Source organism: Salvelinus namaycush, chromosome 1 (assembly GCF_016432855.1).
Source record: "Salvelinus namaycush isolate Seneca chromosome 1, SaNama_1.0, whole genome shotgun sequence".
NCBI classification, from domain to species: Eukaryota; Metazoa; Chordata; class Actinopteri; order Salmoniformes; family Salmonidae; genus Salvelinus; species Salvelinus namaycush.
The window spans coordinates 12,383,555-12,455,643 of record NC_052307.1 but is presented as its reverse complement, the minus strand read 5'-3'; the positions used below and the strand labels follow the sequence as shown (position 1 = coordinate 12,455,643).

Below are 72,089 nucleotides of genomic sequence, written 5' to 3'. Positions count from 1 at the left end.
CATTTCAATACTCAACCAGCTACTGTACAAGAAAAATGGATGTATGTGTATGGGGAGGAAGGAGGGTTACCTCTGCAGACTGCAGCAACGCATTAGCCTTGGCCCTGGCTCTGAGTATCCTTTTTTAATCTCTCCATTTCTTCCTTTCTGCATGCTGCACTCTGTCACAGAGTTCAGCTATTGACTTCTTCTTCCCTGCCTCTTTATCTTTCCTCCATTTCTCCCTCTCTTTCTCTAGATACTCTCCTTCTTTCTGGGTCAGCATTATGTCGTTCTCTGTATTACCGCTGTCTTTCAGCTGCACTAAGATGAGGTGCCATTCATTCAGAAAGACCTGATTCAATTGATATTTATTTATTCTTAAAATACTATACATGCTATATATACTGTAATTATGTAATACAATTTATGAACAAAAACATATTTTGCAACACATAACTGCAAGATATCCATTTGTCCACCCTGTTGAGTGCATGTCCACCCTGTTACGTGTACATGGAAAACAGGGTGGACAATAACAGGGTGGACATTTTGAGCAAAAATGTGCAACTATGCTCCAAGTGATTGTGATGAAGCTAGGATAATGGCTGCCACTTGAAAAGGAATTTGCATTGTTTGACAAATATATTTAGAAATTATGAAATTTGATTAACGTCTTTTGTAATTTTGCTTAACAGGGTGGACATGTTATGCTTTCCCACATCACAACACCAACATATAATGAAAATGAAATAGTATGAAATCTAGATACTCACCAGGTTCACCACAGTTGTTTTCCCGCCAAGGAAGTTACATAATTTCCTGTTTGTGATCTCATTGTAGAAAATATATATTGTATTTTGATGTCAAAATATATATAAGTGCCAGTAACCACAATGTAACAGGGTGGACAACGACTGAGGATGTACAGAAAATAGTCAATATTCTTATAAAAAGTGCAGCATTTAACACAAAAGTCTATACATAGGATAACATTTAATGAAGAAAATTAGGAAATGTTTTTTAAATGTATAATTTTTTCTCCAAATTATTCTCTTTGAAGTTGATTGAGCAGCACTTGGGACATTGCTTCCTTCCACTGAAATAAAATAACCTAAAATGTATACAATTTAGTTTGAAGTCTATGTCATTATGCTTCGATTGTCATGAACGCATACACACATAAGGATCCTTTTGAAATCTGATCAAGTGTATATTTTTTATATACAATTTTGAATTACTTATCTTGAGGACAAAAAATAACACTTTTAGTGATATTTACCCACAAGCAAGAATATTACCCCTGCTGTCGAAGACATCAAGAATAAAGTCAATATTCCTCTCATGCCAGCTAGGGTAGAACAATTACTTATGTCTGAATTATTCCACAAAAAAATAGCTTTATGTGGGGAAAAATTGTGCAGGAAACATATTTTCCAGAACATTAAAGCTTGTTGGTGAAACCTAGCCAATTTAGCGGGTAATCTTTCAGGAATATAATTACATTTCAGTAAAAATTGAAGACCTCCAACTTATTAAACACATTGTTTGGAATGACATACCAAATTGATTATGTATTGAACAAACATCTTTTCAACCAATTGGTCTTGAAAGTGTTACTTACGTCAACAAAATCCAACACTTCCAGATGAAGTCAAGAAAGGTCTTGTTGATGTCTTTACAGGTAGAGGGATTTACAAATAAAAATAATGAGGGGTACAAAAAGCGAGACAGTCCCCCTGCCTTGGACAGAAGCACAGAAAGGAAGGACAGAAAGATCCCTTTGTAGCCAATTATTACATATTTTCTTGGTTTTCTTAATTTTAGGAGAGAAATGCATATGTTGTCTCACGCACGAATATATTTTTGCGCACTTTACCATATATTACGGTCTAACTACGTCATCATTAATAGACATGTTGACAATGTGTGAGAAAGCTATTTGCTATGATAGATATAGATACTTAAGGAAGACATCCTGCAAATATGTGTAGTTTAGTTATTGAGCTAGCAAGTTAGTTCTATCATAACGTTTATACGGATCATCTGGAGTTTGATTAAATAGCTAGCAGGAGCTTTGTTAGCAAGTCGACCAGCTAACGACTAGCTAGCTCGTACTAGCCTGTTGCCTTTGCTAGCTAGTTAGCTACCATCTAACGTTACTAGCTAGCCACACTTAGCAAGTTAAAATGTATTAAGGTTGGAGCATCTTTCTTCAATGTACAATGTCACCAACCAGGTCTGGCTTCCACAAAAGCATCGTAGCACTAAGATCATGTTTTGTCCATTTAGTTTCAATGGAATTAAGAACCGAGGTAAAGACAGTTTCAGGTTGGATATTCGCCTGTAGTTTTCCTTACGTCCACCAACAGCAGTTAGGGACGTCAACATAGTGACAAATCTAATTTTTCAAATGTCAATAGCTCTTTAACCAATACTCCTAAAACTTTAAAAACTGGTTGTAGCTAACCCGATGGCATAGACACACATTGCACACACTTTTTTTTTTATCGATTTACATCTTGCACTATTTTAAATTATTTGTTTACATTTTTTAATTTCAATAGCTCATTGGTCATATGACCTAGTGACTTCAATCAAGGTTCAGAATGTCCAATGACTACCCTTCTATATTGCACACCCTTTAGTTTGTCCATTTTCATCTCACACGTTTTTACATGAATTTTTCTATATTGAAATGTTCAATAGCTCCTTGGTCATGTGGCCTACTAACTTAAAACAAGGTTCATAATGTCCACTCAGTGGGCCTACACATTGCACACACTTTAGTTTGTACATTTTTATCTCACATGGTTTTACATGAAATTTTCCAAATTAAAAATTTCAATAGCTCCTTGGTCATGTGACCTAATAACTTCAAACAAGGTTCTGAATGTCCACTGACTACCCTTCTATATTGCACACCATTTAGCTTGTCCATTTTCATCTCAAACGGTTTTACATGAATTTTTATACATTTAAAATGTCAATAGCTCCTTGGTCATTTAAAAAAAAATATATATATTTTACTAGGCAAGTCAGTTAAGAACAAATTGTTATTTACAATGACAGCCTAGGAACAGTGGGTTAACTGCCTGTTCAGGGGCAGAACGACAGATTTGTACCTTGTCAGCTCGGGGATTCGAACTTGCAACCTTTCAGTTACTAGTCCAACGCTCTAACCACTAGGCTACCCTAGTAGCCCTTAGGAGGTGCTTAAAGGAAGGCACACAGGTAGGCCTCATGAAAAACAGTGTTTCATATGCTCTTTTTAATCACAGTAATAGGCAGTGATTTGTCAGTCAGTGAGCTTGATAACGTGAAAGAATCCTTTTCATAGCATCACCTTCATATACTGTACATTAACTTTTTATGGCTGCAGGGGCAGTATTGAGTAGCTCTGTTTAAGGTGCCCATTTCAAACGGCCTCGTACTCAATTCTTGCTCGTACAATATGCATATTATTGTTATTATTGGATAGAAAACACTCTCTAGTTTCTATAGCCGTTTGAATTATGTCTCTGAGTGGAACAGAACTCATTCTACAGCACTTTTCCTGATATGGAGTGAGATTTCAGAAATGTTGGCCTCTGGTCCCAGGTCAGTTTTAAAGTCCCTGTAAATCCTATGAGGATACAAACACTGCCCACGCCTTCCTCTAGATGTCAGTAAGAGGTGACAATTTGAATGGAGTCGATTGCGCAATCAGGGCCTGTATAAAAAGCCAAAGACCGGATGTACCGTTCTTTTCCTGCTGCGCCTGACGCACGATGGACGTTGGACCTGCTCTCTTTCCAAGCTTGGGTTTAGCCAGTAATATTTCGCCGGTCATGTTTTTACTCGTTATAGGTGTTAAAGACATCATAAGGTAGTTAATTTAAACCGTTTTATAGCAATTTATATCCGTTTAGTGCGATTTTGAGGCAATTCTTAGTGATGCACTTTGAAGCTTTGGGCACGTTTCCAGTACCGGTCGAACGTTAGTGGGCATTTCGACGGACAAGAGGACATCTTTCGACCAAAAGAAGATTAGACCCAAGAAAGGATACATTGCCCAAGATTCTGATGGAAGATCACCTCATAGTAAGAAATATTTAAGATGATAAATCGTTGTTCTGTCGAAAAATTTTAAACGCATATTCCGCCATTTTCTTTGGTATAGCTTCGCTTGGCGAACCCTGTATTGCACAGTAAGGATAATTTTAGAAATGTAATTCAGCGATTGCATTAAGAACTAATTTGTCTTTCGATAGCTGTCCAACTTATATTTTTTAGTCAAGTTTATGAATAGTTAATCATGAGACAAGATCACTGTCAAATATGGCGCCCGACATTTTCAGGCTAGTTTTGCTAGTTTTGTCATTGTATAACCACGTTTTTTTGTGGCTAAATATGCACATTTTCGAACAAACTCTATATGTATGTTGTAATATGATGTTACAGGAGTGTCATCGGAAGAATTCTGAGAAGGTTAGTGAAAAAATTAATATATTTTGGCGATGATTACGTTATCGCTCTCTTTGGCTAGAATCAATGCTCTGGTAACGTTTGCACATGTGGTATGCTAATATAACGATTTATTGTGTTTTCGCTGTAAAACACTTAGAACATCTGAAATATTGTCTGAATTCACAAGATCTGTGTCTTTCCATTGCTGTGAGCTGTGTATTTTTAAGAAATGTTTTATGATTAGTAATTAGGTAATACACGTTGCTCAGTGTATTTATTCTAGTCGAGTTGTGATGGTGGGTGCAATTGTAAACTATGATTTATACCTGAAATATGCACATTTTTCTAACAAAACCTATCCTATACAATAAATATGTTATCAGACTGTCATCTGATGAGGTTTTTTCTTGGTTAGTGGCTATCAATATCTTTATTTGGCCGAATTGGTGATAGCTACTGGTGGAGAGAAAAAATGGTGGACAAAGAAAAATGGTGTCTTTTGCTAACGTGGTTAGCTAATAGATTTACATATTTTGTCTTCCCTGTAAAACATTTTAAAAATCTGAAATGGTGGCTTTATTCACAAGATCTGTATCTTTCATTTGGTGTCTTGGACTTGTGATTTAATGATATTTAGATGCTACTATTTAATTGTGACGCTATGCTAGCGATGCTAATCAGTGTGGGGGGGGTGGGGGATGTTGTCATAGGTGTACCGACCTCGGGCTTGCAGCCATAAGAGGTTGTTTAAGACAAATCCTTCTACGTTGAGTATTAGAACGCAGCTTACATAACCTGATAATGACTTGATATTTAGAATCCTTTTCATAGCATCACCTTCATATACTGTACATTAAGACAAATCCTTCTACTTTGAGTATTAGAACGCAGCTTACATAACCTGATAATGACTTGATATTTGAGTGCATTCACAACAAGCCACCTGCAGACAACTTACAAAATGCAATAGTGCATTTGAGGGTTCGTTTTTCTGATGAAAATAGTTATTTGATGCATGGCCTACTATTTCTAACTGGAAAAATACATTCCTTTGTCTTTTGTGAGTAAAATCCTTTTCCCAAAATTGATTTAGGTACATTTTTGTGAAGAGGTATGAGGGTTGTGATAGTTTAATAGTAAAATCATTTAAGGGATCAATACATTTCTATATTGCTTCCCCAGTATCTGCATGAACCATTAGGCCAAGTGTTTTTGGTTGACCCTGCTGGACAAAAAGAGAAGGAGGAATCGGAACACGCTGCATTCAAATTCAGGTCTTAGTTATTCCATCGTACTGGATCTAATACATATTAGCATTTTACATACATTCATAGGTGTAATATTTTTTTTTGACATACTGTGAAAAAGTTGGCTGCTGGCTCTGTCACTAGGGTAGCTATTGAATTGAACCACAGGGGTTCTCTGTAAAGAGAGAGTAATCCAAAAGGCACAGACACACCCCTTGACTTTCAATTGGCACCCTTGACCTGTATGTATTCTCTCCTGATTGGCTCTGTGGTGCACAGTTTGGCAGTCTGACTAAAGTGCCAGAGGTATGATGAGAGAATATCCTCCTTTGTATTTATGGGAACAAATATTTCCTAACACTTTGGATCCTATTCTTGGACAGTTAGAAGACACAATGCATCAATGCAAAAAAATGTTTTACTAATAACTGTCCATGAGTAACCTCAACCTTGTGGGTCTGTGGGTGTTTGGGCCAATAAAGTGCCAACTCAATTCTACCACTGACTAGTCTCTCATGCCCCTATGAACGGTGACACAGGGCAATAGTTTTTAATCTAAACCAGCCTTTTTTACTGGAGTACACTGACACCTAATTGGGGCTATTTTCTTGACACATAGTAGCAGTTTACCAGATAAGAAGTCAAGAAGATCAAAAAGTAGATTGTTGTAAGGGTGTATTACTTCCTGTGCTGGCCACATTGTGATATCCATTCTGGATTCTGACTGGTAAAATCATAGCTGAAAAATGCCTCTATGTATGTGTATACATTTTCCGCCAAGACAGAACTGCCAAAAACGGGGTGAAGTTGCAATCTACTGCAGAGACAGCCTGCAGAGTTCTGTCATGCTATCCAGGTCTTTGCCCAAACAGTTCGAGCTTCTACTTTTAAAAATCCACCTTTTCAGAAATAAGTCCCTCACTGTTGCCGCTTGTTACAGACCCCCCTCAGCCCCCAGCTGCACCCTGGACACCATATGTGAATTAATATCCGCCCATTTATCTTCAGAGTTTGTACTGTTAGGTGACCTAAACTGGGATATGCTTAACACCCCGGCCGTCCTACAATCTAAGCTAGATGCCCTCAATCTCACCCAAATTATCATGGAACCTACCAGGTACAACCCCAAATCCGTAAACTCGGGCACCCTCATAGATATCATCCTGACCAACCTGTCCTCTAAATACACCTCTGCTGTCTTCAACCAGGATCTCAGCAATGACTGCCTCATTGCCTGCGTCCGTAATGGGTCCGCGGTCAAACGACCACCCCTCATCACAGTCAAACGCTCCCTAAAACACTTCAGCGAGCAGGCCTTTCTAATCCACCTGGTCCGGGTATCCTGGAAAGATATTGATCTCATTCCGTCAGTAGAGGATGCCTGGTTATTCTTTAAAAGTGCTTTCCTCACCATCTTAAATAAGCATGCCCCATTCAAGAAATGTAGAACCAGGAACAGATATAGCCCTTGGTTCACTCCAGACCTGACTGCCTTTGAGCAGCACAAAAAACATCCTGTGGCGTACTGCATTAGCACCGAATAGCCCCCGCGATATGCAACTTTTCAGGGAAGTTAGGAACCAATATACACAGGTAGTTAGGAAAGCAAAGGCTAGCTTTTTCAAATGGAAATATGCATCCTGTAGCACAAACTCCAAAAGGTTCTGGGGCACTGTAAAGTCCATGGAGAATAAGAGCACCTCCTCCCAGCTGCCCACTGCACTGAGGCTAGGAAACACTGTCGCCACTGATAAATCTACGATAACCGAGAATTTCAATAAGCATTTTTCTATGGCTGGCCTTGCTTTCCACCTGGCTACCCCTACCTGGGTCAACAGCTCTGCACCCCCCCACAGCAACTTGCCCAAGCCCCCCCCATTTCTCCTTCATCCAAATCCAGATAGCTGATGTTCTGAAAGAGCTGCAAAATCTGGACCCCTACAAATCAGCTGGGCTAGACAATCTGGACCCTCTCTTTCTAAAATGATCCACCGCAATTGTTGCAACCCCTATTACTAGCCTGTTCAACCTCTCTTTCGTATCGTCTGAGATCCCCAAAGATTGGAAAGCTGCCGTGGTCATCCCCCTGTTCAAAGTGGGAGACACTCTAGACCCAAACTGTTACAGACCTATATCTATCCTACTCTGCCTTTCTAAGGTCTTCCAAAGTCAAGTTAACAAACAGATCACCGACCATTTCGAATCCCTCCGTACCTTCTCCGCTATGCAATCTGGTTTCCGAGCTGGTCCTGGGTGTACCTCAGCCACGCTCAAGGTCCTAAACAATATCATAATCGCCATCGACAAAAGACAATACTGTGCAGCCGTATTCATCGACCTGGCCAAGGCTTTCGACTCTGTCAATCACCGCATTCTTATCGGCAGACTCAACAGCCTTGGTTTCTCAAATGACTGCCTCGCCTGGCTCAACAGCTACTTCTCAGATATAGTTCAGTGTGTCAAATCGGAGGGCCTGTTGTCCGGAGCTCTGGCAGTCTCTATGGGGGTGCCACAGGGTTCAATTCTCAGCACGACTCTTTTCTCTGTATACATCAATGATGTCGCTCTTGCGGCTGGTGATTCTCTGATCCACCTCCACGCAGACGACACCATTCTGTATACATCTGGCCCTTCTTTTGACACTGTGTTAACTAACCTCCAGACGAGCTTCAATTCCATACAACTGTCCTTCCGTGGCCTCCAACTGCTCTTAAATGCAAGTAAAACTAAATACATGCTCTTCAACCGATTGCTGCCCGCGCCCGCCCGCCCACCTAGCATTACTACTCTGGACGGTTCTGACATAGAATATGTGGACAACTACACATACCTAGGTGTCTGGTTAGACTGTAAACTCTCCTTCCAGACTCATATTAAGCATCTCCAATCCAAAATTAAATCTACAATCGGCTTCCTATTTCGCAACAAAGCATCCTTCACTCATGCTGCCAAACATACCCTCGTAAAACTGACTATCCTACTGATCCTTGACTTCGGCGATGTCATTTACAAAATAGCCTCCAACACTCTACTCAGCAAATTGGATGCAGTCTATCACAGTGCCATCAGTTTTGTCACCAAAGCCCCATATACTACCCACCACTGCGACCTGTATTCTCTCGTTGGCTGGCCCTCGCTTCATATTCGTCGCCAAACCCACTGGCTCCAGGTCATCTATAAGTCCTTGCTAGGTAAAGCCCCGCCTTATCTAAGCTCACTGGTCACCATAGCAGCACCCACCCGTAGTACGCGCTCCAGCAGGTATATTTCACTGGTCAACCCCAAAGCCAATTCCTCCTTTCGCCGCCTCTCCTTACAGTTCTCTGCTGCCAATGACTGGAACGAATTGCAAAAATCACTGAAGCTGGAGACTCATATCTTCCTCACTATCATTAAGCATCAGCTATCAGAGCAGCCTACAGATCATTGCACCGTTACATAGCGCATCTGTAAATAGCCCATCCAACTGCCTCATCCCCATATTGTTATTTTATTTATTTACAGTGGGGCAAAAAAGTATTTAGTCAGCCACCAATTGTGCAAGTTCTCCCACTTAAAAAGATGAGAGAGGCCTGTAATTTCATCATAGGTACACTTCAACTATGACAGACAAAATGAGAAAAAAAAATCCAGAAAATCACATTGTAGGATTTTTAATGAATTTATTTGCAAATTATGGTGGAAAATAAGTATTTGGTCAATAACAAAAGTTTATCTCAATACTTTGTTATATACCCTTTGTTGGCAATGACAGAGGTCAAACGTTTTTTGTAAGTCTTCACAAGGTTTTCACACACTGTTGCTGGTATTTTGGCCCATTCCTCCATGCAGATCTCCTCTAGAGCAGTGATGTTTTGGGGCTGTTGCTGGGCAACACAGACTTTCAACTCCCTCCAAAGATAGGAGGAGGTAGGTCCCCCCGTGTGGTTCTGGGATTTTTGCTCACCGTTCTTGTGATCATTTTGACCCCACGGGGTGAGATCTTGCGTGGAGCCCCAGATCGAGGGAGATTATCAGTGGTCTTGTATGTCTTCCATTTCCTAATAATTGCTCCCACAGTTGATTTCTTCAAACCAAGCTGCTTACCTATTGCAGATTCAGTCTTTCCCAGCCTGGTGCAGGTCTACAATTTTGTTTCTGGTGTCCTTTGACAGCTCTTTGGTCTTGGCCATAGTGGAGTTTGGAGTGTGACTGTTTGAGGTTGTGGACAGGTGTCTTTTATACTGATAACAAGTTCAAACAGGTGCCATTAATACAGGTAACGAGTGGAGGACAGAGGAGCCTCTTAAAGAAGAAGTTACAGGTCTGTGAGAGCCAGAAATCTTGCTTGTTTGTAGGTGACCAAATACTTATTTTCCACCATAATTTGCAAATAAATTCATTAAAAATCCTACAATGTGATTTTCTGGATTTTTTTTCTCATTTTGTCTGTCATAGTTGAAATGTACCTATGATGAAAATTACAGGCCTCTCTCATCTTTTTAAGTGGGAGAACTTGCACAATTGGTGGCTGACTAAATACTTTTTTGCCCCACTGTATATATATATTCTTTTTCTCCCTTGCACCCCAGTATCTCTACTCGTGTCGGATTTTTAACACTTTGTTTCTATTGAACATGCCATACTAATAAAGGCCTTTTAATTAATTATATGAAGAATGCCTTGGTCCTCCTTTCTTTTTGATGACCAATTTACCCATTTTACCAAAGAGCACCTTCTGTCTACCATAATTTACTTTTGTGTATCTTAGTAGCGCTTCCCTTCCTCCTCTTTCTACTAGTTAAGCATAGCACTTGGGTGGTGCTTAGAGGAAGCAGCTCCACAGTAATTTTTTTCTGTGTTTTTGAGGACATTTTACAACTCAAACTATGGATTTTACCCAAGAGGCTACAAGATGTTCCTATTCTCATGAGGAGGGCCAAAGGATTATTACCACTACCTCATTGCTAGATGAGATGACAGCCACAGAGAATACAGGAATGGACTTAAACAAGGCTTACAGAGACTTGCAACACCTTATGGAGAAAGATACCAAACTTGACCTCAATTCTATCACCTTGTCTGACTATTGGAGGAAAGGCCTAATCCCCAGAGGACTCCGTATTATGAAGTTTCCAGCTAATGGAGCACAAGGTAAAACTGAATTTAGAGATAAATGGGAGGCTATTCTCAACAAGTGTTCTTTTGACCTAATGCTACTTCTAATAGAAGAATCTAAAAAGGACAGACAAGTAGTCCAAACAGAAATTGAAGAAGTAAAAAGGAAAATCACAGAACACAGTGACAATTCTAACAAAGCACAATGTGATGAGATCTTGAAAGAGAAAGTAGACACATTCACTCTGACATTGAAACAAGACAAGCTAAGAAAATTTAGAAGAGATGAAGTAGACTATAGAGATGGCAAGGTCTTTGCCTGGAGAAAACCAACACGCAAGAATTCAGTATCACATCCGCAGAGAAGGAAGCCTAGATCTGTTTCTTTGAACTTTTCAAGCAGTGACGATGAGGATCACCCCAGACACTCAGAGGCCAGCTCCTCCCAAGATTTTTTAGATCAGGAAGAGAGTCACGCAGGTTCCTCAACAAGAGAGGAAGAGGACGCGGAAGAGGCCAACACGGAGGGGGAGGAAGAAATCAAGACTATCCAACCACACGGAGCAGGACCAGAACAAGGCTGTGATCAACATTTCTGGAGAACCCCTTTCTGATGATTGCATAAGGGTATTGTCTAAAGGACTGTCCTTTGCCCCCACATATTCAACTAATGAATTTAATACAAAGATTGACCTATTTCGTTTCTACAGGAATCTACATCTGAAGGCCTGGTACAAGCAAAACATCTCTCCAACTACAGACACCAGTGTCTCAGGTCAAGCAGTTTCTGTTCCCTCAAAAACACCTTTTAAGCCCAAGTCCACTTTTTGTCCCATCGTCCAGAATGCCACACTAAATACATTTGCCAAGAAAGTGAAATTTGATGTGGAGAATCTGTTTAAGGGTAAAATTGACTCCAACCAAACACGACGTAATCTTTCTAAGACAGAGAGGGATGCAGTTGAATCATTGTCCAAAAATGAACGGATTGTGGTTAAAAAAGCAGACAAAGGTGGTGCTACAGTAGTGTGGAGTAAAGACAAATATGTGACAGAAGCCTACCGTCAATTAGACAATGATAAATTCTACCAATCTCTTACCTTCAACCATACAGAGGACCTAAAAACTGAATTGAAAGGGATCCTCACAGGAGCTAAGGAGAATGGCTACATTTCAGACAATGAGTTCAAATTTATTTTCAATGGCAGTCCGCGTATGGCTTCTTTTTACCTTCTTCCAAAAGTCCACAAAAATCTTGTAAATCCCCCAGGCAGACCAGTCATTAGTGGTAATGAAAGTCTGACAGAGCCCATCTCTAAGTACATTGATTACTTTATTAAGCCTTTTCTGACGTCACTTCCAGCCTATCTTCAAGATACCACAGATGTGTTGAACAAAATTAAGGAATTTAGCAATATACTGTAGGTACAGCTTCCTTTTTAGTCACCATGGATGTGGAGTCTCTATACACCGCCATTGAGCATGAACAAGGTTTGGCAGCTATACACCATTTCTTGAATACCCGACCTGAAACTGAGATGCCTCCTACAGAATTAATTGTCTCACTGACTGAATGGACTCTTAATCATAACATCTTTATCTTTCAGGACCGTATTTTTAAACAGGTCAAAGGATGTGCCATGGGAGCTTGCTACAGCCCTTCCTACGCTGGTTTGTACTTGGGTAAATGGGAAAATGACTTCATTTTGGATCCTTCTAATAACCATTTCTTTGACCGGATTATATGGTGGGGACACTATATTGATGATGTTTGCCTGTTTTGGTCCGGCTCAGATGAACTTATTTCCTTCCACCAATACCTTAACAGCATTAACCCTAACATCAAACTAACTATGGAGTACAGCAAGGATAACATACATTTTTTGGACCTCGACATTAGTAAAAATGACAAAGGTTGTTTGCACACATCAATCTTTAGGAAGCCTACAGATGGGAATACCATTCTGAGGGCAGACAGCTTTCACCCCAAAAGGCTAAAAGAGAATATTCCATATGGCCAATTCCAAAGAGTCCGCAGAATTTGTGATCAGGAAACAGACTACAGTGTCAAATCTGCTGAATTGAAGAATCGCTTCTTGAATCAGGGCTACAGCGTTCAGGTCCTGAAAGATGCAGGTATAAGGGCTGGATTACTTGACAGAGAGAACTTGTTGCGAAGGGGAGTGCCTCGTGATACATCAGAGAGAGTGTATTTTCTTACAAAATACAGCACTGAAGCAGAGAACATTAAAATAATCATTAAAATTAATTGGGGAATCATCCAAAGTGATACGCTACTACGCCAAGTCTTTCCTGAGCCACCAGTCATAAGCTTTAAGAGATGTCCTACCCTAAATGACAAATTAGTCCACAGTTATCTTCTGGGTGACTCTCAAAAAACTTGGCTTGACCACAAACCCAAGGGCTCTTTTAAATGTAACCATTGCAACCATTGCAGAAATATTGCACAGAAGGAGTATTTTGTTGACACAGCTTCCAAAATGGAGTATTACGTCAAGCATTTCATTAACTGCAAAACCACTCATGTGATGACATATAGATTGGAATGTCCACAGTGCAAGGTGTTCTACATTGGACGGACAAAGAGACGCCTTCAAGACCGCTTAGCGGAACACAAGTACGCCATACGGGTAGGCAATGAAGACTACCCCATGGCAAGGCACTACAAGTCTTACACCATGGCAACCCTGCCTCCCTACAAGCTATGGGTATTGATCATGTTCCGGCCTCTATTAGAAAAGGGGACCGTCTTAAACAGTTAAACCAAAGGGAACGTTTTGGGATTTACAAACTACAGGCCACTAAATACCCTGGTTTAAATGAAGATATGGATTTCTCACCCTTCCTGTAGGGTTGTGATAGGTCCATTTGCTGTCATCCAGTGGACATTTTGCTCAATTGCCCTCAGCTATGTTTAGACTGTTGTTGTTCATGTTTTGCTGTGTTCTAGTGTACTATGGAATATATTGCTTTCTTGTTCATGACACTTCTCCCAGTCATATTTAAGGTTAGAACTACCTTTCTAAGTGTCCTGATACTTCTAGCTTGGAGTTGTATTTTTATGATAACAAAGCTACAGTATTTCACTTTTTAATGTGTATAGTATTGCTTACTAGGTGTGTCCAATCAATTTTGTAACCACTCCCTCTTCTAATTAGGGCTAATTGGAAAAGCTGTTCAAAAGAGGACATTGTATTATTTTTTTGTACTTCCTGACGAAGGCCATGCAGCCGAAATGCGTCGGATTTTTAAAACTTTGTTTCTATTGAACATGCCATACTAATAAAGGCATTTTAATTAATAATATGACGAGTGCCTTGGTCCGCCTTGGTCCTCCTTTCACATTCATCTTCTGCACATCTATCACTCCAGGGTTTATTTGCGAAATTGTAATTATTTCACCACTACGGCCTATTTATTGCCTTACCTCCCCAATCTTACTTCATTTGCACACACTGTATATAGACTTTTCTATTGTGTTATTGACTGTATGTTTCTTTATTCCATGTGTAACTCTATGTTGTTGTTTGTGTCACACTGCTTTGCTTTATCTTGGCCAGGTCGCAGTTGTAAATGAGAGCTTGTACTAGCCTACCTGATTAAAGAAAGGTGAAATATATATATATATATATTTTTTTTTTAAATACTGTATGTGGGAATGTCTTATTTTCATCCTACATGTAGTGTTGGTACATGGAATATTCCTCAACTGCATATATCATAAATTGCTATTGCAAATAGAAGTATTATGTTCAACAACTGATATTTTCAGATATTATTTTGACAAACACACTTTGGTGCTTACAATTCATTCTCTATTGTCATAGATTTGGTGGGCACTGTCATCTGTGATCTTTGTGATATGACTTTCTTTAAGCACATAATGATGAAAGTGTGACTTAATACTTTTTTCTTAAAGTCTACAACACTACATTTTTTCACTCTGTGATAGGGTTGGATCCTTTATGCTACTTTTATTATTTCCTGTAAATGGTTCAGTGCCTATAATTTAGGCTGTTTGTAGAATGGGGCATAAAGGAAATTACCTCTACTACTAAATTACTACTAGATTATAGTGATAAGGAAAACAGCATACAAATTTGGCCTGTGTATTAATTTGCCTATAACTAATCAGAATTCCATTATGTTTACATAAAAAACAGAATACTTCAAAATGAGAAGATCCTGCCATGGAAGAGACGACTGGGTGGACATAAAGTGGAAAGGAGGGGAAATAACTCACACCATGCAGCAGGACACCTTTAGCTGTGGGGTCTTTGTAATGCAGGTTTGATAGTTATATTTTCAATAATGAATGTTTAGCTGTTATGTGACAATTAGGTCAAAAACTCTATTTTATTCTTTGGTGTAGATGGCCAAGGAAGTTGCACAGAACTTCCCCAACATCCCCTACCATGGAGCAACTGCGAAAAGAAATGGCTGAGGGTATACTAAAAATGTCTGGTATGTAATGACATTTAATTCAAAGTAAATGTAAATTCTTTATTTTTATGTAGTTGTGTGGGACAGCCACATATTCAGTTCATGCCTATGATTTCAGAGTTCAACAAAGCCAACAACTGCTTCATGTGTGCCACTGATAAAGAACCTGGATGTGGCCCAAAGACTGACTGGGTTAGTAAGTTTATTTAACATGTTTATAATCTTTTTACAACAATTCATGATGTAACACAATGGATGGCTAATTCGTCATTCGTCAAACTGCATTGATATTTGATATTATTTATAACGTGTTACGCTTTGTTTTGTTTTAGATGTTGTAATGTTTTGCATGCCAACGGTGGTTCCATGTGCTGTGCCTAGGAATGAAGACAAAAGAGTTCAACAGAGTAAAGAACACAAACTGGAAGTGCTGTCTTTGTTGTTGAAATGTATGCTATACCCCATCCACACTGAAGAGGCTTTGAAATGTACATCAAACAGGGATAAAGAGAAAGTTAACACTGCGAAATGTTTCATACTTATTTGAAGTCTGTTGACATGTTGGAAAAGATTAAAGGTCTACCATTTCTGTTTAATTTGTCAATATAACATTTTTATTCATTGATTTACTGGCCACCATTACTGTGGTTACATGTTCAGTATATGTATTGACCAGCAAACCCACTGCAGCCTACCTCACCAGCTCACTCTCCATCCCTGCTTTGGACAATTAATAGCATGACTTTCGTACTTTGCCCTTTTCCTTTATGGTTGATATTAACGACGAAAGGAGATATTATCTGTCTCTCTCCTATTGTGTACCGCTGTTAAATACTGTGGGGCAAAAAACTGGGAAAATAAGTACTTAGAACTACCAATTATTATAGATAAATATTAAAGAAAAGGGTAAACACAACACTGGACTGAACCCCCTAATTGTCAAACTAATATTAATGTACAACAATATAGAATATACATGACGAGAGGTTATATCCACTGCACGCTTTTTAGGTGTGTAATTGACATGATCAAGGAGCTATTGATATTTAAAATGATGAAAAATGTATGTTACACCGCGTGATTTTACAGTACACAAAAAAGAGTGTGCAATATAGAAGGGTAGTCAGTGGACATTCTGAACCTTGATTGAATTCATTGGGTCACATGACCAAGGAGCTATTGACATTTTAAAACTTGAACAATTAATGTAAAAACGTGTGAGATGAAAATGGACAAACTAAATGGTGTGCAATGTTTAGGCCCACTCAGTGGACATTCGGAACCTTGTTTGAAGTCAGTAGGTCACATGATGAAGGAGCTATTGAAATATTACATTTGGAAAAATTCATGTAAAATCTTGTGAGATGAAAATGGACAAACTAAATGGTGTGCAATGTTTAGGCCCACTCAGTGGACATGCTGAACCTTGTTTGAAGTCAGTAGGTCACATGACCAAAGAGCTATTGAAATTTGAATGTAAAAAAAGTTTGTACTTGTTTATGCTCCCTAACTAATTCAACGAGGAATACAAAATGCTGCTCACATTTCCACATGTTTATTAGCTTTGGAAAGCGAATTAATGTCCAAATCGCGAAAATAAGACCTATGCAATGTTGTGCGCTATTTTTCCAACATCATGACACTTATTTGGAGTCTGTGGCTCAAGTGGTTTGAAAGCGCGAATATCCAATTTGAAAACTGTTTTTACCTCGGTGAATTAAGATTATTTTAGTGCTACGATGCTTTTGGGAGACCCAGCCCAGTTTGCTTCTTTGAACGATCTAATAACGTTTTCAATTTAACAGGCAACGTACTGTCCCATGCTATTGTAGGTGGCTAAAGAATTTGCTAGCTTGCTAGGTAACTTACCTTGAACATGTCATGTTTGGTGTCAGTATCTGCGATTCAATGACATCCTGACAACCTACATGTTCTGTTATGTGCAGAGCTTTACCACGTTTCACAATAGCTCACAGAGAAAGTTCTGGACATTCGACAAAGAAGAAAGTATGAAACTGAGATATGAACCCAACCGGGAAATATTGCAACAAAATGCTCACCAGTGGGAAGGTAAAATTATTTGTAGCATATTACATTACATGTGATAATGAGTCACAGTGTTTCGTTTTTTTTGCACTACAACTTTATGATTATATTTGCCACCTCCCAACGTTGTCGTCTCTCATCCTTTCCTTTATCCCTTCCTTAAAAAAGCATGGGGTTAGTGACTCCTTGTTCCTGGAGGCTCATGAGGAGGACGTCCTCTTCAGGCACTATGAGAAGAGACTGCTTGACTTCTGTAATGCTTTCAAGCCTGTGATGCCCAAGTCTGTTGTATGTATTTTGTAAAGGTACACCTAATCACTCATGGAAATATACTGCATGTGAACCGAGAGAATCTGTAGGGACTGAATGGGATTCATAGGATAAGGCAGCAGTAGTTCCGGTGTTTGTGTTTTTCGTCACTGGTTATTTGGACAAATCAAGATTTCGCAGTTGTTGGCATCTTTTGAATTTTTAAAAATGTATGGACCCAGAACTTATTTGAGCAGCTGACCAATTATGTGAGACTTTAGTTCTCAGTTAATCGACATTAGGGTACACCGTAAATCCGACCTAACCGGTTTTATGTAAGAGATTAACATTGCAATCATCAACAGGGTACAGCCATCATGTATTTCTGGAGATTTTACCTGAACAACTCACTAATGGAATACCACCCCAGAACAATCATGTGAGTAGTCAAGGGCTTGATTTTGACTAGTACTCCTATATTCTTATATTAAGAAATACAGTATATAGGCTCCTCTGATTACTCCTATTCAGGTAAATACAGATACACTTGATTTCTGAACTAACAGTACATACCCTCAATGTCTCTCTCCTCATGCTCTCTTCACAACTTTTCCTTCCTCTGCTCTATTGTTTTGCTAACTTCCCACTCTTTTCATCCCACCTCTTCCCTGGCTTACCTCTTTCTTTTCTCTCTTTCAGGCTGACCTGTGCCTACCTGTCCTGTAAGGTGGATGACTTTAACGTGTCCAGCACCCAGTTTGTGGGGGATCTTGTGCAAGAGTGCGGCCGGACAGGAGAGGGCTCTGGAGCAGATCTTGGAGTATGTGCTCCTTCTCATTCAGCAGCTCAACTTCCACCTGGTGGAACACACCCTTTACAGACTGATGGAGTGCCTGCTCATAGACCTCAAGGTGGATGGATGGAAATGGAGATACTTGCCAGGTCATTGAAGCTCAGTAGAGATACAGCAGATGAAGATAACCTAATGAAGTGTGCAGCTGAGATTTAAAGACCGATTTTGCAGACTTGTAGGTGTGTTATGAATAGAAAACCAAGCGGGTTAGGCTTCAGATAACAGCACTGTATTGGTGACCTTTACCTTAGACAAGATACCCTCTTCTGGAGAACCCAGAGTCTCTGAGGAAGAGTGCTGATGACTTCCTGACTCGTGCCACCCTGATGGACACTGGCCTGCTGTTTCCCCCGTCTGAGATCGCCACGACGGCCATCCTGAACAGTGCGTCGCAGGCCGGCCTCAGCATGGAGAGGTAGGCCAGCACCAGGGCTCTGTTCTAGACAAGAGCATGGCCCCGTTTCAGGGGATAAGGGCTGAAATGGAATGAGGCCCTAACCAACATGGCCTTCGAGAACTGCAAGTGGCAACTAACATACTTTCATAGTGTATTGTAAAGCAGGGTAGTATTCTCTCACGTTTTCATTCAATGCAGTAATCTATTAAGTTTCAAACTAGTTTTGTTTTCCATTTTGTTATAGCTATCTGACAGAATGTATGGGACTGAAGGAGGACAAAGAAACTCTTATTAAAGATGTGCGACGCGATGATTCCAAATCCAACCACAAGGTGGAAAGCTTGATCAAAGTTGTGACTGCAAATCCAAATTATACAAATGCTATTCATGGTGTTGTTTTACGGACAATCATTTTATTTTTACACAGGGATAAAAACTCATGAAAAAGCATGAATTTCTGAAACGAGGTGAACGCTCACAAAATGAACCTTTATTATTTTAATTGTTTCTTTTTACCTTAGTTTGGTAAATATTTTCTTAACTCTTCTTGAACTGCACTGTTGGTTAAGGGCTTGTAAGTAAGCATTTCATGGTAAGGTCTACACTTGTATTCGGCGCATGTGACAAATAACGTTTGATTTGATTTGGAGAGGGCCCATGCTGACTTTGGCACAAACTCCAACATGTATGTTCGTAAACACTGAGTATACAAAACATGCGCTTTCCATGACAGACTGACCAGGTGAATCCAGGTGAAAGCTAGGATCTCTTATTGATGTCACCTGTTAAATCCACTTCAGTCAGTGTCGATAAAGTGGAGGAGACAGGTTAAATAAAGATGTTAAAGACTTGAGACATGGATTGTGTGTGTGTCATTCAGAGGGTGAATTGGCAAGACAAAAGATTTAAGTGCCTTTGAACGGAGGTATAGTAGTAGGTGCCAGTCATACCGGTTTACACACTCAACAGTTTCTTGTGTGTATCAAGAATGGTCCACCAACCAACCAAAGGACATCCAGCCAACTGTGGGAAGCATTGTAGCCAACATGGGCCAGCATCCCTGTGGAACGCTTTCGACACCTTGTAGAGTCCATGACCTGACGATTGAGGCTGTTCTGAGGGCAAAAGGGGGTGCAACTCATTATTAGGAAGGTGTTCCTCATGTTTGGTATACTCAGTGTATTGAATTAATGAATTAATCTGTCGGTTACAAACACATGCAATTGTTGCATTGCGCAAAAAGAGTGTATACTTACATGGCTGCACTACCACACAACTGGGGAGGTAGAAATGATCAGCTGACTTGAGTAACATGTTCATTTTGTGTGATAGGAATGGCTGTCAGGTAAGGAGAAGATATTCTGTTAAAGACCACTTCAGAATAAATAGTCTTGCACAAATGAAGCAATACCTTTTGCCAAACATACTAACAGTTTTATTTAGCCAGGTCAAACAAGTGTATCTAAGATGCAAAAGATTCACAGTTCTGTCTATCAGGTAGAAAAATCTAAAATGAACACATCCGCTATATGAAATGAAGAGGAAGCAGAACAGTTACATTTGTACATTTTGAAGAGAGAGGAGTTGTCACCCATATCGATAGTCTAGTCTATGAACACTTGGGTCAGGTCTGTGTAATCTTCAGTGCATCTAAACTGAGAAACTACAGATTATCGGCTCCAAGTCTCTGACTTTGAGCTGTTCGGAAAAGCAGACGATGGTTGTACAAAATCAACCAGTTCTCATCCAAATGACAGGGTGGTGAATCTGGGCTTGGCCTGCACAGAAGTTCTCTGTATGATCTTGGTTAGTGTATCGCCAAGGAAGGTGGGTTAGTGAGGGTTACATTGAAGTTGCAATTATATGAAAGCTTCTGTTGATGAGCTCAGGCTTAAAAGGGAAGATTTGCCAGTTCCTTTAGTTTCTCAGGCCCAGACATCAGGTTAGTTTCCATAGGGTTACATATTCACAGGTTACAAATAGGTCCTACAAACTGTTAAGCTATGATACAAATATGAACCTATAGTACATCTCCATTTAGCAGTCATACACAAACACTGGTTTTGTCACATAAGCCTACGTGTATCCTATCAACAGGTAAAGCAGCTCATAAAATATATAGCTAGTAGCTTCAGTGATGTGTATTTGTACATATATATATATATATATACACACACACACACATACAGTACCAGTCAAAAGTTTGGACACACCTACTCATTCCAGGATTTTTCTTTATTTTTTACTGTTTTCTACAATGTAGAATAATAGTGAAGACATTAAAACTATGAAATAACACAATTGGAATCATGTAAGCAAAAAAGTGTTCAACAAATCAAAATATATTTGTTATTCTTCCAAGTAGCCACCCTTTGCCTTGATGATAGCTTTGCACACTCTTGGCATTCTCTCAACCAGCTTCATGAGTTAGTCACCTGGCATGCATTTCAATTAACAGTTGTGCCTTGTAAAAAGTTAATTTAAGGAATTTCTTTCCTTCTTAATGCGTTTGAGCCAATCAGTTGTGTTGTGACAAGGTAGAGGTGGTATACAGAAGATGGTCTTTTACCAAATAGGGCTAAATCCAAATTATGGCAAGAACATCTCAAATAAGCAAAGAGAAACGACAGTCCTTCATTTCTTTAACACATGAAGGTCAGTCAATCCGGAAAATGTCAAGAACTTTGAAAGTTTCATCAACTGCAGTCGCAAAAACCATCAAGCGCTATAATGAAATTGGCCGCCACAGGAAAGGAAGACCCAGAGTTACCTCTGCTACAGAGGATAAGTTCATTAGAGTTAACTGCACCTCAGATTGCAGCCCAAATAAATGCTTCACAGAGTTCAAGTAACAGAAACACATCTCAACATGAACTGTGCAGGAGAGACTGCGTGAATCAGGCCTTCATGGTCAAATTGCTGAATAGAAACCACTACTAAAGGACACCAATAAGAAGAGACTTGCTTGGGCCAAGAAACATGAGCAATGGACATTAGATGGGGGAAATCTGTCCTTTGGTCGGATGAGTCCAAATTTGAGATTTTTGGTTCCAACCGCCGTGTCTTTGTGAGACGCAGAGTAGGTGAACGGATGATCTCCGCATGTGTGGTTCCCACCGTGAAGCATCGAGGAAGTGGTGTGGGGGTGCTTTGCTGGTGACGCTGTCAGTGATTTATTTAGAATTCAAGGCACAATTAACCAGCATGGCTACCACAGCATTCTGCAGCGATACGCCATCCCATCTGGTTTGCACTTAGTGGGACTATAATTTGTTTTTCAACAGAACAATGACCCAACACACCTCCAGGCTGTGTAAGGGCTATTTGACCAAGGAGTGATGGAGTGCTGCATCTGATGACCTTGCCTCCAATTGAGATGGTTTGGGATGAGTTGGACCGCAGAGTGAAGGAAAAGGAGCCAACAAGTGCTCAGCATATGTGGGAACTCCTTCAAGATTGTTGGAAAAGCATTCCAGTTGTAGTTGGTTGAGAGAATGCCAAAGGTGTGCAAAGCAGTCAAGGCAAAGGGTGGCTACTTTGAAAATATTTGTTTAACACTTTTTTGGTTACTACACAATTCCATTTGTTAGTTCATAGTTTAGATGTCTTCACTATTCTACAATGTAGAAAATAGTAAAAACAAAGAAAACCCTTGAATGAGTAGGTGTCCAAACTTTTGACTGGTACTGTGTGCGTGCGCGCGCATATGCGGCCATTGTGGAGATAGGAAGAGGTTGGGTTGTAAAATCAAGTGAAGTAGTGGTGTGTAGAAAGGGAGTTAAGGCTTTCTTGGATCGGTGCTACATTAGATTTCCCTGAAGGTCGTTGTTATCGCTACGGTGCTTTGGCTAGCCTCTGACCCAAGGTCCTCCGGGAAGGTTCCACTGTTGACAAGGAGGCTAAATGTGTAGGGACCTCAAGGGTTCAAGTCAGCCCAAATTCAGGACAAAGGCCAAGCCAGTCAACATACAGGAGATGGTCCAGTTTATAGTTCTCTGTAAGCTATATAACTCTGCCATGTAGGCAAACAGTCTTCAAAGTGTCCTCTTGTCTGATTTGGCCCTCAAGCTTGAATATAGTTCAGGTTAGCATTAAGTAAGGAGTTACTCATTATTTCACCAGTGTCTGTTCAAGGGCTTTGGGACTGGCAAGAGATTCCCAGATCCAGTCAGTCACTTTCCCATTGCAGGACTCAGTCGGCCATAATGGATCATAATGTCCAGAAAGCTACATGCTCAATACAAAACCACCTAGCTTTTCGGTCCAGCGCTCCATGCCAGTACATGGTTGACTGACTGACCTCGTCCCATTGGTAAAAATCACATTACCTGGATGGTGGCAGCCAATGCCATGATGGTGCACTCAGTCCTGCAAGACAAAGTGCACACTGTTGAGGACTGTACATCAGTTACATCTTAATGCCATTTATTGACCATGCCACCATAACCCCTTCCACATCCATCCTGCTATGAACTCTGGACAGTCACTTCTCACACAGTGTTTACCATGGAGCTGTCATGACACAGATGTACACTAGACAACAGGGGGGGGGGGGGGGTGTGCATGACTTGAAGGGATGATCATGAGGTGCAAACAAGGAAAACAGAGGTTCTTAAAAACAAATGTGGTGTACTAAAACATCTTCCAGCAGACCGATCTCCATGATTTACCTTGCTGCAGTCCAGTCAGTTAAAGCCTACACAGGTCAACAATACTACATATACCACCCGATTGTGCACTATGAGAAAAAGTACAAATATATATATTTTCAATCTCTTTTACAGGAAAAGAAAGAGGATACGAGGATGATCATGTAGTGAAAGAGCCCCAGATGACAGAAGAGGTGAGTCAAAACCACATCCAACACATTTTTGCTACCAGTGCCTCATGATTTTCAGGTCATTAAATAGCTCTGTCTGTTTTATAGGAGTGGACTGATCAAAATCTGGATGACCGATGACAAACATTGTATTATTATTTTTTTCAAGTTGGGTGTCAACTTTGAAATGCAAATTAGTTTTTAAATTGCTCTTATGTAGTAAAAATGTGTATATTCCATGGGCATAACATCACTAGGCTCTGAGCACAGTGAACTTGCCAACATTCATTTGCCATACTTCAATACACATTTTTGAAAAGTTATGATACAAGGCTGCTCTTAAATCTCAAACCTGGGTTTCTAGGCCATAACAATCACTAATTACCTGGGGAAGAATGACTCCATTATCTACTTTACAAAACAACTTTAATAAGTGCATGCATGTCTGATACAATCGGTACTATTCAAAGATTTACTGCTGTAAACATTTAACTTTATTTTTTATTTATTCTGCATCTGTCTGGCATTGAGAAGTTAAGGAAGAGTGAACCAAACAATCAAAATGTGATACAATTGGAAGGAGAAAAAAAAACAAGTTTCTCAACTATATATACTCATGATTCCAGCAAGATTTTTTTTTTTTAATAGATAAAATAAACATACTTTCTGCAAGAATCTCCAGACAAAAATACAGAGAAAGGACCCCAAAATACTGGAGACAAATAGAAACGCTACTTTCAGCACTTTGGACATTGTCACAACCATAACAGTAAAAAGCATTACAGGGTTGACTGTAGCTTCTTCATGTCATTTGACTTTCCTCATATTGAGCAGGGAGATAGATATACTTTGGCAACCTGTGCTGTGTGGAAAAACATGTCTTGGGCATGCGAAGCTTTACTTTGAAATCAAATCTTTGACCCTCTTGATGAAGGGGAATGATACGCATACATGTACCCAAGTCACAGAATCATGAACACTGTTTTCAGAAGAAGAAAAAAAACATTTCCTGCGCATACAGCAGTCTGGTGCAAGTTTAGTTTTTTTGTTTAGGTACTGCGTTGGTTCAGTTTTCTGCTGCTTTCATTGCATAGCTCTCCTGGCATGGGCAATGTGGTGGGTGGGACTGTCGGAGGAGATGGGAGATGGAGGGGTGCCATGGTAATGATTGGAGCATGCTGAGTCAGGTCCCCTGTGCGTCTCTGTGCAGGGAGACAAAGGGAGAGAGCAAGAGAGAGAGGAGTGCTGTACTACCTGTTGCTGTTGGACATGGCATAGTGATCTTGTTTCTGCTGAAGGAGCTCAGTGATGGCCAGCAGCTTTTTCAGCACGTGCTACAAAGAGAGAAAACAAGCGAGACAGAGCCATGGTTTACAATCATGACGACATGGCATGTTTCTGGTACTGATTGTCATATTAAAAGGGGAAATCAGCATTTGTAACAATAAAGTGTATACCCTGCCCCTGTTTTGCTAAAAAGCAGAGGGATAGAGTGGAGAAATGTAACCACTAAAATTCATAGACATAGCTACGGATGCAAGGACTGACCATCCATGATAACATGGTTAAAACTATAATGTTGAGTTGAGGCTATATAGTGTTTGTTTACACACATTGGAGTGAAACAAGCTTAAATGTTTTGGGTTCTGATGGGGTATGACAGTTGAACTAAGCTCATGAGGAATGTGTAAGTTACAACGATGTCGCTCTTGCCGAGGGTGATCCACCTCTACGCAGACGACACCATTCTGTATACATCTGGCCCTTCTTTGGACACTTAACAAATCTCCAAACGAGCTTCAATGGCCTCCAACTGCTCTTAAATGCAAGTAAAACTAAATGCATGCTCTTCAACCGATCGCTGCCTGCACCCGCCCGCACGACTAGCATCACTACTCTGGACTAGAGGTCGACCGATTAATCGGAATGGGCGATTAAAATCGGGGCCGATTTCAAGTTTTCATAACAATCGGAAATCGGTATTTTTGGGCGCCGATTTGCCGATGTATATATATATATATTTTTTTACACCTTTATTTAATCTTTATTTAACTAGGCAAGTCAGTTAAGAACACATTCTTATTTTCAATGACGGCCTAGGAACGTTCTGCCTCCTTTAGGGGCAGAACGACAGATTTTTAACCTTGTCAGCTCAGGGGATCCAATCTTGCATTGATTACAATGCACTCCACGAGGAGCCTGCCTGTTAGCGAATGCAGTAAGCTAAGGTAAGTTGCTAGCTAGCATTAAACTTATCTTATAAAAAACAATCAATCAATGACTGTCATTGCTCCAATGTGTACTTAACCATAAACATCAATGCCTTTCTTAAAATCAATACACAAGTATATATTTTTAAACCTGCATATTTAGCTAAAAGAAATCCAGGTTAGCAGGCAATATTAACCAGGTGAAATTGTGTCATTTCTCTTGCGTTCATTGCACGCAGAGTCAGGGTATATGCAACAGTTTGGGCCGCCTGGCTCTTTGCAAACTAATTTGCCAGAACTTTACGTAATTATGACAACATTGAAGGTTGTGCAATGTAACAGGAATATTTAGACTCATGGATGCCACCCGTTAGATAAAATACGGAACGGAATAAACGTTTTGTTTTCGAGGTGATAGTTTCCGGATTAGTCAAAGGTATATGGTTTAGAGAGAAATAGTCGACGCGTTATAATTCCTGTAATAACTTGCGTCTTCCATAGAGAATGTCTTGATCTACTTCAAATAAGGTCTGTGTTTCGTGCAGGCTTAAACCGCCTCGACGTTTTGATACCCGTGTAAATCTCACTAGGATAAGGTAACGTTTGTCAACATATTTTCATTAATCCACTCTATATATTTTTTAATCTTCGCTTATATTTAGCCAATATTGATCAGAGTTACCTTGTCCTATGGATATCTACACGGTGATGTAAGCCTACACGAAACACAGACCTTATTTTAAGTGAATTTAAAAATATCCTATGGAATAAATGAAGGAACCGCTTTTCAGATTTTGCTAGGTGTCATGGGAATTATGACTCGCACTTTGGTTGTCAATTCTTACCATGCCCATTATTAAAATAGGATTTCCTGCATATAGAAATTAAAGTTTTTGTTTTCAACATTCATCACAGGTAACTTAAACTCTATTTTTATTCAAACAGTTGCAAGTATTTGTCTCCTAAGCAGACTCTTCAGTATCATTGTCACTTCAGAGCTGTGTGTGTATTTATGTATTATATTAAGTTAAAATAAAAGTGTTCATTGTTCATTCAGTATTGTTGCAATTGTCATTATTACAAAAATGTGTGTGTGTATGATATATATATTTAAAAAAAAATTTTTTTTTTTTTTAATAAATCGGCCGATTAATCGGTATCGGCTTTTTTTGTCCTCCAATAATCGGTATCGAAAAATCATAGTCGGTCGACCTCTACTCTGGACGGTTCTGACTTAGAATATGTGGACAACTACAAATACCTAGGTGTCTGGCTAGACTGTAAACTCTCCTTCCAGACGCATATTAAGCATCTCCAGGTTGCAGTTGTAAATGAGAACTTGTTCTCAACTGGCCTACCTGGTTAAATAAAGGTGAGAATTTTTTTTAAAGAATCTATTTAATTCAGAAATCCCAAAATGGGTGAAACAGATTGTCCCTTTAACATAGTCAAAAAGCTGGTTAAATGCACTATATGATCAAAAGTATGTGGACACCTGTCGAACATCTCATTCCAAAATCATGGGCATTAATATGGAGTTGGCCCCCACTTTGCTGCTATTACAGCCTGTACTCTTCAGGGAAGGCTTTCCACTAGATGTTGTGACTTGATTCCATTCAGCCACAAGAGCATTAGTGAGGTTGGGTAGTGATGTTGGGCGATTAGGCCCGTCTCAGTTGGCATTACAATTCATCCCAAAGGTGTTCGATGGGATTGAGGTCAGGGCTCTGTGCAGGCGAGTCTAGTTCTTCCACACCCTTCTCAACAAACCATCGTGGTTTGTTGAGATGGGTCTGTTAGATGCATAGAATAGTCTAGAATGTCATTGTATGCTGTTGTGTTAAGATTTCCCTTCACTGGAACTAAGGGGCCTAGCCCGAACCATGAAAAACAGCCCCAGACCACCTCCACCAAATTTTACAGTTGGCACTACGCATACCGGGCAGGTAGAGTGCTCCTGGCATTTGCCAAATCCAGATTAGTCCGTTGGACTGCCAGATGGTTAAGTGTGATTCATCATGCCAGAGAACACATTTCCACTGCTCCAGAGTCCAATGGCAGCAAACTTTACCCCACTCCAGCTTGGCATTGCGCATGGTGATCTTAGGCTTGTGTGCAGCTGCTTGGCCATGGAAACCCATTTCACGAAGCTCCCGACGAACAGTTCTTGTGCTGACGTTGCTTCCAAAGGCAGTTTGGAACTCGGTAGTGAGTGTTGCAACCGAGAACAGACAATTCTTATGCGCTACACACTTCAGCACTCTGCAGTCCAGTTCTGTGGGCATGTGTGGCCTACCACTTCGCAGCTGAAAAGTTGTTGCTCCTAAACGTCTCCACTTGACAACAGCAGCACTTACACTTGTTGGAAAGGCGGCATTCTATGGCGGTGCCACGTTGAAAGTCACTGAGCTTGTAAGTAAGGCCATTCTACCGCCAATGTCTATGGAGATTGCAAGGCTGTGTGCTATACACCTGTCAGCAACGGGTGTGGTTGAAATAGCCAAATCCACCCATTTCAAGGGGTGTCCACATACTTTTGTATATATAGTGTACATATATAGTGTACATATCTACCTCTATCACTCCAATATCCCTGCACATTGTAAATATGGTATTGGAACGGACCCTGTATATAGCTTCTTCCTTTCTCGTGTTCTTATTTCGATTTCTCGTGTTTTTATTCTACCCTGCTATTTTTAGTGCTACATTGATAATGATTACTGCATTGTTGGGTTTTCAGCTTGCAAGAAAGGCATTTCACTGTACTAGTGCATGTGACATTAAAACTTAACACACACCTGCTGTGCTCCCCTCTCGTTGCTCAGGGTGCGGAGGTCGTCTGAGTGTGAGACACAGATCTCATGCAGGGCAGCAAGGTCACGGGACAGGTCTGTCCTAAAGTGCTCTGTAGCTTCAGGGAGGTCAGGGACATTCTAGAAAGGACACAAATGCACACACATTAATGTCGTCCCTAGACATTGGGAGAGAATTGCTATGACGTCTACAAGTACCTAAGAGTTCCAATGATGTCTAAAGGAAATGAAAACAGGTAACCTACACCCAACTCATCCAGAAACATGATCATCCTATGTTTGTTGTTTTTGATGAAGGGGTTCACTCCCTCCATGTAGGGCTCCTGGATTGAAAAGAGGAACACTCCATTACTTTCTGACATACAGATGGTAGAGTTATGAATGGGCGAGTCTGTTTTGCATGGCCCCATGTCCTGGGTAGGTGGAGATTTCACTTGAGCCCAATGGAATGGTCTGAAATATACAAACTCCAGCCCCCACGCCATGCAAAATAAACTCTCCCAATATAATAACTACTGTTCCCTGAACCAGGTACAACACAAAGCTGTGAAGGATTACACTTTGGTTTGCCTGTGCTTAGATGACACAGGGATAGAAGCGTAGGAGCTTTGAGGTCTTACCTTAGCACCAAACTCCACCAGGTTAGCCAGGTTCTGGACAGACTTGGCAACCAGAGTGAGGGTACGTCCCGCTGTTGCAGAGGGAGGGTCTACACAAAAAAAACAATTGAACACACACAGATATTAAGTAATGTATGGACATCATACTGTTCATTCCAAGCTAAGCAATAATCAATTTCTGAAATACATCGAAGCTCACCAGTGATGATGTTGAACATTCTTGGGTTGAGGATAGCAGGACAGATCAGTCTCAGGAACACAAAGCCACTGGAATAGCCAAACAAGAAATCAGTACTTCAAATCAAAATTGTATTCATCACATGTAGAACTTACAGTTAAATGTTCCCAATAGAGCTCCCCCTTGACCAAGGGCTTCACCATTCCAATTGTATGCAATGCCTATACATGAGGCTTGCAGATAGCAAAGTAGATTTATGGTGTCTATAGTTAGTTACCTGACCACCCGGGTTCTCATAGTGGTGTTGGGCCATTTCTGCTGCACTGACTTCTGTAGACACCCATAGATATATCGTAGAGTTCTGGAAGGGTCAATGAGAGAGAAAGTGTGAGTACTGGAATATGACTTAAATATACACGTCAAACTACCCTATGGATCTACTTTCATGTGTTCAGTTAATTTGTTGGTTTGCCCGATGACATAATAAATTGATTGTACAACAGAAGAACGTCATGATATAAGGTTCAAACTATGGAAATGGTTTCTTACTGGCAGTGTATATTTTACTGGCAGAAAATTAATGGCGGTGGGTGGTAGTACTCTAACCCAATGTTACTTTTCCCTAACCTCAAACTATACCCAACCTTATTCTGACCCTCATTCCAAAACCTAACATAAGTGATTTCGACCCCTATGCCTAAACTTAAGTTTGTGTTCTGCTGGTCGAATATACACTTCCTTACTTATTAGGGTTGGGCCGATGAACGATGTCATCGGGTGTCGACAATGATTGACAGCCATCGTCGATGGGGACGTCATCGTCGATGACAGACGAAAGCCTATTTACACTTGACAAAGCAGAACAGTACAGACAGTGAAATGTTTTAATTATAGTCAAATGATCAACTGGGATTGATTCGTCTTTTTGTTAGTCCAAATAAACGAGTCACAATCGACGATATGACTAAAGTTCGTATATCACCCAACCCTAATATCACATGTGGATGGTTCCCGTGTTAGTATATGCACTGTGGAGTGGTGTGTGTGGACGTGGTGTGTGTGCTTACGGGGGCAGGATCTCAGCAGCCATGAAGATCTTCTCCACCAGTTCAGACAGGATGAGGAGGAGGTGGGCCAGGTTCAGATGCACATCCTCGTTCTTCTCCAGTTTGGAGGGGTTCAGCTGGAGGGAGGGAAAAAGATGTTTCATCATAGAAACATTATGAACACCTGCTCTTTCTATGACAGACTGACCAGGTGAAAGATATGATCCCTTACTGACGTCACTTGTTAAATCCACTTCAAAATCAGTGTAGATGAAGGGGAGGAGACCGGTTAAAAAATGATTTTCAAGCCTTGAGACATGGATTGTGTATGTGTGCCATTCAAAGGGTTTGAGACTGTTCTGAAGCAAAAGGGGGTGCAACTCAATATTAGGAAAGTGTTACATGAGACCTCTTCTTTCACTAGAGTAGGATTTGATGTTGAAAGCAACTGTACAAGAACAATGTTCAATGTCACAGTGTGTGTAATGCCCTCTGTCTCAGAAGAAGAGAGATTCAGAGTTCTGCGGGATCACAACAGAGACTGGGGAATAACAAGCAGGAACCAAAGTTGAATCTGTGTCATGAGTTACTGTTTTGTCTTCTGCGTAGCCAAATTACTAATATGATGTTACAAATACCAAGTGCTCCATTCCACTCAGGAGATAACATGAATAAATAAATGGGTTGGAGCCCACACACACTTCTCAGCTGGAAGAGTTGTGACTAACGTAACTTCACAGATGTTGCCAAAACTATTTTACAAGCCAAAACAGATACAGTAGGTAGAGCTTGGGCTAAAAGAAAACAAGGCTACCTCTAAGTATGAAAAGCCTTTCTGCATAAATAGAAAGTGTGCGTTTACCTCGCAGGACTGCTTGCTCTCCATGATTTTGAGGATTGTATCTTTGAGGGCGTGGTGGACGAAGGGTGTGGCCGTGGCCTTCATGTACTGCTCCATCAGCGTGCTGGCCAGAGTGGTCGCTCGGAACAGGGTTGTCGCCTCGTCTGGGAAACGTCAGAGAGAGGGGACTCCGTCAGCCAACGGTGTGTGTGTGTGTCTCTCTCAGTGTGATTTCAACATGAAAGCTAACACAATCTGCCTCCAAGCATCTACAAATAGAGATACTTCAGGATGATAAAGACCCAGCCAAAGCAAAATGCTATGTCACTAAAATAGCATGATGTCGCTAGAACAATAGAATATCTGTAAATATTCATCTCAATACCCTCCATGTTGATCTCTCGGTCGTTGAGTGTCCTGAGTAAGGGGGCCTCTGTCTTCTCGTGTCTGAAGATGCGCAGCAGAATGCTGGCCAGCAGGGTGCGGTCTTGCCCACACACATGGGCCAGAGCATAGATCACATGGAACTCCTTCAGCAGGATCAGCTGAGGGACACGGACAGACGGACCGAAGGACAGACTGGGGTCAGCGACGCAATGTAAAAACAAGTGGGCGATCATTTTCCACTTATCTTTTTCCAGTACACGTACTCTGCACATCACAATACACTATGTAACCAACTGCTGATCCTTGTTTTGGATGTCTCACTGAGTATGTGTATTAAATCAAATTTTAGTGTTCACATACACATATTTAGCAGATGTTATTTCAGGTGTAGTGAAATGCTGGTGTTTCTAGCTCCAACAGTGCAGTAGTATCTAAGAATTCACAACAATACACACAAATCTATGAGTAAAAGAATGGAATTAAGAAATATATAAATATTAGCTCGAGCAATATTGGAGTGGCATTGACTAAAATAAAGTAGAATAGAATACAGTACATATGAGATGAGTAAAGCAGTATGTAAACATTATTATAGGGACTAGTGTTCCGTTGTTAAAGTGGCCAGTGATTCCAAGTCTATGTAGATAAGGCAGCAGCCTCTAAGGTGCAGGGTTGTGTAACCAGGTAACTGCTAATCCTTGTTTTGGATGTTCACCGAGTGTGTGCTGGTCATTATACCTTTGTTGGAGCTGGAAACAAGCCTTTTGCTAAACTTTGATTTGACTGTTAATCCTACATTGATGAAATCATTCATTATCTTCATTAGTAGGGTATGTCTGACCTCTTTGAAATCACTGTACTCCTCCTCAGGCATGATCTTCTCCATGGAGTAGCGGGCTCGGACCCTCAGAGAGCCCGGCTCGATGCCCTTCAGAGGCACGTGGGAGCTCAGAGGGAACCACTCGTCTATCATCTGGCCCTTCTGTAGGCGGCTCAGCTGGCAACGCATGAACACTGAGGCAGAGGGAGAGAGAGATGGAGATTGAGTGGAACACAGGGTCACTAACACACTGCCGCAAGTCATTTCTCATATCTATATGGAATGGGATTATAAAAAGGAGAGGGTTTGAGATGGCTAGTCCAAGTAGAACGGCGACTCACAGATGTCACTTTCTTTGCTCTTCTTTGTCTTGTTGCTCAGGCTGATTTCAAACCTGTTGATTTCACTCGACAAGTCACTGAGGGGAATACAAAAAATGTCTGTCAATGTAAGGAACCCAAACATGACAGCTAACCATTGTATCAATGCAATATTATGGACATATTACTAAGTGCAGTGAGGAGTGATGGTATAAGTTATAGTATATGGAAGCCAAATACAAAATGTCCATTTCATACTAAATTGCCATTGAATGGAGTTGTAATTGGGACTGACTCAAAGATGAACTCCTCTGTGAAGACGGGGTTCTGGCCCTCTCGGGGGTGGGTCTTGGCCACCTGCACATTGTTCAGGTAGATGTTGCAGTAGGGGTTGGTGAAGTGCTTCACAGGCAGCTTGTGGGCCTCCTCCACATACAGGACTAGGCTGCTCACCTGATGGGACACACACACACCAGGACGACAGGAGTAAGGTGCATGGAACACCACAGTAGTGGGTTTGAATCTCGCATTAGGTCACATACAAGCCACTTTGGATAATGGCATAATATCAAATGAACATATTGGTAAACAATCTTTCTTTTAAACGAGATGAGTGATGCATAGGGTTTGTTCTTTGGGAAGTTGAGGCCCAACTTGCATTTCAAGATTCAATACTGTATTGCCATATCAAACAAATTTGTTATGAATTTGATTTACCATGCATACATGTGGCAAATGCATTTTCTGAAATGCACAATGCAAACAGCATTTGACTGGAATTGCCAGTGTTTGTACCTGTCGGAGCCTCTTGTTGGGAGTGGGCTGGGTGGGTTTCCTAAGGTTACTGCAGAACGTGTGCAGACATTTCATCCAGTCCTACAGAGAGGAAAGAACACTGTTAGACTAAAGAAAAGGTGTGATTGGGACAGAACATCCAGACAGACATACAAACAAAGAGGGATCGGTACAAACCTGTGCCTGTTCAGGAGTCTCGCCAGCAAAGTAGAATATGTACTGTTCCTCGCTAAAGTGCTGGACCACAACTTGGAAACAGTTTGGTCTGCAAACAGGAACAGCCAGGTATTACTGAACACGTACGTGCCCAATCGAATGTATCCAATTGATCAAACTCAGAATTTATCAAATTCAGACTGCGGAGAACTAAGTACAAAACTCAGCACAACAACAAAAATAAAAAATAAATGACATTTTGCTCTTATCCAGAGTGAATTACAATTAATGCAGTCATCTTAAGATCACTAGCTGAGACAACCACATAATATCAGTTGTAGTAAGTACATTTTCTCTCCATAAAGTAGCTATTATGTTATTTTGCAATGATTAATTCTTGTCGATGTCCACTCAGATCAACGTGGAGTGTCTCACCTGCCAAACAGACTGTCGTGCACACCGTACACGGAGCACACACTCAGGTCAATCAGACCTTTGGGTTTGGTGGCTCTCTTCTCACTCTCAAAGTAGATGAGCTGGGCGTCGTTCCCCTCCAGGATGAAGTAGAGGTTCTTCCACCGCTTACCTTTGCCTGGAGATGGTGAGAGGGTTAGGGAGGATAGGAGAAGACGTCAGGTCAATTTCCAAATTCTCTCATCTGCCTGCACTTCTTCACTCCCTCAAGTTTATGGGGGAGTTTACACCATATTTAACACACTAGTCCTTCACGGTTGGGATGGTGTTCTTTGGCTTGCAAGCCTCCCCCTTTTTCCTCCAAACATAACAATTGTCATTATGGCCAAACAGTTCTATTTTTGTTTCATCAGACCAGAGGATATTTCTCCAAAAAGTACGATCTTTGTCCCCATGTGCAGTTGCAAACCGTAGTCTGGCTTTTTATGGCGATTTTGGAGCAGTGGCTTCTTCCTTGCTGAGCGGCCTTTCAGGTTATGTCGATACAGGACTCGTTTTACTGTGGATATAGATACATTTGTACCCGTTTCCTCCAGCATCTTCACAAGGTCCTTTGCTGTTGTTCTGGGATTGATTTGCACTTTTCGCACCAAAGTACGTTCATCTCTAGGAGACAGAAGGCGTCTCCTTCTTGAGCGGTATGACGGCTGCGGTCCCATGGTGTTTATACTTACAAATAATAGTACGCACAGATGAACGTGGTCATCTTCAGGCGTTTGGAAATTGCCCCCAAGGATGAACCAGACTTGGAGGTCTTGGCTGATTTCTTTAAATTTTCCCATGATGTCAAGCAAAGAGGCACTGAGTTTGAAGGTAGGCCTTGAAATACATCCACAGGTACACCTCCAATTGACTCAAATGATGTCAATTAGCCTATCAGAAGCTTCTAAAGCCATGACATCATTTTCTGGAATTTTCCAAGCTGTTTAAAGGCACAGCATCCTGACTGGTTGCATCACTGCCTGGTACGGCAATTGCTCGGCCTCCATCCGCAAGGCACTACAGAGGGTAGTGCGTACGGCCCAGTACATCACTGGGGCTAAGCTGCCTGTCACCCAGGACCTCTACACCTCTCTACTAAAATAATCTGTCTGTAAACAATTGTTGGAAAAATTACTTGTGTGTCATGCACAAAGTAGATGTCCTAACCGACTTGCCAAAACTATAGTTAGTTAATAAGAAATTTGTGGAGTGGTTGAAAACTTAGTTTTAATGACTGCAACCTAAGTGTATGTAAACTTCAGACTTCAACTGTACCTTTGTTGAATAGGAGGTAGCCTTTCTTGACAATGTTTTTGTAGAATGCATCTTTCGTTTTCCGTCTGATAGTGTTATAGATCTCCTTGCCATCCACCAAGTCTGAGAGCACTTGTTCCTGGTGCTGAAATACAAACATGTATGTCAATAAAACACCACAATTAAATGAAATACATGTAAATCTATAGCCTTCTCAAAGTGATATGACAGGGGTCGCACAACTATGGAGGTGTCTGAACTCCGGCTTACCTGCACCGAAACAGCATCTTTCAGGTTGTAGCCCTCCACGATCTGCTCCTTCTTATAATGGTCCATAATGTCATCAACACTGTCAGAGAGCGCGAGAGAGAGGGCGAGAGTGAGAGAGAGCGAGAGAGAGCGAGAGAAGAGACTGAGCACAGCAGTTATTTCTACTGACCAGCAGTGACCATCATAACGCTTCAGACTTAATAGTATTTAGTACTTTCTGTATAAGCTATATTTCTATGTGGGACTGTAAACCTGGATATCACAACATCTTTATACGTAAGGCCACAGGGTTTTCCTAACCAGTTATTTTCTGATTCTATTGAATGCCTGCCTCATAGTTACTGCACTGGAAGACAGTATGAGCCCCCATCACACATACCTGTTGTAGTACCTCCCCCCCATCATGTACTGATTGTTGGGGGTGGGGCATATCTTAAACCTTTGGATGTTTTCATTAGTGCGAAAAAACAGTGAGTAATCCCCGGGTGTGTTGTCTGACGGCCGGACCAGGAAGCTGCACACTTGACCAACTAAATGAGAGAGAGATAGAAATTCACTGATATTGTTGGCATTAACATGTTTAGTATTGATGTTTTACTACCAATACATTATTGGAACATATATTTCGGCAACAGAACATTTTGTTGATAAGAAGACCACATAGAAATGGGAACGTAACCCCCACTGTGCAGAGAGAGTATACCCGTGGTACCCGTCATCAGAAGGTTATAGTGAGGATCATGTAATATGTGAAGTATAGTGGTACCTGTCATCAGAAGGTTATAGGCCTCCTGTTTGCTGATCTTGCCGTGATACCAGCTAAAGACAGGATGGACCATTGGAGAGAGTAGAGGGAAAGAAAACCGACAGATCAATATGTCCTGGGTTAAAAAGGGGCAGTGAGGGGTTTAGAAGGGTCAGGTCAGTCTGGGATGATGAATCACAACTTGATAGATCCTGTTGGACTTGGTCAATTGTGACATCACGTCTTTGGGAGGCTGGCAAACAAAATAAACACACCTAGATATACAGCCATATTGTGTTTGTATCAGAGTCACTAACTACGTCAGAGACTCGCTGAGCCGCATGGATGCAAACATCGACTATGTCAACGTCACTAACGACGTATGCTGTATACACCACACTCCCCTTCCCTGCACAACAGGAAGACATATGTTGGATAGAAGATATTGTAACCATGGTTTGCGTGCACAGAGGCAGCCAGAAGGTAGGGACATAATGAACTTCAAATAATAGCCATTTTAACAAGTGAAGCTCTCCTATTAAGTTGATGTTCTGTGTGTGTGTGTGGGGGGGGGGGGGGGGGGGGGGGTTGGATAGTATGGCCACCTAGGAGAATAAAAATAAATCCAAACTTACACTTTGCCCTCATGTGGGTCCTCCTCCCGTCCCTGAAAACAAGAACAATGTCAGTTCAACCAAATCAGTGGAGCAGTAATGACAAATTTAAAAGACAGAAAATACTTATAAAATGGCTACCATTTTTTTCTACCAAATGGCTGGGTTAAAAAAAAGAAAAGTTTTAAAAAAGTTGAGAAGGTGTTTTCAACTGGCAAACCACAACAGTTTCCCATTTACTTTAGTAGTGCACAACATGGTGCACCGTTTGGGGCACAATGAATGGTGTCTGGTTAGGGCTGATCTTAAGCCTGTGCAGAGCACTGATCTTTAACTCACCACCTCCTCCACTAGGTCCTCTACGATGAGGCCCTGCTCCTTCGTCCTCACGTTGGTCACCCACATCCAGCCGTCATCCAGTTCATTGTGAACGATAAACATGTCCCCTTTCAGGAAGCTGACGGACAGGAGGAACAGGTCAATGTTTTGCTACAGATGTACTTATACTTGCGTCTCCTTTTACACAAAAAATAACACTGTTCTCCACAATAATGATTGTCTATTTAGTTAAGAGATCTAAAGGCCGTGGGGGTTCCTTGAGGCTTTACAGCTAATCGCCGACTGAACTAGTATGTGGACACCCCTTCAAATTAGTGTATTCGGCTATTTCAGCCACACCTGTCAGGTGTATAAAAATCGAGCACACAGCCATGCAATCTCCATAGACAAACATTGGCTGTAGAACGACTGAAGAACTCAGTGACTTTCAACGTGGCACTGTCATTAGATCCCACCTTTCCAACAAGTCAGTTGTCAAATTTCTGCCCTGCTAGAGCTTCCCCGGTCAACTGTAGGTGCTGTTATTGTGAAATGGAAACATCTAGGCGCAACAACGGCTTAGCCGTGAAGTGGTAGGCCACAAAAGCTCACAGAGCGAGTGCTGAAGCCTCTGCAAGCAACGTTAGCACAAGAACTGTTCGTTGGGAGCTTCATGAAATGGGTTCCCATGGCCGAGCAGCTGAACACAAGCCTAATATCACCATGCGCAATGCCAGTGCACACACCCTGTCGGCTGGAGTGGTGTAAAGCTTGCCGCCATTGGAGCAGTGGAAACACGTTCTCTGGAGTGATGAATCACGCTCCACCATCTGGTAGACAGACAAATCTGGGTTTGGCGCATGCCAGGAGAACTACCTGCCCAAATGCATAGTGCCAACTATAAAGTTTGGTAGAGGAGAGATAATGGTCTGGGGCTATTTTTCATGGGTCAGGCTAGGTCTCTTTGTTCCAGTGAAGGGAAATCTTAAAGCAACAGCATACAATGACATTCTAGACGTTTCTGTGCTTCCAACTTTGTGGCAACAGTTTAGGGAAGGCTCTTTCCTGTTTTAGCATGACAATGCACAAAGTAAGGTCCACACAGAAGTGGTTTGTCAAGATTGGTGGAAAAACTTGACTGGCCTGCACAGAGCCCTGACCTCAACCCCATCAAACACCTTAGGGATGAATTGGAATGCTGACTGCGAGCCAGGCTTAATCGCCCAATATCAGTGCTGAATGGAAGCAAGTACCTGCAGCAATGTTTGGGTGTAGTAGCACCGATTCACCACAAGGTGTCTCCTGTAAGCTACACACCATTGTAAAGAAAAATTGCATGGTTCTATCCAGTCAGCTAAGACTGAGCTAGCAGTGTCTCTGTGTTAAGGCTTGGATTCAGAAAGACGTTTCTCAGATCTGACAAAGAATAGACAGATTCACCTGTTAATGTGCTGGGTCTTGCTAAATGACAGGGAAAGGTCTGTTTTTATATTATTCGGATTATGTGCTTGTCAGTCCTCTCCTTCAACAAGGCAAACATGCACTCACATTCCATAAAATGTGTCTTTGTAGGTTTTACCTGATCTCATCGGTCTCTGGCACTTTGGTGTATGGAAGAATGGCTCTCACTCTCCTCCTGTCCTCTACAGGCTACACACATAGGCAGACAGACAGAAGCACACTATTAAAAAACAACTGCACTATTAACCAATGCTTCCACTAAAATCTTCAAACCCTCCCCTCAGCAATCCAAATGAAAGTATTTGACTAGACACCCTCCAGGACACCTCTCATTAGTATTTTCCTGGCTTCTCTCTTGAGAGTAGTTATGAAATATGGCCTGGGGTGTAGGGGAAGTTGGGACAAATCCCAGATACAGTGTCTTCAGAAAGTATTCATACCACTTGCCTTGTTCCACATTTTGTTGTGTTACAGCCTGAATACATTTTTTATTAAAATATATTTTTTTCTCTCTCACTATGACTATGTGGATTTCTGCCCACTTGTCACGAACATGCACACTGTCTAATCTGGCCATATTTTAAAATGTTGTATTTTCCTTCTGCATTTAGCCATTTCTTTCTAGAAGCATTATACTGAACTACTATATTATTCTATAGCTCCTTTGTTAGCAGTAAGCTACTGTTTATATTTCATGCCCAGTTTGGTAGGAAAATGTTTGTATGGAAAGATTTGTATAAATTGATTCCACACATAAATGTGGTTATTTTCCTGTCTCTAGCCTACCAGAGTAAAATGTTATTTGCATTTATTTTTTTAGTATTAGTTCAGTGCTTTGTTGCAAACAGGATGAATATTTTGGAATACTTTTTATTCTGTACAGGCTTCCTTCTTTCACTGTCAATTAGGTTAGTATTGACAGTGGAGTAACTACAATATTGTTGATCCATCCTCAGTTCTCCTATCACCATTGGCCTCATGGTGAAATCCCTGAGCGGTTTCATAACTCTCCGGCAACTGAGTTAGGAAGGACGCTTGTATCTTTGTAGTGACTGGGTGTATTGATAGCTCATCCGAAGTGTAATTAATAACTTCACCATGCTCAAAGGGATATTCAATGTCTGCTTTTTAAATGTTTACCAAATCTTTACCTTTATTTAACTAGGCTAGTGAGTTAAGAACAAATTCTTATTTACAATGACGGCCTACCAAAAGGCCTCCTGCGGGGACAGGGGCTGGGATTTTAAAAAAATAAGACAAAAACACATCACGACGAGAGACAACACTACATAAAGAGAGACCTAAGACAACAACATAGCATGGAAGCAACACATGACAACCCAGCATGGTAGCAACACAACATGGTAGCAACACAAAACATGGTACAAACATAATTGGTTACAGACAACAGCACAAAGGGCAAGAAGTTAGAGAAAACAATACACCACGTGAAGTAGCCACAACTGTTCGGTTAACAATAGGCCCTTTTTTGCGAGGCATTGGAAAACCTCCCTGGTCTTTGGGGTTGAATCTGTGTTTGAAATTCCTTGCTCGACCTTACAGATAATTGCATGTGTGGGGTAGAGAGATGAGGTAGTCAAAAATAAAATGTTAAACACTATTGCACACAGAACGAGTCAACTTATTTAAGTTATGCACATTTTTACTCCTGAACTTATTTAGGCTTGCCATAACAAAGAGGTTGAAAACTGATTGACCCAAGACACTTACGTAAATATTTCTAAAAACATAATTCTACTTTGACATTATTGGGTGTTGTGTAGGCCAGTGACCAAAAGAAACTACATTTAATACATTTTAAATCCGGCCTATAACAACTAAATGTTAAGTCACGGGGTGTGAACACTTTGAAGGCACTGTAATTGAGTATGTAGGGGGGGAAAAAAGTCTAACCTCCGTTTCTACTCTTGAGCGTAATGGAATCTTACCTCTGGGGGAGCCACGGGTGATAGCAGCTTTTCACCTTTCAGCAGGCAAGACACATAGCTGTAATAACCAATCAGGTCCGACAGGGACGAGAACCGGCGCCCGCCAATGTAATAGTCTCCACACATGGCGATTATCCTGTAAACATGCACAGATACAGAGCACAATATCAAATTGATTCGCTAAGCAAAATGTGCAGAAAAAATTAAGTATGAAAACAAAGGCCTAAATTAAATTGACAGTTTGAACAATTCAAATGAGCAGAAATAACTAGGCTACACTTTCCACAAATTATACTCAAACCATCAAAAAGTACAAGAGCAGAACAGCACAGTGCTAAAATTAGGCCCAGTTGCCCTGGGATCTATGAAACAAAAAGGAGAACAGATGCATTAAACTATCATGACTCAACTGATTATAGTCTGGTGTGAAATTACTCCAGTAATGATGACAATGGCATGATTAAAGTCTTGGCGAGCCAGCTAACAGTGGGGAGCCCAGAATAATCCTTCAGTCGCAGCCCATCTGTTGAGCAAATCTCTGTCTGACTAATGTACAGTAGATTAGACACCATTCAAGGACATCTTCACAAGGTTAGGCTATTGTTTAACGTTGCCTTCCTAATACCATTCCACAAGGGTTTCCAGCATCAATGCTATCATGTCTCTAAAGAAATGATGTGAATGAGATGTCATCATTTCCCCATACGTTAATCAATCGTCTATTGAAATGCTTGGTGTTGATCTGATCCAGGCGGGGTTGATGTCATGAATGCAGGCCGGGCCTTATCGACAGATATATCGAACTCACTGGAATGAATACAGTTGAATGTACAGTGCACACACCCTGAAGGTATTAATAAATAATATGCCATTTAGCAAACGCTTTTATCAAAAGCGACTTGCATACATTTTACGTATGAGTCGTCCCGGGAATTTAACCCACTACCCTGGCGTTACAAGTGCTATGCTCTACCAACTGAGCTACAAAAGGACCCTACAGTATTGTGGACACAGAGCCTAGATAGGGCAGACATAACTGCCATTTGTGGATGGCTGCATGCATGTTCTGACTAACATCTACTCACAGCCTCAGAAAGCCATCCAAAGCACTGGAGAAACCCAGAAAACTTCACACACCAGGAGTGCTGTGAAAAGGTCATTACTTCTCCACATTTCAGTAGATGCGAGTGGGTAGTGTCGTCAGGGGCTAATGTCTGATGGAGACCCAATACCAAGATGAGGGGATGGATATTTATTTTATTTTTTGTACAGTTTTATTTAACTAGGCAAGTCTGTTAAGAACAAATTCTTATTTACAATGATAGCCTACCGGGGAACAGCGGGTTAACTACCTTGTTCAGGGGCAGAACAGATTTTTACCTTGTCAGCTCGAGAACTCAATCCAGCATCCTTTCGGTTACAGGACCAACGCTCTAACCACTAGGCTACCTGAGCCCCAAAAGGTAAATGGGGGGGGTGGAGGTAATGTCCTGCCTGCTGGTAATCGGAAACATGGTTGCCGGGCCATCCACCCACGCACCCCTCTGTCAAAGACAAGTCTCACCTTCACCCACGCACTTGCCCCAAAGGAGCCAGCGATGGGATCCTGAATGTTATGTCTAACATCTGCATTGGCTCACTTTCTGTTCTGCTCTGTGATGCAGGCTGTTAGAGACATGGTGGCTAAGGCTATAAACTTAGACTCGGTGGTCTGTGCAGTATTCATAGCGTCTATCTGTAACCCACAGAGATAGGTCACAGGATAGCGGTTCATTTCTTGTTTGGGTCTCGAGCTGAAAAAGTTTAAGAACCATGGGACTACAAAAAAAGGTTTGTAGCCCACGATATGCAGGTCATGGAGACATACTTCTGCGTCTGTGCGATTGACCTGCGTCATGACTTATACATTGTGAAGTAATAAACTCCGTGTGTGCACGCGCATGCTTTGACTGACCTGAAGTGGTTGACCACGCTGGTCAAGCTGAGGAAGGACAGGACAAAGGAGCCGGGCCGGCGGTCACTCTCCCTGATGAGGTAGCTGCCAGGGGTCTTGGCCTGCCGCAACCGCTCCTCAGCAATGGTCCGGTCCAGCTTCCCATGGTACCACCTAAAACAAAGGGAGGGAGGGACGGACATCGACAACCTTGGATACCTAGGCCTACATGTACACCATTTTGTCCTCTGTATTCAGCTCTCAATATTACACTTTTTTTCTCTCTCTGGGAGACATTGTCAACACTAAGGCTGTGTTCTATGAAGCATACCACCTGAGAGAACTCGAGGGGGGAGGGACATACACACAGTAACACAGTCTTTATGTAGGCTTGTTGCACAGCGTGACATTAGCCAGAATGTGATTCAAATACACTTTTTTTAAATCAAAAACAAAAATGTAACACTTTTGTGATGCAAAAATAAAATCAGCCTAATAGCTGTGCAAGTTCAAATTGGGTTCACTTTGTAAAACAATATGAATAATAAATAAAATCACTGAATTTATGATTAACTGTGCTGCAGTGTCATTCATAAATTGACTTACCACATTCATCCAAACACCCACTCCATTGTTCACCCCATCTATCATTATCTTAGGCTATTCCATTCAGTCACATGAACTCTTTCAGTTCCCAACATCTCAAACCATTCTCAGTTTGTTAGTCATTCGCTCCCACACACAGACTCAGAGTCACATATTCAATTAACCTTTTACTCGTTGGTCCATCATTAGTAATCATTCAGTGGTTAACACTCATTCATCCATGTCTCCTAAAAAAACGTCTGAATCAAAGAGTTTAATAAATTAGACCATTTCTTCTTTACTAACCCTCATTCATAAAACCCTAACAACCACACAGGGATTATTTGTGACTGATTCAAGGCAAACAAATAGGCCTAGCCTGCTGCTCAAAATAACCCTGTACTAGACTGGGTCTGTTATGTTATAGTCTTGACTTGGGACTAGGCTTTGTTTTGGGGTTCTTGGTCTCGCAGAGATCGTAGTATACGGCCTTGCCCTTGGACTTGATAGAATGCTCTTGTCTAGTCTACATAAAACTAGATAAGACTAAAATGCCAGCAAACTATGCTAGCCAAAACAAGGAGGGATCACCACTATTCATGTTATTCGTTTAAAAAGACACCACTGAGTTTGAGAAAGTGTCTAGGACTCTAGGGTCAATTCTCAAGTCAACAGCGAGTTTGAGCATAACATTACATTGACATCTTCTGAAATATTAAGCTAGTAAGAAACTGCACCAAGATTTCACCCTCTAGTCTACCTATATAGAGCAGCCACTAAAACAGGCGAGAGGAGTGGAACGGAGCGTAAACGACAAAAGCTTTTTAAGCTTCAGCCGCACCATTAAAAGCAGGCTGCTTTTTTAGTCAAACAGAAGCTTTTCTACCACTGGTTAAAGTTTCAGCAGGTCACCGATTTAACGTTCCCGCCAGATGGGTGAAACATTTACACGTTGGCCCAGATTTTGGGCTAACGCCTCAGAACGGGGGGGGGGGGTGAGATGAATGAGTTGTCACAGTTATTTTCAAAAACAAGACTTTAAGGGCTCCCATCTGGTTTAGAGGAGCAGGGGTATGCTATTGTAAAAAAAAAAGAATGAGAGCGATGAAGTCTGGTGTGGGGGTATGTGTGCTGTGGACGGGGAAAGGGCCAGTGGAGCTCCTGGGAGGGGGTTAAGAGACTGGCAGGCTGAAGGTTTTGTTTGATGGAGAGATTGAGGTAGACAGATGTGAGAAGTGAGCGTATGATTGACTGCTAAATAGTTAATATCTGTATTGACCCTTTTTGCACTAACTCCTTTGACTCATCACATAGTCTGCTGCTACTGTTTATTATCTATCCTGTTGCCTAGTCACTTTACCTCTACCTATATGTACATATCTACCTCAACTCGTACTGGTACCCCGTCATGTATATAGGGGCATGGAGACATCTGTCAGCATGGAGACTGACTATAGTACAATGCCTACAAATGGTGGGGTGGAAGATAAATGTTGGCCTGAACCAACAGTATTGCTGTTGAATTGGACGTTCAGGTCTTCATTAATGAGATGGTCCAAACAGCCGAGGGAACGAGGCAGGTGTCGGAGGGAGGGAGAGCGAGAGAACTCACTCTACTGTCAGGTTTGCCGACTTAGTTTAGGCAGATGTTGGAAAGATGCTAAAAGGTGTATATATTGAAAAGATGGGGTTTATTAAGTGTCTAAGCAGGCCTAAGCCTACTGTAATTTCAAACTCTGAAACAGCTGAAATTGATTCATGATCATTCTCATTTCAAATGCATCTTTCCTAGTGTATAGAGAGCCATATTATTCAAACATTTGCATAGAGCAAATATCCTGCCTGTCTCAATCTGAAACAACGACAACACAATAACAGCAGCGGAAAGAGTCTGATCCAGGGGTGAGTCATTTGGTGTTTGCCTACACACACAGTCTGCTTTGTAGCTCAGAGTCAAATAATATCAGCACAACCGGGGTTGTGATTCCACTAAAGATGTAACAGCTCCAGGCTTTTTTCCTCTCCATCTCTACTGTTGGTCACGGTTGTTTATTTATTTATTTATCCAGCAACTATTAACCACTCAGCCTGAAAAGGGAACACCACACGGCTTGCCAACACACGCATTACCTGCACCATGAGATATGTGCACAGAGCATCCTCTCATCATCATACTTTACAGGCCAGAAGACAGTGGGGGTTCCATCCGCAGGAAGCAGAGCGAGAGCTGTGCATGGACTGACCTCCTTATTAAACCTTCCAGTGAGGATAGGGTCAAAGGACTGCTCTATAAAAAGGTCCACAGTAAACTCAGTGCTGCTGTGCAGATTCACAGGGAGTGGAGTGTTAATGCTAAGGCAGGTGGGTTCCTACAGTGAAACTCCCCCAGGCTGTGTGTCTTTCTTCCTGAGCGGAGCTGTACTGGCCAGCTGTGGCTTGGACAGACGTCCAGGTTTGCTAAACTACTCTGTAGCTGCACTGGAGAGAATTTAATTGCCTTAGATCAGAACTGTCTGTATAGCTGTTATAGTCACGATGGTGTCTGATGGTGGATGTGTGAGTAGAAAGAGATGGCTGATTAGCCTAGGGGCCACGGTGTGAATGTTTTTTGGGCAAATTTTCTTGCATACATTCTAAAAGTGCAACTCTTGCAAATATTAGATTATCATTGAATAATTTCAGTGTTCCTTTTTATAGTGTTAGACCGATGCTTGTCATATTTTTCATTGCAACACCCGTCATAAGTGTTCCACTCCCACCACGTCTGAAAACGCTTGTGTGCGTAAGTTTATTCAGTGAGAGATGAGTTCGTAGAAACACTTTCCATTTCCCATCCTTAAAATTAAAAACGTCTATAAATATTCCACCGACCTATGTGCAGTAACCAGCTAAAAGTTACTTAAGCTACTGCATACAGTTACTTTCAAAGCAACAAAAGCATGGAAACTAAGCAATGTTTTATCAAAATTAAGAAATTGTTACACCCTATGACAACGCAGTCCTCACTAATGTACAAGATTTTTTTTTTTATATATAGGTGTACTTTAGCACGTTTTGGGGGAGGCCGGGGTTAGCCAGGGTGTTGTGATGAATGGGGTATGAACATCAACCACAAGAGCAGCGATAGGACACGCTGGTTTTATCAGCCTGAGGAATGCCTCGTTGTGTCAGTGCATGAATCAAGAGCAGCACAGTGAAGCTCTGCACTGGCTGTTCCTACTGGCAGCTACTAGTTTAACCCTTAAGCACTACTCTTAAAAAAAAAAAGCCTAAAATAAGGCTGCTCTGTATCCTGCATACTGTGCACTAAAAGAACAAACTAAACTTGTCAACAATAAAACTGACTGGTCATGCAAACATGAATGTCCTTCACCTAATAGGCTAGGTAAAAAGCAAAACAAACCTCCACCCACCCACACAGTGGAAGCAGGCACTCTTCTCGCAGAGTCTAGGTACCCCTTTCTCACAGGAAGCCCAGGTACAGGGAGTTACATCACATGACAGCAGGCAACAGAGGCTCCTCCACTTCAACATGTTAGAAGAGGGCCTCCATTTCCAGCATGTGACATATGCAGCTGGCACAAGTGAAAAAGAGTGTCTCTTTTTCACTCGTGCCAGCTGCATATGTCACATTTAATGCAAAGTCAGAAATTCACACCACTCATGAGAAAGAGGAAGAGAGTTGGGTAGATTTAGTGTTGAGGACTAGATGGGAGGCTCCTATCTGAAACCCACAGAGAGCTGTCACACACAGCATAGTGCGGGCAGACAGAGTTAGTGGCTGCTGTAATGACGTGTCTTGACAGTTTCGGAAGGAAGCATAGCAAGCAAATTATTTAAATCCTCCGTTTGAGTCAGTGTGTATCGCACATAGCCAGTACGCTACAGTGTATCCTGAGAGGATTAACCAATACAAAATGTTTTTTTTCCTCAATTAGCTGAGTGAAGAATACAACAACAGTTTCCACCTATGAAACCAATGTGCAAGAGTATTCAGGGCAATATGAACAAGCTGAAACCCTGCAATTCTCTCAAAAGTATTTCTGAAATCTATATAAAACAGACTATTGCATTAGATTCCCAGGGTGCTGACGTTCACAATAGCAATTTTCAGACCATTCAGAGTGTTCCATTTGGACTGACAACCTGTGGAAGGGTTTCTGCCACAGGAGGCTACAGGCTGAGAACTGTAATTTTTCATAAAAAACTACCTCCCTCGGAGCTGCTGAGAAGGTGTCTAGTCGCATGCAGCTTTGGCACATCAAGGTTCACCTCTGGCTAAATGTTTTAGGTGTAGACTAACCTAGCTTATATTTTCACATCAAATATGGCCATGTAAAAACACTGTAGCATTTAGGCTACCCGATTTCATTAGGCTAGACTACTCACTGAAAATATTATTTGGCAGGACCAATGTGAGATTCCTCTACAGATGGACTTACACAATGATATTATTTGTAGTTCAAAATAGCCACTTTGAAGGAACAGGTTTCGAAATTATTTTTGGGAAAGCATTTCGCAGCTTGAACCCTCAAATTGTACCAAGGGAAACAAGCCAATAGCCTAGCTATATATCATGTACTGTCTTTTCCCTTTCGCTGGGCTCCTCAAATCAAATTGATGAATCAGAAATGCATCTGTGTTTGAGCATTCAGGACATGACCTCTGGTTAGCCCTGGACGGATGGCGTGGAGGGCGAGAGGGACAGGGACCTCTCGATTTCCAAGGGCTACATCTCTAGGGCTGAGAGGGCAGACTCAGCTTGTTGATGTTCGATTGAGGAATTACCATTTCTCTCTGGCTCTAGTTCTCGTGTGCATTCCCGCTCCTGTTTTTCCCCCTTCCTCCTCTCACAATGGATGCCACCATGCTAAAACATCTCAGAAGACGTCAAGTCACTCCTCATCAACGTCAACAAGTAATGAAACTGCACCACTTTAGATTAGCGATGCGCCTCAGCTGAGCTGCCAGCGGTCATGAGGGGAAACAAGCCAATCACGCTTTCCCCGCACGGATGGGATTGTCCTCCTTAACTGGTGCCCACAAGGTCCAGCAAACATATAGCCTAGAGCTGGGCAAAATGCCTGCGGTAAGTGATCAATATGGTCAGTGTCAATAATATTTGGTTTATCATCCAATCTCTAACATGCCTATTTCAATTTATATTAAACTTCCTCAATCAACGGTTTTCTTTAGTGGTCATCAATTTGAGTTAGGAGTTTGCTTTATTCCAACGTAAAATAAAAGTTTTTCATGTGCAACTTTCTAAAAACAAAAATGTGATATTTGGAGCCATATTCAAATGAGATAATGTAGAAAAACTCAAAGGAGCATCAAGTTGTAAGTGCAGGAGGAGAACCTAGGGAACATTTGTTACATCAATGGATCCAATTAATGTGGACTCCAACAATCGATCAATGAAATATAGAATCATAGCATTAACTCACCCAAACAAAAAGCAAAGCCTTACAAAAATATATTTAGGGGATTAAGGTATGGGTAATTCCAAAAACCTTACTCTGTCTGGTAGAGATGAATAACAAAGAGAGAGAAAAGAGATAGAGCATCATCCACCTCCATCTCCTGTCCTACCAGCCTGTTAGGAAAGTAAGGAGGGCTGGATGGCTAGGTGCCACACTTACGCGGAGTTCGCTCTCTGCTGCATCTCCTGGTCTGTCCCGCTCTCTCACAAGGAGTTCCCGCTCCACTGATGCTGATTGTTCTGCTGCCGAGTTGGAGTGACTAGGGTCTGAGTGCTCCGGTGCGGAAAGCAATGCAAACACAACTCTAAATCCATCTGTGCCATGCTATGAACCTGCTGCCCAGATAAAGTAATCTCCGCACTCTAGGGTCAGTAAGCAGCAACCAAAGGAGGAAGAGGGCTACTGGAATGGACCTCACATAATGCTGGAAGAGTTGCTAAGTGATTAAAAAAATTATTCTGATCAGTTGTCCAGTATTTTTTAATCGTCTAAACATTGAGCGAAGAGGTTTGTCTTACAGGATGAGGAGGCTGAGTCCGTCTGCATCTTCAAGCCAAGCAGAAAGGATGAATCTCTCTCCATTTCCCTCGCTCTCTGGAGCGTAAAATAAAGCCACGTATCATGAGCACGCAGCCTATAGGTTTAATGAGAAGTGGGGCAGTGGGGGTAAGGAGTGGTATCACACGAGTGAGGTTGCATGGCAACACACATAATCCCATGACCTCTGGGTGCTTATGTGAACGGCTTACATACAACCACACCTGAAGCTAGCGGTGTGCATGGTTCAAAACACACTCACCCCAAAATTCCGTATTGGTTACAAACCCCAGGATTATTTAGGTAAATGTACAAAACGCCACAGCTTCAAAACACTGCATGGATTTATGCACTAACCAGACCCTTCTTCAACTTGTCTAAAACCAATTTTTTTGTTTTTACTTTCCACAGTGGGGAAAAAGGGAGCAGCTGTGAAAATGCTCTATTTTTCTTCACACATGGAATGTCACAGCTTGTTACCCTCAGTCAGAGCGAGAGAGTGACGGCACACGGACTCGTTTGACGCACACTAGGGATGGGCATTTGAAATTATTTGTGATATTTTTGGTATATATATATATATATATATATATATATATATATATGGATAGTTGAAATGCATGTGTTTTAAAGAAGAAAAAAAACTGGAGGGGCTAGGTAAACTTCAATGGAGAATTGCTCCTGCAACTCGAGAGCCGACCTGCTGAAACAAGCAAAGTGCAGCACAAGGGTGGGGGGGGAGGGGCGAGAGGAGTAGGGGCCGGTGTGTGGCATGGAAGTAGAGTGCCCGTCTTGACGGCATCAAATCATTGACTTGCCTAGTTAAATAAAGGTTAAATAAAAATAAAATAGTAAACAAGCAAAGATGGCAGGAAATTTGTAAATGGCAGGAAATTTGGCTCCAGTGATGTACTGGGCCATATGCACTACCCTCTGTAGTAGAGGTCGACCGATTAATTAGGGCCGATTTCAAGTTTTCATAACAAATCGGTAATCTGCATTTTTGGACACTGATTATGGCCGATTACATTGCACTCCACGAGGAGACTGTGTGGCAGGCTGACTACCTGTTATGCGAGTGCAGCAAGGAGCCAAGGTAAGGTGCTAGCTAGCATTAAACTTATCTTATAAAAAAATATTACCATAATCACTAGTTAAACTAGTAATATCAACAACCATGTCTAGTTATCTAGCTTGTCCTGCGTTGCCTGTTAATTTATCATTGAATCACAGCCTACTTTGCCAAACGTGTGATTTAACAAGTGCATTCGCGAAGAAAGCACTGTCGTTGCACCAATGTGTACCTAACCATAAACATCAATGCCTTTCTTAAAACTTCTTTGGGATAGGGGGCAGCATTTTCACTTTTGTATGAATAGCGTGCCCAAGGTAAACTGCCTCCTACTCAGTCCCAGATGCTAATATATGCATATTATTATTTAGTATTGAATAGAAAACACTCTGAAGTTTCTAAAACTGTTTGAATGATGTCTGAGTATAACATAACTCATATGGCAGGCAAAAACCTGAGAAAAAAATCCAAACAGGAAGTGGGAAATCTGAGGTTTGTAGTTTTTGAACTCAGCCCCTATCAAATACAGTGGGATATAGGTTATTTTGCACTTCCTAAGGTTTCCACTAGATGTCAACCGTCTTTAGAACGTTGTTTCAGGCTTCTACCGTGAAGGGGGGCCGGATGAGAGGTCTTTGACTAAGGGGTCTGGCAGCAGCCTCGTTCTCAGTCACGCGCATTTCACATGACAGGTAGCTCTCGTTCCATTGCTTTTCTACAGACAATGGAATTCTCCGGTTGGAACATTATTGAACATTTATGATAAAAACATCCTAAAGATTGATTCTATACTTAGTTTGACAAGTTTCTTCGACCTGTAATAACTTTTTGAACTTTTTGTCCGACTGGACCTGAACGTGCGTTTGGATTTGTTTACCAAAAGCCCTAACAAAAGAAGCTATTTGGACATAATTGATGGACTTCATGGAACAAATTAAACATTTGTCGAACTGGGATTCCTGGGAGTGCATTCTGATGAAGATCAAAGGTAAGTTAATATTTATAATGCTATTTCAGACTAATGTTGACGGCGCAACATGGCAGATATTTATTTTGGCTGTTTTGGGCTCTGAGCGCCGTACTCAGATTATGCTTTTTCAGTAAAGTTTTTTTTAAATCTGACAAAGGTTGCATTAAGGAGAAGATTTATCTATATTTCCATGTATAACACATGTATTTTCATCAACATTTATAATGAGTATTTCTGTAAAATCAATACACACGTATATATTAAACATGCATATTTAGTAAATATTGCCTGCTAACATTAAAAGAAATTAACTAGAGAAATTGTGTCACTTGTCTTGCGTTCTGTGCAAGCAGAGTCAGGGTGTATATGCAGCAGTTTGGGCCGCCTGGCTCGTTGCGAACTGTGTGAAGACCATTTCTTCCTAACAAAGACCGTAATTAATTTGCCAGAATTGTACATAATTATGACATAACATTGGTTGTGCAATGTAACAGCAATATTTAGACTTAGGGATGCCACCCGTTCAATAAAATACGTAACGGTTCTGTATTTCACTGAAAGTATAAACGTTCTGTTTTCGAAATGATAGTTTCCGGATTTGACCATATTAATGACCTAAGGCTTGTATTTCTGTGTGTTATTATATTATAAGTCTATGATTTGATAGAGCAGTCTGACTGAGCGGTGGTAGGCAGCAGCAGGCTCGTAAGCATTAATTCAAACAGCATTTTCCTGCATTTGCCAGCCGCTCTTCGCTGTGCTTCAAGCATTGCGCTGTTTATGACTTCAAGCCCATCAACTCCCGAGATTAGGCTGGCAATACTAAAGTACCTATTAGAACAGCCAATGGGGGGGGCCTGTTCAGCCCTCCTTTTCCTGTAGTCCACAATCAGCTCCTTTGTCTTGTTCACATTGAGGGAGAAGTTGTTGTCCTGGCAGTGTGACCTCCTCCCTATAGGCTACCTCATCTTTGTCGGTGATCAGGCCTACCACTGATGTGTCTTCAGCAAACTTAACGATGGTGTTGGAGTCGTGCTTGGCCACGCAGTCGTGGGTGAACAGGGAATATAGGTGACTAAACACGCACCCGAGGGGCCCCAGTGTTGAGGATCAGTGTGGCAGATGTGTTGCCTACCCTTACCAACTGGGGGTGGCCCATCAGGAAGTACAGGATCCAGTTGCAGAGGGAGGTGTTTAGTCCCAGGGTCCTTAGCTTAGTGATGATCTTTGTGGGCACGATGGTGTTGAACGCTGAACTGTAGTCAATGAACAGCATTTTCATATACAGTGGGGAGAACAAGTATTTGATAACCTGCAAAATCGGCAGTGTTTCCTACTTACAAAGCATGTAGAGGTCTGTAATTTTTATCATAGGTACACTTCAACTGTGAGAGACGGAATTTAAAACAAAAATCCAGAAAATCACATTGTATGATTTTTAAGTAATTAATTTGCATTTTATTGCATGACATAAGTATTTGATCACCTACCAACCAGTAAGAATTCCGGCTCTCACAGACCTGTTAGTTTTTCTTTAAGAAGCCCTCCTGTTCTCCACTCATTACCTGTATTAACTTCTACTTGCACACAATCCCGGATCCGGGAGCACCCCCATCAGTAAAAAAGCTGACTAACATAGCCTAGCATAGCGTCACAAGTAAATACTAGCATCTAAATATCATTAAATCACAAGTCCAAGACACCAGATGAAAGATACACATCTTGTGAATCCAGCCATCATTTCTGATTTTTAAAATGTTTTACAGGGAAGACACAATATGTAAATCTATTAGCTAACCACGATAGCAAAAGACACAACTTTTTTTTCTCCACCATTTTCTTCCTGCATAGGTAGCTATCACAATTTCGACCAAATAAAGATATAAATAGCCACTAACCAAGAAACAACTTCCTCAGATGACAGTCTGATAACATATTTATTGTATAGCATATGTTTTGTTAGAAAAATGTGCATATTTCAGGTATAAATCATAGTTTACCATTGCAACCACCATCACAACTCTTACCAAAGCAACTAGAATAACTACAGAGACCAACGTGAATTACCTAAATACTCATCATAAAACATTTATGAAAAATACACAGCGTACAGCAAATGAAAGACAAAGATCTTGTGAATCCAGCCAATATTTCAGATTTTTTAAGTGTTTTACAGCGAAAACACAATATAGCATTATATTAGCTTACTACAATAGCCAACCACACAACAGCATTGATTCAAGCCAACAATAGCGATAACGAATAAACCAGCAAAAGATATTAATTTTTTCACTAACCTTCTCAAACTTCTTCAGATGACAGTCCTATAACATCATATTACACAATACATATAGAGTTGGTTCGAAAATGTGCATATTTAGAGGCACAAATCGTGGTTATACAATGAGAATAGTAGCCAAGCTGCCAACAATATGTCGGGAGAAATCTTGGGAGAGGCACCTAATCTAATCAGTAACTAATCAAACTTGACTAAAAAATACAGGTTGGACAGCAAATGAAAGATACATTAGTTCTTAATGCAACCGCTGTGTTAGATTTTTAAAATGAACGTTACTACGACATACAGCGTGTGTTAAAGCGAGACCGCACCGAAATTAATGGCGGAATATGAGTTTTACATTTTTCAACAGAACAACGAATTAACATCATATATAGTTCTTACTTTTTGATGAGCTCCCATCAGAATCTTGGGCAAGTTGTCCTTTGTCCAAAATAATCGTTGCTCGGTTGTAGATTGTCGCCTTCAACTTTGGAATTAGCAGTAAACATTAGCCATGAGGCCCAGACGTGCCCAACTCACCAGAACGCAGCACAAATAAATACCCGAAAATCGCAATATACTGATATAAACTGATATAACTCGGTTTAAAATAACATTATGATGTCTTTAACACCTATATCGAATAAAATCAGAGCCGGATATATCTAAGGGCTATAACGGGAGCTTTCTAGAACGCCATCCTGAGGTCTGTCTTGCGTCATGGCGAACGAAGGAAAGAGAGGACCCCACGTTGCCAGCCCATTTATAAGGCCTCAGATCTGCCTAGCAACTCCATTCCAATTCTCACTATTTGCTGACATCCAGGGGAAGGCGTATGCAGTGCATCTCAACCAATAGAAGACATGCAAATTAATAAACTGACCTCAGAACAGCCTGCAGATTTCAGATTTCTCACTTCCTCATAGGAAAATTGCTCCAACTCGAGTTCTGTTTTACTCACAGATATAATTCAAACGGTTTTAGAAACTAGAGAGTGTTTTCTATCCAATAGTAATAATAATATGCATATTGTACGAGCAAGAATTGAGTACGAGGCAGTTTAATTTGGGAACGAAATTTTTACAAAGTGCAAACAGCACCCCCTATTGAGAAAAGGTTAACTGCACCTGTTTGAACTCGTTACCTGTATAAAAGACACCTGTCCACCCACTCAATCAAACAGACTCCAACCTCTCCACAATGGCCAAGACCAGAGAGCTGTGTAAGGACATCAGGGATAAAATTGTAGACCTGCACAAGGCTGGGATGGGCTACAGGACAATAGGCAAGCAGCTTGGTGAGAAGGCAACAACTGTTGGCGCAATTATTAGAAAATGGAAGAAGTTCAAGATGACGGTCAATCACCCTCGGTCTGGGGCTCCATGCAAGATCTCACCTCGTGGGGCATCAATGATCATGAGGAAGGTGAGGGATCAGCCCAGAACTACACGGCAGGACCTGGTCAATGACCTGAAGAGAGCTGGGACCACAGTCTCAAAGAAAACCATTAGTAACACACTACGCCGTCATGGATTAAAATCCTGCAGCGCACGCAAGGTCCCCCTGCTCAAGCCAGCGCATGTCCAGGCCCATCTGAAGTTTCTATCCAGAGGAGGAATTGGAGAAGGTCATGTGGTCTGATGAGACAAAAATAGAGCTTTTTGGTCTAAACTCCACTCGCCGTGTTTGGAGGAAGAAGAAGGATGAGTACAACCCCAAGAACACCATCCTAACCGTGAAGCTTGGAGGTGGAAACATCATTCTTTGGGGATGCTTTTCTGCAAAGGGGACAGGACGACTGCACCGTATTGAGGGGAGGATGGATGGGGCCATGCATCGCGAGATCTTAGCCAACAACCTCCTTCCCTCAGTAAGAGCATTGAAGATAGGTCGTGGCTGGGTCTTCCAGCATGACAACGACCCGAAACACACAGCCAGGGCAACTAAGGAGTGGCTCCGTAAGAAGCATCTCAAGGTCCTGGAGTGGCCTAGCCAGTCTCCAGACCTGAACCCAATAGAAAATCTTTGGAGGGAGCTGAAAGTCCGTATTGCCCAGCGACAGCCCCGAAACCTGAAGGATCTGGAGAAGGTCTGTATGGAGGAGTGGGCCAAAATCCCTGCTGCAGTGTGTGCAAACCTGGTCAAGAACTACAGGAAACGTATGATCTCTGTAATTGCAAACAAAGGTTTCTGTACCAAATATTAAGTTCTGCTTTTCTGATGTATCAAATACTTGTCATGCAATAAAATGCAAATTAATTACTTAAAAATCATACAATGTGATTTTCTGGATTTTTGTTTTAGATTCCGTCTCTCACAGTTGAAGTGTACCTGTGATAAAAATTACAGACCTCTACATGCTTTGTAAGTAGGAAAACCTGCAAAAACAGAAGTGTATCAAATACTTGTTCTCCCCACTGTAGGTGTTCCTTTTGTCCAGGTGGGAAAGGGCAGTGTGGAGTGCGATTGAGATTGTGTTATCTGTGGATCTGTTGGGGCGGTATGCGAATTGGAGTGGGTCTAGGTTTTCCGGGATGAAGGTGTTGATGTGAGTCATGACCAGCCTTTCAAAGCACTTCATGGCTACCGACATGAGTGCTACGGTGCGGTCGTCATTTAGGCAGGTCATCTTTGCTTTATTGGGCACAGGGACTATGGTGGTCTGCTTGAAACATGTGGTTATTACAGACTTTGTCAGGAAGAGGTTGAAAATGTCAGTGAAGACACTTGCCAGTTGGTCCGCGCATGCTCAGAGTACACTTCCTGGTAATCTGTCTGGCCCCGCAACCTTGTGAATATTGACCTGTTTAAAGGTCTTGCTCACATTGCCTACGGAGAGGGTGATCACACAGTCATCCGGATCATATCAAGCAGTATAGTCCATTCTTGAACACAACGCCCAGTCAACTATCAACTTCCAGCAAGGGACATTTGTTTTTTACTCTCATTAATCCACACAACATACGTTGGCATAATTGTCACTAATTGACACTGGTGGAGGGCGAAGTCTTTAGAGCCCAGTCTGAATGTTGCCCCATATCCATCACAGTGCCCACACGGGAAACAAATATACAACCTTATGGTTGCCAATCAGGTTCCCTGGAATAACTCAAACCTACCAAGAGCTTTTGACTCGTTTAAAATCAGTGGGACATTAGCCTCTTTGGGCTGCAGGGGCAGTATTGAGTAGCCCGGATAAAAGGTGCCCATTTCAAACGGCCTCGTACTCAAGTCTTGCTCGTACAATATGCATATTATTATTACTATTGGATAGAAAACACTCTCTAGTTTCTAAAACCGTTTGAATTATATCTGTGAGTAAAACAGAACTCATTTTGCAGCAAACTTCCTGACAGGAAGTGGAAAATCTGAAATCGATGCTCTGTTCTAGGGCCTGCCTATAAATGTGCTTGATATGTATTAGTATACATGCACTTCATACGCCTTCCACTAGATGTCAACAGGCAGTGAGATAAGAAATGGAGTGTATAACTTGATCTGAGGTCGAATAAGAGCTCTTGGCATGACGTGACACCAATTTCCTGTTTTCAGGAAGGCGCGAGAAGGGACCGGGTATTGCCTTCTGAAAAGCTGTCGTTATAGACGGCTAATATCTCCGGATTTGATTTTATTTGATAAATGTGACAATATCATCGTAAAGTATGTTTTTTCAATATAGTTTGATTAGATTATAGAAATTTTTTCGGGACGTTAGGCGTGTTGCGTTGTGTGCCTTTGTTCAGGAAGGAGAGCTTCGCGCCACTTTGCTAGCTTTCCGTGCTAAGCCTGCGGTTACGGAACCCCTACCTGTCCCAGACCTGCTGTTTTCAACTCTTAATGATCGGCTATGAAAAGCCAACTGACATTTATTCATGATTATTATTTGACCATGCTTGTCATTTATGAACATTTTGAACATCTTGGCTCTCTCTAATTTTCTCCTTCTCTCTTTCTTTCTCTCTCTCGGAGGACCTGAGCCCTAGGACCATACGTCAGGACTACCGGGCATGATGACTCCTTGCTGTCCCCAGTCCACCTGGCCTAGCTGCTATTCCAGTTTCAACTGTTCTGCCTGCGGTTATGGAACCGCCACCTGTCCCAGACCTGCTGTTTTCAACTCTTAATGATCGGCTATGAAAAGCCAACTGAAAATTATTCATGATTATTATTTGACCATGCTTGTCACTTATGAACATTTTGAACATCTTGGCATAGTTCTGTTATAATCTCCACCCGGCACAGCCAGAAGAGGACTGGCCACCCCTCATAGCCTGGTTCCTCTCTAGGTTTTGGCCTTTCTAGGGAGTTTTTCCTAGCCACCGTGCTTCTACACCTGCATTGCTTGCTCTTTGGGGTTTTAGGCTGGGTTTCTGTACAGCACTTCGAGATATTAGCTGATGTACGAAGGGCTATATAAAATAAACTTGATTGATTGATTGATAATTGACTGGAGAAGAGGACATTCTAAAACCAAACAACGATTGTTCCCGACAAAGGACCCCTTGTACAACATTCTGATGGAAGATCATCAAAAGTAGGACCCATTTTATGATGTTATTTCATATATCTGTCGAACATGTGTACTATTAGTTTGCGCCCAGATTTTGGGCACTCTCTCGCTATAACGTAAGCTGGATGTCGTAATGAAGTTACTTTTAGAATTCTAACACGGCGATTGCATTAAGAACTAGTGTATCTATCATTTCCTATACAACATGTATTTTTTAGTAACGTTTATGAATAGTTATTTGGTCAGAATAGGTGAGTGTCATAAAACTATCCGGACATTCTGGGAAAAAGATGCTACGTTAGCACAATGTATAACCACTGATTTCAGCTCTAAATATGCACATTTTCGAACAAAACATAAGTGTATGTATAACCTGATGTTATAGGACTGTCATCTGATGAAGCTTATCAAGGTTAGTCAAAAATTATATATCTTTTGCTGGTTTGTTACGATCGCTAACTTTTGCTGCTGGTAAATGGCTTGTGTTTCTGGCAAATGTGGTAAGCTAATATAATGCTATATTGTGTTTTCGCTGTAAAACACTTAAGAAATCGGAAATATTGGCTGGATTCACAAGATGCTTGTCTTTCATTTGCTGTACACCATGTATTTTTCAGAAATGTTTTATGATGAGTATTTAGGTATTTCACGTTGGTGTCTGTAATTACTCTGGCTGCTTCGGTGCTATTTGTGACGGTAGCTGTGATGGTAGCTGCAATGTAAAACTGATTTATACCTCAAATATGCAAATTTTTCGAACAAAACATAGATTTATTGTATAACATGTTATAAGACTGTCATCTGATGAAGTTGGTTCTTGGTTAGTTAGGTTGGTTTTGTGCATGCTACCTGTGCTGTGAAAAATGTCAGTCCTTTTTTGTATTTGGTGGTGAGCTAACATAAATATACGTGGTGTTTTCGCTGTAAAACATTTTAAAAATCGGACATGTTGGCTGGATTCACAAGATGTTTATCTTTCATTTGCTGTATTGGACTTGTTAATGTGTGAAAGTTAAATATTTCTAAAAAATATCTTTTGAATTTCGCGCCCTGCACTTGAAGTGGCTGTTGTCATATTGTGCCCGGCTTCGGGCTTGCAGCCCAAAGAAGTTAGAGTTCCAAGAGCTTTGCTCCTCCAAAAATGACTAGTAATCATGTCCCATCTGATTTAATTGACAATGGGCTAATGAGGGAAGAACACCCTGAGGGTTGTTCTATCGCTCTCAAACTCAAACAGAGGAAGTGTTTCAGTGAAGTCATACGTTTGATTAGTCATAGTTAGGTAAAATATTCAGTAGCTAAATGTGTTTGTTCTGTGACAATTGAGTAAAAGTTCTGAAAAGGAATGATAAAAAATTAAATCCCAAACTATTGTAGAATGCCTGAAGATCCTGTGGAGGCCACAATGAGAAGCTCAGAAGTCTTGAAAACAGGATGCAGGAGAGAAAAGGCAGGCCAGTGTGGGTATGGAGGGGCATGACAGGACATTGCACAACATGTAGAAAATGTATGGAAACTGCATGCCTTATCAATGCACAGTGTTTGACCAAATATGAACGTTACCATTATTGCACTGATGTATGCATTTAGTTTGTAAGACGACAAAAACATAAGAATGTAGCTACAACCGAGAGGACTGTCAACCACCATTTAGTTTTACGGCATTTAGTTTTAGAGTGGCGTCTTGTGGCTTTTCAGCGTTGCGCATTGCAGCAATTTCAAAAGCTTAAGCCAAGGAAATTAGGCTACATTAATAAGGTTCTTATAGGCCCAAGCTAATTCTAATTGTTGGGATCACCACTCAGCAAATCTGTGTAATTACTGAGACTTTAAAAAAAAAATGTAAAGTGTGTATTGTTATAAAAAGGACTGTAGTATTTGGCTCTAAAGATAAGTCTCAGCAAGGGGATAGGTATGTAACTTGATCCTTGTGCCATTAGGAATTCCACCAGTGCCAAGTTTCAAAAGGCAATTAGGGAGCGTGGGTGCTCAATTAGCACTTCAGCAAGAGACATTTTCATGACCAACTGCTTATCTGGTGGGGGTTTTGGGGGTGGGGGGGTTATGACTAAATCCTCTCTAATCTTCGAGGTACCCTGTTTGTTTTGGCTCAGGCACTGGGCTGGCGTTCTCCGAGGTGGGGAGAGCGACATTAGGCCTTCTGACATCTTCGTTATGCAGTTGTTAGTGTGAAACATTGATCCCACCGCTGCCGCCATTGTTTATGAATGAGCCTTTGTTGTACAGAGGCGTGAATGAGTCTGCTGCTGGTTGCGTTGCTCTCCCTCTCCATGGCATTCTACAAAGTGCTAAGTTAAGCACCTCTAAATGAACATGAGAACTAAAGACTATAGCTTCTGACAGTCTCCAGGGATGATGAACCTATGCTGCAAATACCAGGTCACCTCAGAAGTGACCTTCTATGATAACATTTTAGCAAGACATTCTCCAGTGAAGTAGGCCAGGCCTTGTATTTACCCATCACCACCAATACCGGTAGAAATGTAGGCTATTAAGGCCTAGCCTACATGAGTTTTACAATGTGTTTAAGACACCACACAATGGGTTGATTTAACCTCACCAAAACTGTTAAGTTCACTGACTCTTGGGCTATGCACCGTGTACTTGACTGACTGCCTTTAGAATCAGACTACGTATCATCCATGGGACGGCACCACTGCTTCAGACAGTCACCCTGCCAAGGCTCCAGTCGACAACCCTCTGTCACAGTGGATCACTGCCACATGCGGAGGAGACCCGCATCTTAATTGGGTCATCATTTCATAGCAAGGGTGGAGTCCTCGCAATTACACTGTGGTCCATTAGGCTCCCAGGGAAGTAAGGGTGTGCAGCTCTGAGTCTGACATTGTAAAGAGTCGCCTATGGACTTGTGTGTAGATGGTGTGTGCATTCCAATTAGCGAATTAAAGCATTAGTTAAAATGTGTTAGGGCCTCAACTATAATGTATCAATGAAAAGTGATGATGAAACTGCTATCTTTCGCTAGGTAGTGGATCTGTAGTGTTAGGCTTCATTGAAAATAAATATAAATCACTCAATAAGAAAAATGACTTGATACGAAACTATTTTGCTCTGGTATTTGAAGTTGAATTGCAACGCACTGTGTTATACATGACAAGATGAGGTGGGGTAATTTGTAACCACTGGCACAGTACCTCACACCACATGCTAGTTTGCAGCAGCCAGGTCACCGCAGCTCAACCAACACACACACCACATTAAGATACATAATACCAGCTAAAGAAGAGGAACTTGTGTTGCATCAGACTCCAGTCGTGTGAAATGTCTCACATTGAGTCAGTGTAGTGGACTGATGAGTGGCTGGTTAAATAAATAAACAAACACCTCACTACCCAGGTTTCCATCCAACCATGTCATGTAGATTAATTACCTGACCAGGGCTCCAAATAAAAGTTAGGAGCACCAGAAAATACATATTTAAATTTAAAAAAAAATTGAGATACAGGCTTTATTGGGCCTATATCAATTAGTTACTTTTGAAGCAAGCTGTACCCTAGAAACTAATATATAACTGTAAATAGTACATCACTGGGGCTAAGCTGCCTGCCATCCAGGACCTCTACACCAGGCGGTGTCAGAGGAAGGCCCTAAAAATTGTCAAAGACCCCAGCCATAGACTGTTCTCTCTACTACTGCATGGCAAGCGGTACCAGAGCACCAAATCTAGGACCAAAAAACTTCTCAACAGCTTTTACCCCCAAGCCATAAGACTCCTGAACAGGTAATCAAATGGCTACCCAGACTATTTGTATCATGCGTGTGTGTCCCCAACCCCTCTTTTACACTGCTGCTACTACTCTGTTTATATATGCATAGTCACTTTAAACCATACCTACATGTACATACTACCTCAATTAGCCCGACTAACCGGTGCCTGTATATAGCCTCGCTGTTAACTTTCACTGTTTTTTATTTAATTCTATTGTTCACCTAATACCTATTTTTTTTACTTAATTTGCACTGTTGGTTAGGACCTGTAAGGAAGAATTTCACTGTAAGGTCTACTACACCTGTGGATTCGGCACATCTGACAAATAAACTTTGATTTGAAATACATTAGTTTATTAGGAAAGGTAAATTAGTAATTTCTATGACAGGTATTTATATTAACAAGTCATTTGTGGAATATTAGGTTCCTACATTATGTAAAAAAAACTATTTTCCTATTGAGATACATTATAGAAAACATTTAAATGTCTGGTTTGTGATGGGAACGCATTTTATATTCATGTCTATGATCATTGATCTCCGGAAGAACAAGCTATCCCTTTTGCTTTCTTTGTGCCCCCAAATGTTTGCATATGCTGGTAAATGTACCAGGTTGTTAGCTAGCCAGCCAATGAGGTAACATGACTGAACAAAGTATAAACAAACAGTTAACACGCGAGAAGTTTTAGAACAGCACACATGGTTTATGAATATAAAATGTGTTCCTGGCGATCCTCTATAGGAAGATAAAAATGTTGCACCAGTAATATGGGTCAGATCGTTGCGCTAGATGCAAGCTGTTTTCGCTGTAGTAATGGTGCTACTGTGCCGCTATTGAATCTGCACTTTTTTTTTTTTCTAGTGCACTCGGAGAAAAAAAGTTTTAAAAAACGGTACAGCAAAGCCTTATTACAACAATTATAAAATCTGAGATTTTCCTTCCTAGTCTCACAGTACTCCCAAAATAAAACTCCTGGTCGCACAACAAAATATTTAGTCCCAAAAAATATATATTAAAATTAAAATTAAATTAAAATCGGTTGCACTATATATATATATCTGGCGTATTAAAAAAAGACTGGGCTGATGGAAACAAGAAATGTCGGTACAATTTCATAAAATGTCGACAGAATGTTTTCCTTCAACATGGTGGGATCTTTTTGTAAATTAGGCGAGAAATGGTGTTGGGAAAGCCTTAATGCTCAAATATTGATATAATAACCATCATATGAAGGTAAACTTGGAGTCACGTGAAGATATGTTGTCAGGTCCTCCCACTAAAGATAAAATAAGTTACGAGTCACTTCACAGGGTGGTGAAAGTCCACAGTGATGAGCATGATGCTCCTTTCCAATAGAGGAAATTATTTTGGTGACATGATGATCGGCTGCCATTTGACAAATCAAAATTCTCGCTCTTATTCATAATAATTCCTGAAGTAGGCTAGCCTACCGGCACTATTTGAGAGCTGATGGCTAGAACGTATGTGCCAAGACCAGAATGCATATATGCTATTTAACGCAACAGTTTGTGACAAAACTAAAATAGGTAGTGTTGAAAATGCAATGGAAACACATTGAACTTTAGATTTTTATTCAGGACATAACTTACGCAAAAAAAGTACCTTCTATGCACTAAATTGTCGCGCAATGCTTTATATCCGCAACAAGTCAGTTTGGTGGAAATACCCCACTGGTGGGAAAGTGCATGTTTTCTTTATGCCGATTTTAGAATAAGTACATGAAAATCTGTCACCAATTGGATGGAAACCTAGCCATTGTGGAAAACAAGGGGGGGGAATTTAAATCAGTCCCCTTCATTACATCTTTGCTACTGCCTGGTGCCCCGGCAGAAAGGGATGTAAAGGACACCAGAGGAGAATCCACTGACTCATTGAGCTCAACATTTATTTTTTCAGCTAAAAAGCTGGCCAATCTGACAGGGAGATATGTAACTCCTAAAATAAGAGCTGATTTCACACTCCAGCCCCAGTTATTTCCATATCTCACAGCGTGAGGCCAGAAATGATAAAGCTCAGCACTTCACTAATGAGACTGACAAAAACGAGTGCCACACACACTACAAAGATATAGGCTAATATGATTGTGTAGGGAAACCCAATATGTTTAATCTCCCACAATGGATAGTCCTACTGCAGCAACACTGACACAAAAGCCTGCAGCAGCAGACATTGGCTACCCTTACTCAGGAGCAGGATGTGAGAGGAATTATTATTCCATGAGAAAACATTTCCATTGAATATGGTTATGACCACATGATTGTGTGGTTAAAAAAAAAAAACTCTAATTTGTGGCCAGAACAATTAATATAAAAACATTTATTGACAAGTGCTGGATAGATTTCAAATTTGCTACACCTGCCGCATTACAATGATTCTGGAAATTACAGTCCCAGTCAAAAGTTCAGACACACCTACTCAAGGGTTTCTTTATTTGTACTATTTTCTACATTGTAGAAAAGTGAAGACATCAAAACTATGAAATAACACATATGGAATCATGTAGTAATCAAAAAAAGTGTTATACAAACCAAACTATATTTTCTATTTGAGATTATTCAAAGTAGCCACCCTATGCCTTGATGACAGCTTTGCACACTTAGCATTCTCTCAACTGGCTTCACCTGGAATGCTTTTCCAACAGTCTTGAAGGAGTTCCCACATATGCTGAGCACTTGTTGGCTGCTTTTCCTTCACTCCGCGGTCCAACTCATCCAAAACCATCTCAATTGGGTTGAGGTCGGGTGATTGTGGAGGCCAGGTCATCTGATGCAGCACTCCATCACTCTCCTTCTTGGTCAAATAGCTCTTACACAGCCTGGAGGTGTCATTGTCCTGTTGAAAAACAAATGATAGTCCCACTAAGCCCAAACCAGATGGGACGGCGTACCACTGCAAAATGCTGTGGTAGCCATACTGGTTAAGTGTGCCTTGAATTCTAAATAAATCACTGACAGTGTCACCAGAAAAGCACCCCCACACCATCACCCCTCCTCCTCCATGCTTCATGGAGATCACCCGTTCATCTACTCTGCGTCTCCTAAAGACAAATTTGGACTCATCCGACCAAAGGACAGATTTCCCCCGTCTAATGTCCATTGCTCATGTTTATTGGCCCAAGTACGCATCTGCTTATTGGTGTCCTTTAGTAGAGGTTTCTCTGCATCAATTTGACCATGCAGGCCCGATTCACAGTCTCCTCCTGCACAGATCATGTTGAGATATGTCTGTTGCTTTAACTCTGAAGCATTTATTTGGGCAGCAATTTCTGAGGCTGGTAACTAATGAACTTATCCTCTTCAGCAAAGGTAACTCTTCCTTTCCTGTGGCAGTCCTCATAAGAGCCAGTTTCATCATAGCGCTTGATGGTTTTTGCAATTGCATTTGAAGAAACTTTCAAAGTCCTTGAAAATTTTCCAGATTGACTGACCTTCATGTCTTACATTGGACTGTTGTTTCTTTTTGCTTATTTGAGCTGTTCTTGCCATGATATGGCCTTGGTCTTTTACCAAACAGGGCCATCTTCTGTATACCAACCCTACTGTATCTGGTCACAACACAACTGACTGGCTCAAACGCATTAAGTAAAGAAATTCCACAAATTAACACACCTGTTTATTGAAATGAATTCCAGGTGAAGCTGGTTGAGAGAATGCCAAGCGTGTGCAAAGCTGTCATCATGGCTCGCTACTGAAGAATCTCAAATATAGTTTGATTTGTTTAACACTTTTTTGGTTACTACCGGATTCCATAGTTTTGATGTCTTCACTATTATTCTAAAATGTAGAAAATAGTAAAAATAAAGAAAAACCCCTTGAATGAGTAGGTGTCCAAACTTTTGACTGGTACTATATATTGCATTCATAATTGCATACAAACAAACTGGCTGAGTTGGGAGAATAATCTAACCTGTAGGTATACAAATATTTCTCTAAAGTATGAGATATGGAAATTGTTTTCAGGACAGGTTCATGCATTATTCACTACATGGCTAGATTGATGATCAACAGCCTGAACCCCCTCCTTCAATTTGACTGCCTACCTGTCATTTGGGGCATGTTAAAAACTGCAGTAGTCAATACGTTGAATAGATACTTGAGCACTGGTGGTGGATGCAGCAGGAAGGAAATATACCCAGGACGTTTCAATAAAACCCTCTTTTAGATTGTTAGCTAGGTGTCAATGAACAATAGAACAATTTGAGTGAATATGAAAAGTCCTTACTGGTTAGTGGGCGGCGCTGAGAGCGGGAAGACCACCTCCTCTTCCTCGTATTCTGGTCCATCCTGCATGTCGCTTTCATCCACAGTGCCGAGTCCCCCGTAGCCTGCGGGCAGCAGAGGTGGTGGTGGTAGTGGGGGGAAGACACTGGGCCCGTCTGGACTCGCAGAGGTGGGTGATATCCGGCTGCCGGGCCCCTCTGAGGTGGGGGAGTAGCACACACCGCCAATGGTCCCTGAGCTTGTTCCTTGACAAATTGCGTGTCCACCACCACCATTCCCTGTAGCGGACAGGACTGGTCCGGTAATATCTCCTCCAGATACGGGGTAAATCATACTCATATCAGGGAGGGCGTCCGGTGAGGTTTTCGACTGGTAGCGGGAGTTTGGTGCTGATCGCTGGCCAAAATCAGTGACCCGCACTCTGGTCTGGTTGGGATAAAACGGAAAATGGGCCGTCTCGGGGCCTCCGCCGCCTGCCACCCCTGTCGAGACAGAGCCCGTGTCCTCACTACTGACCTCCGCAGCTATCATTTTAAGGAAATGTGTAGAGGGGAATATGTCAAGAAGGGAACCTGCCCTCCCCCTCTAGTCTTGAAGCACTCCCTCACTGTTCGGGTTATTAAAAACACCACCAAAAGTTTATTGGAAAACAACACGTTTAGTCAGCTAGCGTAAATTAGCTAGCTAGCTTAGCTAACGTTAGTCGCTAGCAAAACGCTACTGTAGCTAGCGAACACCACTCACTAGCTAACTAACGTTAGCTACTACAGAGACACTTGATGAGTTCTGGCTAAGTCTTCATTGTTTCATGAATTTAAAGTTCAGTGAGAATTGATGTTTTGAAAATAACGTTTAAATACCTTAAGGGAGAAGCAGATGACGTATTTATTTCCCTTTTCCTTGTCCTGCCTGCTCTTTCGGCAGCTAACAGACCACTTGTCAGGGAGTGTTGTTTTATTGTCACTGCCTGTGTTAAATCCCGTATTTTTGCTTTTGTTGTTTTGTTCCTACGGAGTTCCCAAACGGTCTCCTCTGTCACCTGAGCCTCTGGTGGACTTAATTTACCCAATGTAGCCCAGCAGGTGAGAACATTACAGCAATTCTTTCTTGCGTAACTTCTCTTTTCTTTTCTTTCTCGATTACGGGGCTGATGGCTTGCTGCCGCCGATGTTAGTTCGCTCCCTCCCTCTCCCTCTTCTCGCTTGGCGCGTGCTAGCTCACGCGCAGGCCCAGCCAAGCGAGTACCGAGTAAAACCACGACACGAGCTTCACCCATTATATCTGGCATTATATCCTATCGGTGGTCAAGAAATCTGAAAGAGGTAGTTGTACTATTCAATTCTACTCTATTATATTCAGCTTTTAATCTAGAATAGAATAGTTTATTGTTTTCAGGAGGAAATTATTTTCCACACGCTTATATCAAACAAACCAACCAACATAGGCAATAATTAAGCAATAAGGCCCGAGTGGGTGTGGTATATGGCCAATATACCACGGCTGAAGGCTGTTCTTTGCACGACACGCGGATTCTCACAAACCCGAGGTGCCTTATCGCTATTATAAACTGTTTACCAATGTAATTAGAGCAATACAAATAAGTGTTTTGTCATACCCCTGATATACCACGGCTGTCAGTCAACCAGCATTTAGGACTCAAACTACCCAGTTTATAAATTAAATGTAGGCCTACTGGTATTTTAGTTTAGTTTCAGGGGAGAGGAGGGGGAGCCTAGTCTTTTCAATAAGACACATTTTGTCAGAAGTATCCCCCCAAATCTATAAATGATTAATATCTCCAAATGTATGAATTATTAATATATTTATTATTATTGTTATTATTATTACCTGCTGATTTGAAACACAACCAAGCTAGCACATTTGGTTCATTGGAAGTTGTGGGAACGTACATTTTCGGATTCTCATTGGTTCTGGGAACGAAGCCATACGCTTCCTGATCGATAAAACAGAATGTTTTTTTAAACGTTCTGAGAACGAAAGTAAAAATGTAGCCTCTTATGGGAACTTTCCTTTTTAGGTTGCAGGGAGTTTCCGAGAACGTTTTACTATGGTTTCTTGAAAGTTTTCCTGGGAAGTTTTATTAACGTTCTGATCATTTTTTAATAGATTATTTGAAGATAATTAAATAGCACTCTGAGAACATTCTCTAAATGTTGTATTTGTATTTTTGTATTTATTAACGATCCCCATTAGCTGCTGCAAAGGCAGCAGATACTCCTCCTGGGGTCCAGCAACATTAAGGAAGTTATATACACAATTTAAAATATTACATGACATTACATTTTATAACACTTTACCCAATACATGTAGTGTGTTCCCTCAGGCCACTACTCCACTATCACATATTTACAATACAACATCCATGTGTACATGTGTGTAGAGTGTGTCTTATCATGTGTATGTGTGTCTGTGCCTGTGTGTGTGTGTGTGTGTTTCTTCACAGTCCCCGCTGTTCCATAAGTATCTGATTCTACTGCTTGCATCAGTTACCTGATGTGGAATAGAGGTCCTTGTAGCCATGGCTCTATGTAGTACTGTGCGCCTCCCATAGTCTGGATTTGAGGATTGTGAAGAGACCTTTGGTGGCAAATGTTGTGGTTCCCAAACTTTTTATAGTCCCGTACCCCTTCAAACATTCAACCTCCAGCTGGGTACCCCTTCTAGCACCAGGTTCAGCGCACTCTCAAATGTTGTTTTTTTGCCATCATTATAAGCCTGCCACACACACACTATATGATAAATTTATTAAACATAAGAATGAGTGTGAGTTTTTGTCACAACCTGGCTTTTGGGAGGTGACAAAGAGCTTTATAGGACCAGGGCACAAATAATAATATAATAATAATCAATCGTTTTGCTATTTATTTGGCCATCTTACATATAAAACTTTATTTGTTCATCGAAAATTGTGAATAACTCACCACAGGTAAATAAGAAGGGTGTGCTTGAAAGGATGCACATAACTCTGCAATGTTGGGTTGTAATGGAGAGAGTCTCAGTCTTAAATCATTTTCCACACACAGTCTGTGCCTGTATTTAGTTTTCATGCTATTGAGTGCCGAGAATCCACTCTCACATAGGTACGTGGTTGCAAAGGGCATCAGTGTCTTAACAGTGTGACTTGCCAAGGGAGGATACTCTCAATCCAGAAATCTGGCAGTGGCTTCTGATTAAATACAATTTTCACTGAACTGCGTGTTGCAATTTCGACGAGGCTCTCTTGTTCAGATATCGGTAAGTGGACTGGAGGCAGGGCATGAAAGGGATAACGAATTCAGTTGTTTGTGTCATCCGTTTCGGCGAAGTACCTGTGTAATTGCGCACCCAACTCAGGTGCTTTGCTATATCACATTTGACATTGTCCGTAAGCTTGAGTTCAATTGCACACAAAATCATACAATGATGGAAAGACCTGTGTGTTGTCCTTGTTCGGGATAGGGGGCAGCATTTTCACTTTGGACGAATTGCGTGCCCAAACTGAACTTCCTACTACTCTGTGCCAGATGGTAATATATGCATATTATTATTACTATTGGATAGAAAACACTCCGAAGTTTCTAAAACTGTTTGAATTATGTCTGTAAGTACAACAGAACTCATATGGCAGACAAAAACCTGAGAAGAAATCCAAACAGGAAGTGAGAACTCGATTTTCATAACAGTGCCAAATGATATCCCTGTTAGTTATGGATGTGCAAACACTTCCTAGTGCTTCCACTAGATGTCACCGTCTTTAGATTCTGGTTGTAGGATTCTACTATAAAGGAGGGGCTCATAGGAGCTATTTTACTGAGTGGTCTGCAGAAATCCTCGGTCTCATTATGCGCGGTCACGAGAGAGAGTGCTCTCGTTCCAATGCTCTTTCTTCAGACAATGAAATTCTCCGGTTGGATCCTTATTGATGATTAATGTTAAAAACATCCTAAATATGGATTGCATACATCATTTGACTTGTTTCTACGACCTGTAACGGAACTTTTTGAGTTTTTGTCTGGAGGGATTGCTCGTGCGTCATGAAGATGGATTACTGGGCTGAACATGCTAACAACAAGTGGCTAAATGATGGGCTTTATGGAACTTTATGGAACAAATCAGTCATGTATTGTCGAACTGGGATTCCTGGGAGTGCCTTCTGATGAAGTTATTCGAAGGTAAGTGAATATTTATAGTGTTTTTGTAGCTTCTGTTGACGCCAAAATGGCGGCTATTTCTTTGGCTGGATTGGGCTCTGAGCGCCGTTCTCAGATTATTATTTTTCCGTATTTTTTGGGGGAAATCTGACACAGCGGTTGCATAGAGGATAAGTTTATCTTTAATTCTGTGAATAACACTTGCATCTTATCAATGTTTATTATGAGTATTTCTGCAAAATCACCAGATGTTTTGGAATCAAAACATTACTGCACGTAACGCGCCAATGTAAACTGAGATTTGTTTTATATATATATGCACATTATCGAACAAAACACACAATACTTGTATAACATGATGTCCTATGACTGTCATCTGATGAAGATAATCAAAGGTTAGTGATTCATTTTAACTATATTTCTGCTTTTTCTAACTCCTATTGTTGGCTGAAAAAATGGCTGTGTGTGTTTGTGACTTGGCTCTGACCTAACATAATCATATGTTGTGCTTTCACTGTAAATCATTTTTGAAATCTGACACCATGGGTAGATTAACAAGATGTTTATCTTTCATTTGCTGTATTGGACTTGTTAATGTGTGAAAGTTAAATATTTCTACAAAAATATTTTTGAATTTCGCGCGCTGCCTTTTCAGTGGAATGTTGTGAGCTAGAAAGGTTAATGCAGTCAGAGAAGAGCTCCAACTTCTTAATCATAGCCTCAATTTTGTCCCGCACATTGAATAAATCTTCTTAGGCCTAGGCACCTTTTTTCTCAATTTCCGCCTGAATGACGCGCCCAAGGTAAATTGCCTGTTGCTCAGGCCCTGAAGCCAGGATATGCATATAGTTGGTACCACTGGAAAGAAAATAATTTGAAGTTTGTAGAAATGTTAAAATAACGTAAGAGAATATAACAAAATAGATATGGTAGGAGAAAATCCATATAAAAATCAACCAGATTTTTTTGTTGAGAGACCATCTTCTTAGAATGGCAAGTGTAAGGTCATATTGAAAATTAGCTCCCTGGATGCAATTCCTATGGCTTCCACAGGTTGTCAGCAGTCTATGTTCAAGGTTTCAGGCTTGTAACTTCAAAAACGAATAAGAAATATCAGTTTTAGTACAGGGACACAGTCTTGGAAATTTGTGTTTGTGCACGCCCTGAAGACAGGACGCACCTGCTAAAATCGGTTTCCTATTGAACATCAATCAATCAATCAATCAAGTTTATTTTATATAGCCCTTCGTACATCAGCTAATATCTCGAAGTGCTGTACAGAAACCCAGCCTAAAACCCCAAAGAGCAAGCAATGCAGGTGTAGAAGCACGGTGGCTAGGAAAAACTCCCTAGAAAGGCCAAAACCTAGGAAGAAACCTAGAGAGGAACCAGGCTATGAGGGGTGGCCAGTCCTCTTCTGGCTGTGCCGGGTGGAGATTATAACAGAACATGGCCAAGATGTTCAAAATGTTCATAAATGACAAGCATGGTCAAATAATAATCAGGAATAAATGTCAGTTGGCTTTTCATAGCCGATAATTAAGAGTTGAAAACAGCAGGTCTGGGACAGGTAGGGGTTCCATAACCGCAGGCAGAACAGTTGAAACTGGGACAGCAGCAAGGCCAGGTGGACTGGGGACAGCAAGGAGTCATCATGCCCGGTAGTCCTGACGTATGGTCCTAGGGCTCAGTTCCTCCGAGAGAGAGAAAGAAAGAGAGAAG

At 41.3% G+C, this 72,089-nt stretch overlaps 1 protein-coding gene, 1 long non-coding RNA gene and 1 pseudogene across 3 annotated transcripts; 2 read left to right on the top strand and 1 right to left on the bottom strand.

Moving 5' to 3' along the window:
* The first annotated feature begins 14,346 nt into the window (after positions 1-14,346).
* Positions 14,347-15,832, top strand: LOC120048074. Its single transcript, XR_005476981.1, has 5 exons — positions 14,347-14,402; positions 14,957-15,081; positions 15,166-15,257; positions 15,355-15,428; positions 15,569-15,832. It is a non-coding gene; the product is annotated as an uncharacterized LOC120048074 (long non-coding RNA).
* Positions 15,833-16,691: 859 nt separating this feature from the next.
* LOC120047995 lies at positions 16,692-19,553 on the top strand (annotated as a pseudogene).
* A 322-nt stretch (positions 19,554-19,875) lies between these two features.
* On the bottom strand, positions 19,876-67,428 carry LOC120047874 (ras GTPase-activating protein 1-like). 2 transcript variants are annotated; one of them, XM_038993484.1, is made up of 29 exons: positions 66,218-67,428; positions 42,808-42,960; positions 40,854-40,989; positions 39,023-39,093; positions 37,465-37,582; positions 37,147-37,178; positions 36,533-36,585; positions 36,146-36,296; positions 35,767-35,845; positions 35,518-35,641; positions 34,222-34,378; positions 33,808-33,895; positions 33,631-33,711; positions 33,131-33,288; positions 32,857-32,933; positions 32,537-32,709; positions 31,694-31,853; positions 31,330-31,472; positions 30,489-30,604; positions 30,165-30,269; positions 29,699-29,782; positions 29,443-29,510; positions 29,244-29,332; positions 28,869-28,946; positions 28,609-28,743; positions 24,855-24,934; positions 23,110-23,149; positions 20,038-20,119; positions 19,876-19,896 (listed from the first exon to the last, which is right to left on the bottom strand). In XM_038993484.1, coding segments are annotated over exons 1-29 (3,363 nt in total). In that variant the 5' UTR covers positions 66,748-67,428; the 3' UTR covers positions 19,876-19,894. The 2 variants fall into 2 exon arrangements, with proteins under 2 accessions (XP_038849412.1, XP_038849495.1); XM_038993567.1 differs by lacking the exons at positions 19,876-19,896; positions 20,038-20,119; positions 23,110-23,149 and having other exon boundaries at positions 24,010-24,934; positions 66,218-67,427.
* Between the last annotated feature and the right edge of the window lie 4,661 nt (positions 67,429-72,089).

Coding starts and splice junctions, on each gene's coding strand:
- LOC120047874 (XM_038993484.1), bottom strand. CDS start 66,747: ATGATAGCTGCGGAGGTCAGTAGTGAGGACACGGGCTCTGTCTCGACA. Junction 39,094..40,853: donor CACCCGTGGCTCCCCCAGAG/GTAAGATTCCAT, acceptor CTATGTGTGTAG/CCTGTAGAGGACAGGAGGAG. Junction 29,333..29,442: donor AATGTTCAACATCATCACTG/GTGAGCTTCGAT, acceptor TTTTTTGTGTAG/ACCCTCCCTCTGCAACAGCG.